The sequence below is a fragment of the Eubalaena glacialis genome, chromosome 7 (genome assembly GCF_028564815.1).
Source record: "Eubalaena glacialis isolate mEubGla1 chromosome 7, mEubGla1.1.hap2.+ XY, whole genome shotgun sequence".
Lineage (NCBI taxonomy): Eukaryota > Metazoa > Chordata > Mammalia > Artiodactyla > Balaenidae > Eubalaena > Eubalaena glacialis.
Window position 1 is genome coordinate 34,335,038 of NC_083722.1, and position 68,530 is coordinate 34,403,567.

Sequence of the window (68,530 nt, forward strand, 5' to 3'; positions counted from 1 at the left end):
TTCTATGGTTTTGTTCTCTACTTAGGAAAGGCAGTGTCAAGGTCCAGTACACTCTAAATTGTCTTAAAAGTAACCACAGCAAGAACTACAGTCCATATGACCTGTCAACAGACAAGCAGACCACAACTTGTCAAAGCTAAGAGATTCAGCTATATTTTTAGTGCTTGAGTCTTTTATCAGTCTATCCCCAGAGTTAGCTTTTTCTTGGCTGGAGTCCAAAAATACCAACCTATCATCTGGGTAGAAGGGATTCTTATTATTACCACAGATTAGATGAATGTATCTCAGAGAATTTATTGTTTCCATATCATGAGATGAAGCTTCCTTGCCTGGAAACCATCTCTGAATACAAAGTGTCCATTAGTCAGCCTGAGATCCCCCATCAGAGGGATGGGTGCTGTTTGGAATCCATGGGAAGGAGTGGGCTGCAGCTTCCCTGACTGCAGTTTAGGTTGAGAAGGTCGTTCTCCTCTGCTGAGATGGCTGGCTGGCATTACCAGTCAACATTAAGTGCTAGGTGTGGTACTGCTGGGCTGGCATGGGTCCCCTGCATCATCCCAATCCATGAAATGTCAATGTCACCAACAGTCTGAAATAAGTCCTGACTGAAAGGGTGAGACAAAGGCTTGCAACTTCAATTTGCCAGACATCCTTGCAATTATAATACTGAGCCACTTATTAAAAACTAAGTGGTTTCTGTCCTGTAGAAAAGGGCAGAATGTAATCGTCAGTGTCCCATTGGAAGAGCTGATCAGTTTCCTTGGAACAGTGGGAAACAGTGCGAGGAACATGACCTTGATCAGTTCCATCACATGGCCTGGGGTTAGGACACTCGGATGATCTGTGTCATAGCCTCTTCATCTGCTTGATTTGGATCCTACAAAGAAAGCGTAACAGTTAAAGTCCTTTGCAAAAGAACTGGGAACTCATGGCTCTCACTACTTATCACCAAGGGAAACACACAAACTTTGCTAAGTAAACCAAAGGCTTGTGATGTATCTAAGTCTGCACACACGGATTGAAACGCAGCTCCATTAGGAAAGAAGAGACAATACACCCTACTCTTAAAAAGATTCCAAGTCTGGCCTGGCATTCCATTACTAAACACTCCAGAGTTGAGAGTATCTCTCTTTTCTAAGCACCTATGCTGTGCTCTATGCTTAAGGATTAAGGGTCCTTAGGTGGCTAAGAAAAAGACCCAGAGAAACCAAGTCATGTTGTATATTTTCTGATCATCATATTTAAATACTGAGCACTTAGCAGGGCTGGAAAGGACGCTGGAATTTATTTACTTTAATGCACTCATTTTGTAGGTAAACCTGAAGCCTGGATGGGTAAAGTGATTTGCCTGGACTAGAGTCAAAAAGTTAGTGAGGAGCCCAGCAAGAACTAACTCCCAAATCTCTTGGCTCCGATTTAATCTTCTTTCCATTAAACTCTGCCTACTGCCTGCCTTTTACAAAAAACCTGCAGTGTTAAGACAAGGATCAGTGCTTGGGAGTTCCCTGGTGGTCCAGTGGCTAGGATCTGGCGCTTTCACTGCCATGGCCAGGGTTCAATCCCTGGTTGGGGAACTAAGATCCTGCAAGCCGTGCAGTGTGGCAAAAAGAAGGGGGAGGGGATCAGTCCTTGGAAGCTTTTTGCAACACTCCACAATAACCACCTTCAGTTCCTCCACACCAACACTCTGAAGCCTCAACTGGTGTGATCCAAGAAAAAGCTGAAACATTTCTGGAGGTGGTAGGACCAGAGGCTGGGTCTTGATCAGTGAGCATGAACAATAACCAGCCTCTACTGAGCTCTCACCATGCACTAAGCACTGTGCTAAACAGGTGCCTAATGTGACTTACTGCGTGAAATCCCAACATTCCTATAAAGTATCAACAGCATCCCACTTTACTGGTAAAGAAAGTGAGGCTAAGTAACTTACAGAAATAGTTTGACATCTGCTGCAGAAAGCAATGAGCAACTAGCATGCATCCTTGAGCACGGGACTGACATGATTAAGAAAGCACCATCTTTTTTTTCTTTTTTTTTTTGAAAGCACCATCTTATAAAGACAGATTTGACAGTAGTGCAGGTGGGATGTGATGGGTATACAGAATAAAGCATCAGTAAATGGGAGGAACCCATTCATTCAACAAACATTTACTGAGTGCTTGTTCTTAAATGGGCATCAGGCTAAGTACAATAGAGAACAACAATCCTCGACTTTCTACACAGCTTACAGTCTAGTGAAGGAGACAACTACTGCACAATCACACAAATAAAACAATATGATTATCAATATTGCACTCAAAAGAAAAGGAAGATGTGAGAAAATAATGGGGTAGAAGAGACCTCTGGATATGGCCTCTCAGATTTAAACCAAGACCTAAAAGAAGGAGATAGCCAAGCAAAAGGATGGCGTGAGAAGCTTTACAGACCAGCTGTTTTGAAGACAAAGGTTCCTGAACAGTATAGCAAGAGCATAAAGACCAAGCAGCAGGAGGAAATAAAGCCAGAAGTGGGCAGGAGCTAGATCATGCAGGGCCTTGCTGGCCATGGTAAGAACTCTGTATTTTAGTCTAAGTGCAAATGGAAAAGGGTGGGAGTAGAAGGGATTTAAGCAGGATGGTGACGTGATATGATACACGTTTAGAAAGATCACACTAAGATGTGGAGAGTGAACTAGAGGGGCACAAGACGGGAAGAAGGGAGACTAGGCAGCTGCTGTAATAACTGAAGCAAAGAAGAGCAGGTTAGACCAGGCTGACAGCAGTTACGAGGGAAAAAAGTAAGCTGATTCAGAGTATATTTTAGAGTTAAAACCAAGAGGACTTCAAGAATTGGACAATTCTAGCTTTAATAACTGGGTGAATGGACATGTCACTTGTTGCGATGGGTGTCTGGTTTAGGCATAAAAAAATAAAATAAAAACCAACAGTTCTATTTTGGACATATTGACTAGAAATGCCAATAAGATACAATCAGTGAAATTAGATGTAAGAACCAGTATGGTTACAGACTAAGTTCTGGAATTACACTGCCTAGGTATGAATTTCAGTTGCACCATTTTACTAAATATTTTACCTTAGGCAAACGACTTAACCCCTCTAAACCTCAGATTCAAATGTAAAATGGAAACTATAATTCTTACCTCACGGGGCTTGAGCTTGTTGTAAAGATTCAATGAAAAAATGCTTGCAAAAGAAAAGTGCTTAACATAATGGCTGGCACACAGCAGTTAAGTGTTAGCTGCTGCTGCTGCTACTACTACCCTAAGAAACAAACTTGTTCTTTGAAAATCAAGAAAAGTGAGAATTTCAAGAAGGAATTAATAGTAATAGCTGGCAAAGACTGGAAGGAAAAAAGGCCACTGATTAAAGACCTTAGTTCTTTTAAGGTGAAAAGGGCTCTAAGACACACAATGTTGCATCCAGTTTAGAGACTGATTAGTCCCTAGTTTGAAAATATCAAGAGGACAATGCGAAGGCTTCCACCCAAGAAAATACAAGGCAGTAAAGAGAAGAATAAAAGGTATAAATCTTCTTACCTGCATATGGGGACTATCTTTTTCCTTTGGAGAGAAAAATCGTCCACCTTCACCACGCTTCCGTGCCATGGCATGACGGTGCCGAGACTCATGCAGGTATTTCTAAAATAAGAAAAATAAAACTACTAGCTGAAACTAGCATAGCTGCCTAATGCTCAAAAATTTAGGACAGCTGTGATCAAAGCCACCAGGGGCAATTATGACCTTGTATTATGGAGAAATCTTTGGAGAAAACACAAACAGCAGCTAACCATATCTAACTATCATTAAGAATGTAAATGCCAAATAAGTAATAACTAAATAAAGATTCCCCAAAGATATAAAAGAGATGACTACCTACCTCCCAATATATATCCTCTCTTTCACTTTAATAACAAACCAAATTTTAGTTGGTTGCTCAGTAAAAAGACTGCATTTCCTACACTTATTTGCAGTTAAGTGTGGCCATGTAATTAAATTTTGGCTAATGAGATGTATGGAACTTCTTGAATGTTTCCTTGAAAGAATGCCTTTCTTATTCCCTTTGCTCCTAGGCTAGAGCCCAGTCATCTTGGACTATGGACAGCATACTAAGAATATCAGGACAGTAAGAAAGGAGGAGAATGAGTCTTGAGGACTGGAAATGTGCTACCACAGCCCAAGACAATTTATCTCTGGACTTCTTTTACGTAAGATAAAAAAAACACACCCTATTTATGTCATAGTTATTTTTTAAATATTGTAGTTGAAGCTCCATAAAGCAATAATAAATGCTTTTACAAAAGGTAACAGCTATCTAAGTTCAATGTTTGGAAGGTACTCAAGGAAACAAACTACATAAAAGGTAATTTCAAAAGTAGAACCCTGCCGTTCTCATCCTGTATCCTTCCCAATGTTATACATACCCTTCTTTCCTTCGGAATTTTCCCTTCTGCCTCTAATTTAGCCCGGGCTTGCCTCCTCTTAAGTATACGGTGGTACTGTTTGGCATTCACATAGAGAGGCTCTTCTTCAAGCATCTCTGCCCCAGGGAGAGGGATTCTCTGGATAGCAGGCACAGAGCCAGCACCAGGTACCATCTGTGTGAAAAGAAAATCAGAGCTCATTAACTAGTGACATGAAGTACGGACATGGGAATCAGTTTATTGGTCCCTGTTAGTTTTCTTCTGAATGCTACAAAGAGCAGCTTTTATAGGACACTTAGTTAAATGCAGATTCTTGGAGAACATTTACACCAAAGGCCTGCATTTTATTTTTTTAAATATCTTTATTGGAGTAAAATTGCTTTACAATGGTGTGTTAGTTTCTGCTTTATAACAAAGTGAATCAGCTATACGTATACATATATCCCCATATCTCTTCCCTCTTGCGTCTCCCTCCCTCCCACCCTCCTTATCCCACCCCTCTAGGTGGTCACAAAGCACCGAGCTGATCTTCCTGAGCTATGCGGCTGCTTCCCACTGGCTATCGGTTTTATATTTGGTAGTGTATATATGTCCATGCCACTCTCTCACTTCGTCCCAGCTTACCCTTCCCCCTCCCCATGTACGCAAGTCCATTCTCTAGTAGGTCTGCGTCTTTATTCCCGTCCTGCCCCTAGGTTCTTCATGACTTTTTTTTTTTTTTAGATTCCATATATGTGTTAACATATGATATTTGTTTTTCTCTTTCTGACTTACTTCACTCTGTATGACAGACTCTAGGTCTATCCACCTCACTACAAATAACTCAATTTCGTTTCCTTTTATGGCTGAGTAATATTCCATTGTATATATGTGCCACATCTTCTTTATCCATTCATCTGTTGATGGAAACTTAGGTTGCTTCCATGTCCTGGCTATTGTAAATAGAGCTGCAATCAACATCGTGGTACATGACTCTTTTTTGAATTATGGTTTTCTCAGGGTATAGGCCCAGTAGTGGGACTGCTGGGTCGTATGGTAGTTCTATTTTTAGTTTTTTAAGGAACCTCCATACTGTTCTCCATAGTGGCTGTATCAATTTACATTCCCACCAACAGTGCAAGAGGGTTCCCTTTTCTCCACACCCCCTCCAGCATTTATTGTTTGTAGATTTTTTGATGATGAAGGTCTGCATTTTAAACAAACATTCCAGATGATTCTGTAATAGGGGCCAAGGAGTCATACTGAGAAATGACACAACCATGTCCAAATTTTTGTCCACACAACTCTGCTCCATTTTCTAGGAATGTCTGCTGCCATCTAATGGTCATGATGAACGGTAATCGTAAGGCAATAAAAGGGCACAAGGAAAACACAAAGGAACATAGGTTCAGATTGACCAAGTGCTACTAAATGCTTTTAGTTATATAAATAATTTAATTAAATTGTTAACTTACTATATAATTCAACCCATATTTTCCTAAACAAACAAAAACAAAACACTGTACTAAATGTATGAGGAAACAAGTAACAGGCTCCCGTGCCCCACTACCTTCCCGACTATAACAACTTTGAATGGTTGTATTGTTTTTTCTGGTAGTTCCTCTACTTCTGTGCAGGTTTCTACTACTCATTCTTAATTTATCCATTTTAGGTACTGTATACTGACACCCTATTTTGACATATATGAGGATTTAGCTTTCACTCACACCACCCAACTCTCCTTCCCTATCTTCCCAATATATTTACATCACAGTTTTTGGTTTCTCTATTGATTACAATCTTTCTAATTTTGAACTTACTTCTTGTTTTACCCACTCTGGGCAATATACTTTCCATTTCCCGAAGATCAGTAGTTTGTATCTCCCTTCATTATTTGAATTATGAATAAGATTACAGAAAAGCAAATACATCTGTTTATCTTCTGCTGTATCTCTAGCACCTAGAATAGTCTCTGGCACATAGTAGGTGCTCAGAATGAATTATGGTTTGTTGTAATGTTTATTGTGAAAGTAGATCTCTGTAAGTGTCCTAAGGGATTAATCGCAATCCCAAGAGGTCAGCATTATAAACAAGCTTTGTGAGAGATATCAAATTGCAAGTTGAAGAAATTTTCAAAGACAAAGATACATGGAAAAACAAATTACAGATGAGAACAGTGAAATGAAAAATCAGTTTTCTTACCATGACCATCCCTCCTGAATTGACCACATTGCCTGCCACTGGTAGTGTCACAGTGACAGTCCCTTGCCCGCTGCTGGTTGTGTTGGTATTGGCTCCGGTCTGAACAATCTGTGCTCCTGCCAAACTGGCTGCAGGGATGGTGATCATGCCTGAAACAGGGACTGTAACTTTAAGAAAATAAAACATAAAACAAACAAAAAACAGGTACACAGAAAGGAGGGAACACAGTTAGTCCCTCTTCTATCTGGCACACACTTATTCACCCTGGAAAAACATACTCAAAAGCACAAGGGGAGAAAAAGCACTCCTCCATTCTCTCCCTGGTTTGCTGTATATAATCCAAGTAATCACAATCTTAGAAATTCTATTAACTATCTGGGTTCCAGTTCTGAATAAAACTATCCTTGAAATGGATAATTCCCTGGCTATTCCAATAATAGTTTTCAATGCGTGACCAAAAAGTTTGGAGGCTTCCCTTTCTATGGGTATGACTCCAGCTATATCAACTGTTCTTATATATATGAATAACCTGCTTCAGGATGAAGATTTTTATAAACTTTTAATTTGTTTACCCTAAATTGACAATGAGTCAAACAGTTGCAGGACTAAAACTTAAAACTAAACCAGGTACTCCAAGCCCCCAAGCTATCACCAGCAGCACTTGAGGATTTGTTCATCATTCTCTGAGCTCCTGCCAGTTCAGGCCCTCTCCCGAGTCATGGGAGAGCACACTTACTGCCCTCACTGGATCTTGTATACTGCCAAATTTTAATCACATGTCAAACCTTTAGTCATAGAATACATACCTCTAATAAGGGCTATGCACTGTGTTTATTTGGTCACATGCATATCTCACTTACTAGACTAGAGGGTCTTTGAGAAGAAAACTACTTTTAGTAATGTGCTACATATACACAGTGGGCATATAAGTCTTTTTGGAATAAATTAATAATGAAGTGGCCCAGAAAAAAAAAAAAGCAGCAACAGCAATAAATGCCAACTTGACTTATGATGTTTGTCTCTACCACCAAAGAAACTCCATATTTCTAATCTTCTATTTAGAAAACATTTCTTCCCAGAAAGAATAAAAAGCTTATATAATCCTTAGGGTCCTAATGGTTGTCTTTAACAACCACTGTAGTTCTACAAATGGAATCAACATTGGTCGCATATTGGTGACAAGGAACTAACAATCAACGGAGACTTAGAGGAAATTTTGTTGTTTTCCAAAAATATGTCGTATAGAGGTCACCACAAAATTTCTAAAGCAGTCATTTGCTCAAGATAAAAAGGATGCCCCCAAAAGTGCCACAGAAATGATGGGCACACGTACCTTGCTGGAGAATGGTGCCATCTGCATTAACTGGCTGATAGACGATGGTCTGCCCTTCGGCAGTTTGTGCCACTTGCTGCCCCTGGACAGCAATCTGCTGTTGCGTCTGTAGGAAATAAATAATGACACAATTTAACAGATTCCAAAGACACCACAAAGAAAAGGACTATGTAGTCCTTTTTAAGAAAAAGAAATTTTTTGGATGGTTTTCTTCCCCATTTCTACTACATGTGAAATATTTGACTCAGCCGTCTAACCCTCCCAAAGCAGCTGTGCTCCTGTGTTGACACAGTGGACAGTGGAATTACCTGCGTCTGGCCAGCAGTGACGGCTGTCTGGGGCTGCTGGATGATGATCTGCTGGGTCTGGCCCTGCTGGCCCTGCACCTGCACAGCCTGCCCACCCTGGATCTGGATCTGTCCAGGTGGGACCAACTGTATCTGTGGAACAGAATATAAAAGATTAGTATCCTGCTGACACTGGCCTCCTATGGTTCTGGAGTGTTAGTTACCCAAATTCCTCTAGAAGGCAGGAAATGCTCTAAAGAGGAAAAAAAGAAGTCCTGTTTTGCTCTATTATGAATTAGAGATAACTTGTTTTCCATTTATGAAACAATGGGGGAATTTTGACCACTGTCTGGATACTGGATGATATTATGGAATCAATGTCAGTTTTTAAAACGATGATAGGCTGGCATGGGTATATATTTCTAAAAGCATGGTCATTTAAAAATATACCCTAAATATACCTAATATACCCTATTTTTAATAGATGAAATGGTACTACATATATTCAAAATAATCCTTGAGTAGGGGAATATAGATGAAAATGGATTTACTTAAACATAATACTAGTTTGTGTGTTAAAATGGGTGATGAGGATTCACCATACCATTCTCTTTGTTTTTGTTTGTTTGAAGTTTTTTATAATAACATATTGAAAAAAAATTAAGTAATTCCTAATTTTTCCAACTGGGATTCTATAAATATGTATATACAAAATCCTTAAAAGATTTTGTACAGAAAGGTTGAGACTATCATATTAGACACCCCTGCAGTCAACACTGAGATTTAACAAATTAAATTAGAAAGTGTTGGTAAATAAACAAGTAAAGAAATTTATCTGGTTATCTGGATCTTTTTCTACCTGTTTTGGATAGCAAGGAATACGTGTTATTGGTCAATAGGGTTTCCTCTTCTATCTATTCATATTCTTTGCCCATTTTTCTACTGGATTGTTATTTTCATATCAATACATAAACAGATTTTTTTTTAGTGTATTCTGGCTACGAACCCAGTTACGTGTTAAAAATACCGTCTCCAAATTTTGTCTTCTACCTTTGTTTTATGATATATTTTGATGTATACAAGTTTTTATTTTAAAGTAGTCAAATCAATTTTTTTTGTCTTTAAGAAATCCTTCTCTACCCCACAGCATAAAAAAAATATTCCTGTAAAGAGAATATAAAAGTTTCCAAGTATGCTTTTTTCCATTTAGATCTGTAATCTATCTAGCAAGTATTTCTGATATAGCATGAGGTAGAGATCAATTTTCTTTTTTGATATCATTCTTAAACCATTTCTTCACTGACACTTTATACTATTTTTGTTATATACCAATTTCCAATATTCTTGCATCTATTTCTTGGCTCTCTACTTTAGTTCCATTGTCTATATCAAGCCAGGGATATTAATCTGAGAGCATAGGCTTCACTGGAATTCTAAAAGAGGAGATGCAATCCAAAAAAAGGTTAAGTACACTTCTAAAAGACACGGTTATTCAAAAAACACTAAAGCAACCTCTAATAAAAATGGATTGAAATTTTAAGCATTCTAAGGGAGGCTATGGGATCTCACCTAGAGACATATTATGTAACATTAACAGAAAATAATTTTTCCAAGATGGTTTGATTAGTTACAGTCCTGCTTGGAGGGAGGGGGATAAAATAAACGTTTCAATGTCTCTTAAAGGCCAAAAAAAAATCCCACAAAAATCACAGAATTCAGAGCTGAAATGAACCCTAGCAATCACCTGATATAAACTGCATTTTCAAATGAGAAAACTGACACTCAAATGACTTGGCCAAGATCAGAAAGTTTGTTTAATGGCAGACCTGTGAATGAAGTCAGGTCATTGCACTAGTGGTACAATGTTCCTAGCACTGAATCACACTATTTCTATTCAACAGAGAAGAGGGAGTGGCAAGAGGGGGCTGGAGACGAGGCAATGACAGCAAGGACAGAAATGAAATAGCAGTGTGAAACTGAGGCAAGTACACACACTAAAATATATTTAAAGGCTCATACATTTATGCATGGAGAAACATGGAAACTATTTTTAATCCTAACTAAAACTCTATCTTGGCAAAAATATGCCAATAGCTTTAAAAATGATCTTACCCTTCGCCCAACCAATTCTTCCACTCCAAAGAAATTACCATAAGATTAAATTCAACTGAAAAAATAAAGCTATAAAATTCAAATACATTTATAGTAATCTTACCTATAAAAGCAAAAAAAGAAAAAGAAAACAAGCAAAAATCCCTAACTACTCTTTGTAAATTAGAAATTCTGATTCATCAAATTGACCATTATGAAGGAATTAAAAATGATAAGAAACTCATGTGGGGGGGGGAAGCAAAGTAGAAAAAACAAAAACACCAAACACACAACAATGAAAACTATGTGCATGTGTATAACTATGTCTGAAAGGTGTGCACAAGACCACAAGGGAATATGCAAAACTTAAAAGTTTGATTTATCAAGCATAGCCAAATTTTTTTCAACTTATATTACATTCCTCCAGAAAAATGAAGACATTAATGAAATAATTGTAACTGTTAAAACAAATTAAAGATATAAACAGCTTTAGAAAATTTTAGTAAAAAGTTCATAAACATATATACTCGTTGGGATTTAGCTATTAATTACAAAGGTGAGATGACTTAAGTATATACTTCTCTGCAAATTATTTCTCACTAAAAATACTTCAATATTAACCCCTCACCCAAAGTCAACAGTTCGTCCTTTTTAACAAGGACATAACACTCCATATGAATATAGTATGATGTATTCAACCATTTCTTTATCCTTATTAACAGACACTCAGGCTACAATTTTTTTTTTTTTTTGCTAGTAGAATGCTGCAATAAATGTCTTTGTACATTTCTCCCTAAATATTGATGCTTTTGTTCCTATAGAATAGATTCTCAGAAGCAGAACAGGTAGATCAAAAGGCTTATGTATTTAAGAGTGAGATATCTTTCCAAAATGACTTTAGAATTTGAAAATTACCAAAAATAATGAATGTTTCATTTTCTTGACACCCATTCTAGCACTGGATATAATTACTGTTTAAAATTTTTGCCAACAAGATAAAAATCCCTCTAAAAATTTGATGCCACAGAGTTGTGTGTCCTGTTTACTTTTGTTTTCTGTTTCTGAATCAGTCTTTCCAGTGGATTTACCTAACTACTTTATATGTCTGTTTAAGGAATCAGCTTTTCTTTACTTTTCTACATTTGTTGGTTTTCTACTTCATTAATTTTAACCTATCTTTTGCTCATTTTGTTCTTTTCCTAACTTTCTAAGAGAAATACCATTGTTTATTTGCAGTTCTTTTAAAATATTTAAGTTTATAAATTTTGCTCTAAGTACAGCTTGAAGTGTGTGCGATAGGTTTGAACTGAAATATTTCCATCACTTGCTAGATAACTCAAGTTATAAATTACATGGAAGGAAATGAAGACTATAAAATTCCCTCCCCCAGTGCCCAGAAGTGCCAACTGAGATCATACCAATGAATTACTTTTATTAAACTAGATTCTTTTTATATTCTTTACATTGATTTGAGATCACGTCTAATATCTTAGTCCTTACCAGAGATGTCCAATTTCTGTATAGCTCTGCTTTATATCACTGACACTACAAAGGTGGGAAATCGACTAAATGCGAACAGAAGGTAAGAAACAATTAAGTGCAATATCAATTTTCAGTTCGCAACAACCTATTTCTTAAAACCTGTATCCTGTTATTCTGTCTAAACATTTTTAAAAATATCACTCACCTGCTGCAAACCCTGTGTCCCAGATACAGGTACTTGCATGATGGTTTGACCTTGTCCACCAGGAACAGCCTGGACCATGATGGGTTGGCCAGTTGATGTGATTAACTGGCCTCCACTGACCTGTACCATTAATGGCTGCCCCTGGACCTAGAATAAAGTAAAATAAGAACAATGAAATAACATAAGACACAAAATGGTTTTTACCAAAAGACAATCACTGCATCTACTCTGCTGCCTGGCTAGAGAGGGAGAAGGTAGGAGAGACACTAAGAAAATAAGTCTCAAGTCCTCATCCTCAAGTAGTCTTCTTCGAAAATACAGTATCTTTGACTAAATGCCAAGCTGAATACTTTAAGGTCAGATATAATGGAGAATAAGCAGAGTCTTTGGGAAGTCTCAATAGATACAAGGCATTTATCATCAAATACAGGCTAAACCCATGAGAAGTATTTAATCAAATCATCAAGGCTATTTTCGTTTTTAGACCAATATCCAGGAATAGTCTCTAGTGAAGGCTGGAGAGGAGGCAATGAGAGGGAGGGCTGATGGTGGGGATGGTGGTTGACTGCAAATTCTAAGTAACTTGTAAGGAGTAAATCAAACTGTACCTAGCAACCACTCCAGGTTAGGCAGTGAGCAGCTCTGGAAGCTTATATAGAATGCCCTTCCTCCCTACAGTTTCTCAAGCATAAATGAAACATATACCTTTTACTCTCTTCACCTCACTGAGAATTCTAGTCCTGTGGTTGTTTAAGGAGCCCACTAGCAAAAATGCCTAGAAATATATTGCTGGTGAGTTTGCAATCTCTGTGGTGGAACTTGTCACACTGGACCCTGCAATACCTGCATAGTTATTTTAGCTTTAACAAATATGAACATTATACAAAGCACTCAAGTGTACCAAAAAACTCCCAACTTTCAAGCTCCAGTGAGTAAATGGATTACTCTAGAAGCCAGGGCATTGTAAGTGCTCTGTAACATCTTGAGTCTCAATATAAAAATATCTAGCTAACCGCATTCTGAAAGCCAAAAAATAAGCCACTTTAGTTCAATAGAATAGCTAAAAGTCCAAACTTTCTATCTTTGTTTTGAGGAATTATTTGTAACAGATCAAAAGAAAATTCGTATATCTGAAATAATCATTCTTAATGCTAGTGAAAGTATGTTCAAATAACAGGAATTAGTTAAAAGACCTATCTATCCTAGATTAGTAATTAGATATTAAGCCTCCCCCCACCCCCAAGCATATCATAATCTTCAGGAACATTCAAATCTTGTATTTTGTTAAACTGTTCATTGAGAAATTCCACTTTACTTTTTAAAGACTTGCATATGCTCTATGAGGAAAGACTTTCCAGAATATTTATTGCATGACTAACTGAAAGAAGTATTTAGAATTCTCCAAAATAATGAGAGCCCTAGAGGAAAGGTTTCCATTATTTTCATAAATTACCTCCATTTCTTTAAATAAAATCTGCCTAAGTAGGAAACACAAGTTTTAAGGCACAACTATTAGTAATTTTCTGGCTATCCATCATCTTAACTTTTCCCTTCATTGACACACTTTTCCCTATATATGCACATGATGAACTATTTGAGACTCCAAGGAACCCACTGTTTTTACAACATATGAATGAATACAAGAATACATGCATCAGACAAGAAGCCATACAGTTAAGAGCATGTTGCATTCCCATTCCACAAGTGGTTAATGACAATACTGTTTTATATTTCAATAAGATGAAGCAAGCATGAAAAACATGAATAACAAACTGCTGAACTGAGATTTGAATATAGTTTGGGAGGACCTATAAGCTCAGCTTATTTCAGCTTAATTTATGTGCAGAATTGGCTGTACATCATCATCAAACACTATGAGTGGCATGTTTGGGAGTGGGGCTGAAAGGGTAAAGTGAAATGATTACAATAAAGGGTAGTTCACTGCAGCATACTTGCTAAGCAGCACTAATAATAAAGTGAGATGCCAGTTCTACATTCTAGGTCCTACTCTGAATCATTTCCATTCAATGGAGGGAAAAAGGCAGGGTACTCGTATCTTGTCAATTTCTCAAAAATATGGTCATTTTAGTTAAAGTAACCTATAAACTCAGAAAAGACTTATGCTTCTTCACTTATCTTTATATAGGAACTGGCCAAAATATAACCCCAATTTACATATTTAACTTGGTCATACATAATGTTAGGAAACTGCATTGTTTAAGTAGGAATTCTTATGGAGGCTATAATACTTAAGACTTACAGAAAGCATATCCCACCTCTGTCCAAGAGCTATGGGGCAATCTCTGCAGATGTAATAATAAGACAAGTCATTATTTTCCCCAAGAAAGGTAATGAAAAGATAGCAGTTAAGAGATTAACAAGATTCGGTGATTAGATCAATCTTGTCAAGTGCAATCATTACTGCAGGACAGGACAGCCAAGTTGTCCTTTTAATAAACATATAGCACAATCTACCCTAGCAAAATGTATATATTTTCTTCTCCACTATCATAATACAAACTCAAGAAAAGTTAACATGCGATCTTATTACAGTTTGATCTCTAAATAGGTTCTAATGCCACTTGTAAGAATTTCTTCCTGTCCCTTATCCTGATTCTTTCCCAGACATTCCCAAAGAAACATTAGCCAAACGGCACTTTTCAGAAAATTGATACTGGGGTCACTACATGATTTAGCATGAAACATTAGGAAACTGGCGTCTTCTAAGCCTCAAAGACAAGTTAGCAGCATCAAAGACATGCATCTGACTTTGCCATTTCTCCATGAGATCCTACCACAAACAGCACCAAACATGAGGAGAGGAGAAGTTCATGCAGTGCTTACAGAGAATCAGAGAGGGCACCACTACCTGGAGGGTCTGGACTTGCTGGCCTGAGGCGGATGCCACCTGGGCCTCAGTCTGCAACTGGACAGCAGTAACACCACCCTGCTGCTGAGAACAGGAACAGGAAGAGCTTGAAATGTGTCAGGAAGGAAATGTATAGTTCAAGACATGAGGTCACCTTACCTCTTGTGGGAGAGGGAGGGTCTTCTTTCAATAGCCCCACCCTACACAGGACTTTCAAACTGTAGGCTCCCTATACTGAAGCTGTTTTGTTGAAGGTAACAGATTACAGATCTTAGCCCTTTGTCCCCAGAGTGGAACTCAAAACACACTTCCATGACTCAAAAAAAATCAATATAGCTGACATCATTAACCAAAAATTTTTTAACACAGTCCTTCCCTCCAAAAATAGGTATTTGATCCTTCTTCGTGAAGTTATTTTAAAGCTCTTTTTATTTCCTCAAATGAATTCACAAGAACAAAAAAGTTCATCAGGTTTTAGCAGCTTTGAAGCTACAATGAAGAATTTCTGGAACTTGAATGCAATCCCCAGAAAGGAAGAATGAAGGTAATCACCATGAGCCAAAATCATCTTCATGAGGTCACTGCTCTTATGTCCCCAAACTAGGATTACTCCTACTCAGTTGGACTACCTTAGAAGCAATGTTTTCACAGATTCAGCCTAATTTTTATTACTCCTAATAGTAAGTTCTGACAGAACAAGAATTCACCCACCAGGGCATTGGTATGAATGGAGGGTCCTCTGTGGAATCCCCTTTTCTACCAAGGCAGTTGAAGGAAGCTGCAGTTACATGGAAGGAAAAGCCAGCAAAGGAATTTCGATAATTAATCTCTTTTAATCAAGAGTAGCTCCTTTCTTTGATCATTAGATGGAAAAACTCACCATCAAAACATCCTCTGCCCTCCCTACTAACTATTTTTCTATATTATCTAAGTTCCATTTTGGAAACAAAACATTCCCAATCTTGGCCTAAGGTTAAATCAATGCATAATAAATTTCTTTTCTTCCAGGGAGAAAAAACAAGTGAAGTTTTCCGAAAATAGAGCCAGGTATAAATCATCAGAAAATGTAATCTGTGTATAAATTCAAGAAGGCAACCTATCTTAATTAGGATAAACCAGCAGCAGGGAATTCCCTTCTAGTATGTGCTTATCCATAAGTGTGGCTATCTAAATATTATCCTCATGTTAAACTAGAGCTTTTCAAAATAAGCACTGTGATGGATCAAATCAAAGGACAGTGGATTTCTTAGAAGCTATCTTGGTTTGTTTATTGTGGCCAAAGCCTTACTAGACCACAAGGTAGCTTAATCAATAAGAGAAACAACCAAATTGAATCCAGGAAGAAGAACAAAAAAAACCCCTCCATAATTCCATCTGAAAACAGACTAGGTGTTTGATTTCTAATTAGATAAAAGGGGGCAATTTACTATTAAACCAGGCTGCCATGAAATCAAATTCTAAGTGGTTATGGACTGGATATAGACTTCTGAACAGAGAAAATGAGAGAAACTGCAACAAAGCCAATCTTTGAAAAGCACTTCAGCACAAGTCACCAGACCCATTACTTATAAGATCTGAGAGCTCTCAATTCTGCTACTGAGCAGTGCTATTATCAGCTCCTTTGCTGTGATGTTTAAAGCAGTTTTACTTCCATACCTGCTGCTGAATCTGTCCAGCCTGTACAACAATCTGCTCTGTTGAACTATTGCTGTTTGCTGTATACTGTTCCATGGTCCCTCCAAGTTAGAGTCTTGACCACAGTTGAGTTTCACTCTGGAGATCCTAGAAGACTTCAAGATGCACTCCTATTAGAAAGGTAGGAAAAGTAAAGTGAGATTGTTAATAAAGGCCTCACCAGATGCTTAACCTTGATAACGCTATTTAACATATATAAAAAATGCTCTTTGTCATTTCTCATCAGCAATCTTTCCTTTCAATACTACTATAGCAACACTTGCACCTTAAGAAATTCTCATTAAGCTACAACATCACTTTGTTACAAGGCCTATTTAACACTGATTTTCAGGTCTGCACATGTACTTTAGAGAACAGTTTCTTTAATTTGTAACACATTTGCACTACATATGGTAAGCAATTTAAAATTTCAGGGTTTATTATTTAGTAAGTAATTACCCAGACCTGAAGTCAAACCCGTTGCTTATCAACATCTCCATTAAGTAGTGTTAAGTAAGAAAGACCCAGCAAAGGTTTAGGAGTTTGCGTTTTAATCCAGAGCAAGGAATAAAAAAGAATTACAGAAACAGCAGGCTATGATTTTCTCTGAAAAGAATTTAAGTTTTCCTCAGTCATGAATCTGAATGCCTAATAATACCCCACCCTTTATTGTATAATTTTAACTTTTACTATGATAATTTTCAAAAATGTACCAACATAGTGAGAACATTATAATGAACCCCTATGGCCATTACCCAACTTCAACAATTTTCAACCCATGGTCAATCTTATTCCACATAGATCTCATCCACTTTCCACCCACCCCTGCATTATTCTGAAGCAAATCCCAGACACTTTATTATTCCAAAACTCCAAAAATACTTCAGCATCTATCTCCAAAGAGTAGATTCTTTTCTTTATCATTTTATCACAATGACATTGTGCCTCTACAATTACTTCAAAACATTAAAAAATTTGTAAGTTCTTAATATCAAATATGCAGTTAATGCCCAAATTTACTATTCTCATACACTTTAACAGCTGAAAGCTCCTTTTTGAAATAAGCACACAATTAGATAAACTGAAGTGATATTTGAGAACCTTGAATAAAGACCTGATTCAAAAATTTAAAATTATATAAATTATCAAAGGGTAATTCACCTTGGAAACATGGGGGAGGTACAGCTGTATATAAGCAAAATGTAGATAAATCTTTCCCCAAACTTTTCTCCAGGCCTTCATGAATTCTAAAATTTGAATGACAAAGTTATATGAGTTACATGATCTGCACATCACAGCAGCAAAGCAGTGCACCACTCTCCACAAATCCACACATGGTGGATGATATGAATCACCCACCATGATTGTAAGGTGTCTCAATATGATGTGAAGAAATCAAAATATATTCAAGTGTGTGCCCAAATATTAGGAAGAAGTATATTGATGGATGAATAGATGGAGAGATAGATATATACATAGGTATCTCTCTGAAAAGGCAAGTATAGTACATTAACAGTAGACTCTAGATGAAGGGTATACAGGTGTTTATTGTAAAACACTTCCAACTTTACTGTATGTTTGAAAATTTTTATACTAAAATGTTGGGAGGAAAATCTAATAAAAATCGATTGAGCCTATTACTCATAACCAAATTGGTATGTAGTATAAGAGTGTAAGAGTTATAAACAAGTGACCGGATGACTATGTCATCACAGCATGATGGTATGTGGCGATGCGGTTCTTCAACTCACTACCCTTGCTCTAATGGAATGCTCACCAAGCACACATCTAGCTATAATTTGGATTTACATATACACTAGCCAACAGGGAGCAGATATGATCAGCAACACAAGTAAACTTGATAGCTATTCCTCATTGCATACTGAAAAACTGGCTTTCTGATTTTTATGTCTCTTCTGAATTGGGTGACTCAGTTGGCTCCTGAGAGATTCTGGGAACAGTACAGAAAATTAGATTTTCAGCCAGACTAAGTGGCTCTTCCAGGGAAGTGAATGGTCTTCCCTAAACTCTATCTTGTCTCTAACTGCAATATACACAATACATTTATGTTTCTAAACTAATAAAATTAAAAATTAAGGGTCATGATACAAAACAGTGGTGTGATTTCATTTATATGAAACCCTGAGAAGGTAATAGTAATCTAGAGAGAGAAAGCAGATCAGTGGTTTCCTGGAAATAGAAAAGGGGGAAGAGGGGAAAGTGGGAAGTTGATTGGAATAGAGCATTTGGAACTTTTCCAGGGTGATAAAATGTTTTATATTTTCTTTGTGCTGGTGGTTGCATAGGTGTGTAAAATTTGTCAAAATTCATCAAAATGTACACTTAAAATGATTATCCTTTATGTCTAAACTATATCTCAAAAGAGTTGATTAAAAAAATAAGGATCAGGAAGGAATGTCCTCTATATTTCAACAACCCACCCCACCCAAATCCCCTTCCTGTATAAGATTTTTTCCTTGACCACTAATTTCCAGAAGTTTACATCGCACTGGAAGTGCAGGGAAATGACTAATAAACCGTCATGCAGATTTTCTTCTTAACTAGTTTATCCTGGTAATACAAATGCTTCAATTTAAAAACACTTAAATCCACTATACTTTGAAGGGTCAAAAGGAAGCAGCTTCAAGTCTAACAGCAATTCTCTGTCATATTAACGAGGGAGCGATTCAGCGTGGAGCATGATATTGAGACTGCTAATGCTGAAGGCTGGACGCAACTGGCTTCTATGAAGCCACATGTTCCCATTACTGTGAGCTTCAGTTAGCAGAACTGCAAACATCGTCGTCTTTCCTCAAGTGCCTTTCGGCCACATTCTGACAGAATTAAGTCGGCCAGATTTAGTCTGTCTAGCTCTCACTCCTAACTCAAAGTTTGAATGTTTTTTCCTCAAAGAGAGAAAGTGAGTATGTTTATTCCGGTTAGCAAGAAAATTTCCCTTCCTCTTCACTTCAAGGTGCAGAACCTGAAATGCAGCTAACTACTTAGGAATCCATTCATTGTGGACCCACACACATTTTTATTTTAAAGCTAAAACTTCCAGAAACTCAACTATAAGCAAGTGAAAAACCCCGTAGAATTATCATATTTGACAATCACTACCAGGTAAAAAACTCGAACAGCAGCTTTCAAACTTTTTTGACAACTCACAGTAAGAAAAACATTTCACATCACAAATGCACATGCAACATATTAAAAAAGTAACTAAAACAAAAGTTTCATGAATACTTACCTTTATAACATAAGATGAACTGTGATATTTTCTATTCTACTGTAAAAAATTACCAGCATTGGCCCACTAAATTGACTTCACAACTCAACAAACAGGTTCTGATCTGTGTTTGATAAAAGACTAGAGAACAAAGGGCTGTCCATCTTCCCCAACATCCAAAAGGTTGTGGATTGCAGTTCCTAATTTGCTTCTTAATCTCCACTAATGATGTACCACCTGTCAGACACCATCCTGAAGGTTTTAGAAATAAAAGTAAAACTGTGACTAAGATTTTAACTTCAAAGAGTCTTTAAATTCAGTAAAGGAGTAAAAATCTGTACTGAACCCCTAAGAGAAAAACAAAGTAATATGGGAGTTTGGAGGACACAGATTTCTTCCAATTGGGGATCGATAAGAAGGCTTTAGAAAAATGTGGCATCTGACCTGGTCTTAAGCATGAGCAGGATTTATATATGTGATGAAGTGGGAGGGAATGGAGTGCTCCAAATGAGGACAGAGCATAAAAACAAGGACAGAAAAATTTCCACATATGAACAGTATATACAAGGCCACATGTCAAGAGAAAGCTAAGGCCAGATTACTGTATCTCAACATTCCAGGCTAAATTCTTCTGCAGATAGGTGGAGTCTCCAGAGGGGTTTAGCAAAAAAGTGACCAAACTATAACTGTCGTTTAGAAAGAAGTCTAGCAAAAATGTTTGCTGGTTTTTTAGTGACTAGATATAACCATTTTTAAGTACCAAGGTATTCATCCAGTCCAAAGGCAAATGTAAACATTCTAAAAAATATCTAAACCACAGTGCTCCATCTATTAGATATTTTAAGAATTAAATAAATTTTAAAAATGACTTAAACAATGAAAAACTCATTACAAAAAGTGAAAACAAAAACTGTCCCCAAATTTTTAGTAGTGGAAAGAGCACTACTCCTCAGGTGTAGTTTTCTGCAACCTACCAGTTGTATGACCTTAGTAACTGTGATTATACTAAAAGCCTACTCCATGTGGCAAGGACTGCTGCACTCAGTGCTTCACATGAGTAAAAACTTTTAAAGTCCTAGGAGAAAAATCTTCCTTTTCCCCCCAAAGTCAGCTGCTATTGTGGAGCAGAACCCCATAAGCCAGAAACTTATTTTTCCAATCTTAGAAAAAAGTGTGTTTCTAGATTTCTCTTATCCAAATCTCCACAAAAAACTGCTTCCGAAAAATTCCTTAGCAAGATATACAAGTGTTTTTACCAACTGGGCTTTCCAGCCTAAACTCTCATGGCAACTGCCCACTGTCCTATACTTTCTTCCCCCTTGAACACACAGCAAAGCTTGGTGCCTCTGCACATGCTTTTCTCTTTGTGAGCAATGCTCTTCCATTCTTTCTTGTCCGAAGAAATCCCATTATCCTTCAAGGCCAGTCAAAAGTGTGGCAATGCTGGCCTTCCACCGGGGCTGTTGATAGCTCACACATCAGTGCACCACAGAACTGAACTTGGCCCCGTTACAGCACTAACCGTGAGATATTAATTACTTGTTCACCTGTCAATCTCCACCAGGCTGGGAAGGTTCTTATCGACCTCTAACCACTCCCTCCCCAGCACACAGATGGACGCCTGGTACATACTAACTGTTCGATACTTGGCTGTCAACGGAGATTTCCTTTCACCCTAACCAAAACCCCACAACACTGTTAAGTTTCTATAAATACCTGCTGAGAAAACATCAACATACTGGAAAAAAACAAACCAAGAGATGGCTGTGGACTGAGCTAATGAGTGAAACCTGACACGTTCTAAGTGACACAGAAAGGTTAAAAGAAAATAACTGTGCATTCCCAAGGGAGCGAGAATTCACAAGATGAGCAACAACAGGTAAGACTACTGAAAGCAAATTGTGCAGCCTCCGGGAAAAGGAATGCACAGGGCTCGCCACCTTCTATAGTGAGGTTCCAGGCACCGAATGGACAGGCCTTACAGCCCGGGCAAGGACGGGTGACCGCCTGGTTGCGCTCCAAGACGGAGGTGTGCAGTTCTGCCCGGCGATCGGGGCGGGGAAGAGAGGAAATGACGAGCCAAAAGGGGGTGGTAACGGCGCCGGGCCGGAGACCCGGGCCGAGCGTGCTGGGAGGAGGGGCGCAGCGGGGCCGGGGAGTGGGTGCACTAATGGTCCCCTCCACCGATCAGGGGGACAGCGGGGACGGCGGGGCGGGGCGGGGCGGGGCGCGGCGGGGCGGGGCGGGGCGGGGCGGGGCGGGGCGGGGCGGGCCCCGCCCACCCCCCTCTCCGCGCTGCACGCGGGGCCCGATGGCTGCGGCGCGCGTCTTCCCCGGGCCTGCCTCCCGACCCAGAAGGGCTGCAGACAGACAGACCCGCTCACGGAGGGGTGGGGTGCGCGGGCCGCGCGGGGGGAGACTTCCCGTCCCGAGGGCCAGAGCGTGTTGAGTGCAAGGGCGGGCTTAAGTGTGAGGCCGGAAGGACCAGGAGGAAACCGCCAAGGCCCCGGGCCCGCGTGTGTGTGTATACCAGAGCGTAGGGGCCTTCGTGGCAGGCAAACGCAACACCCCCCGGCCTGGGGCCTGAGGAGCTGTGCCTAAGGGTCGGGGGAACGGGGACGCATCGCATCCCCAACTGGCTCTGGCACCCTGCGAGGCTCTGGACCCCGAGATGCCTGCTCCCGAGGGCGCCATCCCCGCGCGGGGCGGCCCCCTGCAGGCCTCGGCCGGGAGTGCCCCGGGGCGCTCGCAGGCTCCGGCCTGGGCCGTCGGGAGCCCCGCTCGGCTAAGCTCAGCTCGACTCCCCGGGCTCGACGGGCGCCTGGGCCTCTCCTGAGTGGTCAGCGAGACCCGCCAATCGGGGCGCTGGGGCCGGCTCTGGGCCTCTGGATATTGGCTCCTCACACTCACCGTGCCTCGCTCCCCCGGTTCGCTGCCCGCGCTGATTGGCTCCAGTACCGGACCCCGAAACCCAATCAGAGGCTCCAGCCGCCGCTGCCGCCGCCACTGCCGCTGCCTAGCAAAATGGCGAAGCCGAACAAAGGGGAATCGGGCCTCCCTCCAACTGCCTCCGCGCAGGCGCCTCCGAGACCACGCCCCCTAACCCGAGCTCGGGCTCGCCCCACCCCCAGTTGAAGGAGCACTGCTCAGGCATCCCCTGAAGCCACGCCCACTTCCCTGATTGGATCACACCCCCAGCCGAAGGAATACGCAGGCGCCTTCTAGACACCCCCGACCCTTCAACCCTTCAACCTTCAAACACCGCCCTGAGCATAGTACCACGCAGGCGCTAACTAACTCCTTTGCCAACAGCCCTCCCCCGTCTCTGCGGCCCCTGGAGACACGCTCCTGGGGCTAATGCGCAAGCGCCGTTCTACCCAACTCGCTGTCTCGTTACGCATGCCCGGGCGGCGGCGGGGTACTCCATGGAATTTACCACCGGAAGTTCAGCGGCCATCACCAAAGAGTGCAGGTTCGGCTAGCTAGCTAGAGGGGCTCGTTTCCGCCCCGCTCCCAGGTGGTGGGCGGCCATCTTAGGTGCGTGCAATTAAGAGCTTTGGCGGGATTGGCTCCACATCTGGGCTCTTCTCCTGCTCCCCACCTACCAGAGCCCTTCCCCGCGGGGCGGGACCTCCTAACGGCCGACTCCTTTCCAGGTGAAGGGTAACCTCGGTACGTTGGGGCTTTGAACGAGCCTCCTCGCTCCCTACCACGGGACCCCGGGACAGGCCCCACGCCCTCGCTGATCCGCCCTAGGGTAGGAAACAGAGAATGGGACGCCTCTTTAGACTTCTTCCCGCAACTCCCCCCAAAAGATGGTGGTGAGCCTTCCTTGAGAGGCCGCCTTCCCTCTCCACTTGCCCCCGCCTCGGCAGTACACTCCCCCAGGCCTGTATACTCCCTAGTTGCGGCTTAACGGGACTGTGGCCAAGTCCCACCTTTTTGCTTCTGGGCCAAATCCAATGGGGAAATACTTTTGCATCTTGCAGGGAAAAGGAGACTGTCTTGAATCAGCCTTGCTCGGCGCGGGCGCGGGGAAAGGAGGAGGCGGGTCCTAGGACCGCCTTTCTTCCGCTCCAGGAAAGCGCGAAATGCGAGCGGGGCCCGTCAGCCTCCGAAACCAGGCATTCTTTCTTTTTCTTGCCCCAGAAGAGTTTTGCATTATTTCCTAGAGGCGAACTTACTTTTCAGCGATAAATGGTGGGGGGAAAATGTTCGTACGTGGGTGGTCAGGGCAGTCCGAATGTAATATATTCAGGTTGCCTAAGCATTTTTACTTCCTTTCCCCTTTTTATAGCTGAAGAAACACTTTAATTCTGGAAATAGCGACTCAGTATCATGGCTGGCAGCCCTAATGAAGATTCAGAAGGAAGCAGAGTGCGTAACAACTATTAATTTATTGGTGAACTGAAATTCAGAATAATTGAGGTCAAAAGCATAAACACTTTTTAATTAAACCAATAATTGAATTGTCTTTCTCTCTCTCTCCTGCTGATTTACTTTAGAAAGGCTGATACAGTCCTAGGCAGAGACCACCCATCACTTTCTTTTGCACATGCTTTAATTCGCTTTAGATAACCCCTTAAATTAAATTCTGAGGATTTGTCTTTAAATGAAGGAGGGACGGAGGAGAAGTGGTGGTGGGCACAGTAAAGGAAAAGAAATAGCTTAGTATTTTTCTGTCACTAATAAAACTTTTCTTTCCCTTTGCACATTTTAGATTACTTATGTGAAAGGAGACCTTTTTGCATGCCCCAAAACAGACTCTTTAGCCCATTGTATCAGTGAGGACTGTCGAATGGGCGCTGGGATAGCTGTCCACTTCAAGAAGAAATTTGGAGGGGTGCAGGAACTGTTAAATCAACGTGAGTTTTGAAAACAGCTGACCTTATCTGCCCTGGCTAGAGCATCTTTTGATGCTCCTGTTATACTTAATTATTAAACAAGATATACATGCACAGGTGGGGTTCCTAACTACTGAGTCCTATTAACTCTGCAGATTAAGTTTTTCCTTTACAAAAATGGCCTCTAGTTTGGGTCCTTATCACACGAAACCTGAATTCTTGTAAAAGTTTTAAATTTCTTCCCCCTTTTTTATAAATCTTGATAACATTACTCCATTTCTCTGAAACCTGTAATAACTCTGAAGTGCTTAGCAAAGTCCACAGATTTTAGCTTGGCATTCAAGATCCTCTGTTTACCCATATTGTGCTTATGCTTCAAAGAGTTTAGAACCTTTTCCTTACAGACTCCTCCCATCACTTTCTACCAGTGATTTTAAACCAGAGATGTGTATCAGAATCACACGTGGGCTTCTGAAACAGTTGCTCAGACCACAGTCCAGGCTTACTGAATCAAAGTCTCCACTGGGGATTCTGATCCCAGCCTTTAAGAAAGCAACTTCTTACTGCTTTGTATTATATTTATTTCTAAGCATGACATGTTCTCCTGATTGAAAACTCTTTAATAATTAAGAACTTTTTAGTACATCTATGTTCCCCTTAATGCTTAACGCATTAGCTGTTTTTGTATATAAAAGGATTATTATTAAACACACATTTGGCAAGTAAAAAGTGCTGTACATTCTAAAACATTTCACGGCAATAGACATTAAAGTTTTTTAAGTGAACAAGTAAGGGTATATTTGAAAATGCAGCAGGACCAAAGATGGGGTGTGAGGAAAACATGATGCAGAAAACATTAATAAGAAAGCTGGAAGTTAAGGAATACAGTATTTAGGAAGGCTGATAAGGATCAAAGTGTTCTTCAGGGTTGAAAATTCTAGTTCTGAAGTAGACTCAAATTTATAAAGATTTTTAAAAAAATCTAAGAATGGAGATCAGTGTTTTGGTTTTCAATTTCTTTTTTACTATTAAATAACTGTTTTTCTTAGAAAAAAAGTCTGGAGAAGTGGCTGTTCTGAAGAGAGATGGGCGATATATATATTACCTGGTAAGATGGGGCCAATTCTCAATAAGTTCTAAGGATTGGTAAACCAATGGGCTGTACTGCATTTATGTTGATCACAGTGTTTCATTCCAGACAACCAGAGATGTCAAAAAGCTGACCTCATGCCAACTCAGATCCAGAAGTGGTGGCTATTTGGTGCACTGGATTAGAAAGGAACATGAGGCTGCATCCCAGCTCCATGGGAAAGAGTAGTGATATTCACCAAAGACCTGTGTTATGAGACTTGCAAAAGTTAGGGATGCCTCCCATAGTTTAATTCCTTCCTAATCATAGTAAGATAGAGACAATAAAGTCTCAAGAGGTAGATTGCCCAAAGGAGTTTTTCTCTCAGTCTTCCCTATCAAATGCAGTGCCAAGTAATACTCATCTCCTTTCCTGCCTGCTTCCTCAACGTGGGATTCTTCCACTATCCAAATGGTCTTTGGCCTCAGAAAGAGTGCAGCTTCTTGGCGATGGTGCTGGATGACTTATAGCCAAGTCACTACAAGCCTGATTGGGACAGCACACTGAGTGGGGACATGTCCTAGCCTCTTTGAATGTCCTTAATGCTACTGTGACTTCCAGTCTTGTTTGGAATGCTACCAGCTTGTCTCTGTTCTTTTATAGGGAAATAAAAGGCAAGCACAGTTTTTAAGTAAATAAACCTAACAGGAAATTTTTAGGTGTTATGGATTCTTCCTTGTTACAGATATGCAGCTTATCTCTTGGAAGTGGCACAGAAACTTTCACCTACTTTGTTTAAAAACAGTAGACAATAGGCACACCTGCTAATCTGGTTTTCTTGGGAAAAGGAAAGATTATTATATGGCAGTGTCTGGGTTTCTCAGGCTCTATGTAGTGGATTCCTGAGGAGCTCCCGTAACTGGAAGGGACAGTATGACATTTGTCATCTAGACTATTCTATAAAAATATACTTATTATTTTAATTATCAGGATGTTGGGAGAATATGATGACTTTTCTTTGGCTCTCATTTTGGACTAATGGAAATTTGAATTCGTTCTTTGTACTTAGATTACAAAGAAAAGGGCTTCACACAAGCCAACTTATGAAAACTTACAGAAGAGTTTAGAGGCCATGAAGTCCCATTGTCTGAAGAATGGAGTCACCGACCTCTCCATGCCAAGGCAAGGAAATCCAGGGCCCTAAATGAAGACTTGATTAGTGGGGCTTACTGTCTTACCCAAAGACAAGTGACTTAAAAGCTTAATGTAACCTAAAATACAGACTTAAAGGCGGAAAAATTTCAAAACATTTAAAAATCATCAGTAAACAAGTTGTCAGATCTTAGCCTAAGGCGTGCCCATCTTTTAGCCTGGGCTGAATGAATCAGGATGATTAAACCACAGACCTGCCTCAGCCTACTTAGTAGGGAGGAGCCGTTGTTCACAGACACTTGTTGAATTCTGGGCATCCTCTACCTGAAGCTTGGCCTCTGTTTCTGAAGCAATACAGCTAAAGAACAAAGACTGAGCAATTGTGATTTCTCTCTGGGCCACTTCAGGTGTCCCAAACCTGTTAATTCTGTGTGAAGAAAGTTGTAAGTTATCACTGCTTTTTAAACTGCATGCTTGTTTGTGTTCAGTGTGGACAGTAGCCAGAGGATAGGTCCCTGATGTAATGTCTTAGACCCTAGATATTGGGAACTTAAGGGACTGATGTTAGGCGTTCAATATCCCCTTTGTTTCCTTTTCAGGAAATAGGCTTGGGGTCCCTCCTTCTCTTCTTGTCAGACTAGTTTTGTCAGTGCTGAGCATGCATGCAGGCTTATTCCAAGGTCCAAGTTACTTAAGAGCATGGCTACATGGTCCCTCATCTTACCCTGGTCTTTAATATATTCATCGCTTATGTACCAGAAACTTTTTTTTAATCACAGTTTTTTCAGGTACTTAACCGCATTTATAGAAAATTAGCAATTTTAAGCCTCTCTTTTTTCCCTAGGGATATTGAGGATCAGTTAAGTAACATCTTGGAAGAAAGGTGCCAGGTAGTAAGAGTTTTGTGGGCCGATTGAGGTTTCCCACCAGAGTGCTGCAAATATCTGAATTACAATCAGCTTGGCATTTCCCAACATTCCCTCTTGATTTCCTGTGTGCAGAGATCCTGTCCTTTGTCATTCTCCTTTTTATCTTCCTTAACATTTCATTATCATAAGTGTATTTTAAAAATACCAACCTTTTGCCATCCACCCACAGCTAGTTTTCATCAGTAGAAATAGAAGGATAGTAAGTTCTTCCATCTCACTGCAGTTATACATTTCTAAACGTAGCCTGAAGTTACTGGGAAGTGGTACTTTATTAGGCAAAAGAGAAGTGACAGCTATTGGATGTTAGGGCTGTCTAGGAAACAGCCTTAGGTGACTCAAAATAGGAGTTAACTTCCCAATTCCCACCATGGCTGCCTATAGGTGTGAGACCAGATAATATCTTAGGCTTTGGGTGGATGCAGCCTAGAGGAAGAGGGAAGGAGTGTTTTCCTAGATACCTTCATCACAACCAGTGGGGATGTTTTGTCTTTTTCAGGATTGGATGTGGTCTTGATCGTCTGCAATGGGAAAATGTATCTGCGATGATTGAGGAGGTCTTTGAGGCAACAGACATCAGAATTACTGTGTATACACTCTGAACAGATGAGCATTTTGGATATGTCTACCTTCTGTGTCATCTGGGCCTTAGGACTGAGCAAACTGACCTTAAAATGGTCAGAGGAAAGTTTCATGTGAAGTAGTCTGTGTCACAGGCCAGACTTTGGTTGCTGTATTCTCATGATTGGACTGGGACTCTGGAGGAGGGATTGCTTGGGAAGTGTTGCTGGGAAGTTTTTTTTTTTCCAGGAAAGTAAGGCGTAGATGGCCTGATGTTAGGTGGGGAAGCCAAATGTTGGGCCTATGACCCCTGTTTTGCTAGGGATGCTACTTGATTTGTTTGGGTTGCCACTAGGTGTCAGCATTGCTTCTACTTCTCTGCTGTTTAAGAGAAATTTCAGGAAGGATGAACATTTCAGTTAATTTTGCATCTTTTGTCATTTGTGCACTTACCTGGTATTATCCTTATGTCATAAAATTCATCCTAGGAGAGAATTATGGGTTCGGTTTTGTTTAAATTACAAGAAAGAGTTTTACGTTGTTAACAAGGAATTTGTGGTGACAAGAATGGAAAAATAAATATCTTCTTGGGGGGGCGGGCAATGAGGTCCTGTGCACATGTCTGTGTTGTTCTGGACTTGGGTAATGGAGGGTTCACCTGTAACTTAATCTGGAGGAGTCAGATAGAGGGTCCAGTATGAAGAGCAGCAAGGTGAGAAATAAGACATCAGAATGGGCAAAAACTGTGGGTCAGCACACTGGAAAGGCAGGCTTTTAGAATCTCCCCGTTATGAGCACCTGCTCTCTTTTGTCCACCACACAGGTTCTGTGATTGAACCTATCTGAATTCAATCAATCATGAAACAAATAAAATACTATACGTGAAATACGTGGCAAAGTTCTTAGTGTGGAGTAATGCCTCAATAAATCAGTAGTTCTCAACAAAACCCATATGAATCTCCTTAAAAAAATAAAGGTCTACTTCCTCCAAAAAAGAATTCTAATTTGGTAGTGGGGGGGGGGGCGGGGGAGAGTGGCCATGTTTCTTTGTGTCTTTAAGCTCCAGAGGATTCTGATGTGTGGCCACCTGGGATCGAAAACAGTAAATATTAGTCCCCTTTTCTTCTAAGCTAAGAGAGCAGCACTTTGTCCACTCTTGATTTCCATGGTGGAAGAATAAGGTTCATGGATTTAGCCAGTGGTTCAGTATCAGAGGTGTGGGGAAAACTAGTAGAGTATTTCAACCCTCCGCCCCCTTACTGTGGTGTTGAGTTCAAAGAGACAGACCTACTATTGATTTTCTCCCTAGAGTGAATTCTGGGTCTGTCATAGGACTTACTGCTTTCCCAAGTGTAAAAGAACTGGATTTTAGAAGGGCCTCGTTAAAACACCAGGAAAGCACTGGTTAAATATAATCTTTGTACCTTAGACTTGTGTTTTTATCGCATCTCAGCCTGAATGAGGCAGCAGTTTCAAAAAGTATTTCACTTCTTTTGTATCTCTGTGTGTAACAGACAAGTTCTCCATGTTGTTGGGGGTGGGGGTGGGGCAGTGCCGGGGGCAAGTTCATTGTCAAACTTTTAGACTAAGACTTTTCTTGGAGCTTTGTTTCTGTCCACATAGACACAGTAAAATTGAAGGGGAAAAAAAGGGAGAGAATGTCTATACAAAACAAAATGAGAGTGGAGTGGTAAGAGGAAACTTAGAATTAAAGTATTTTGCCTAACTATGCAAATAAATCTTAACACTGGGTCAAAACATTGATTTTTCTAGGCTGCTTCTACATTTTAAGAGATTAGGGTTAATTTTTTTCATGGAGTATGAGCCTCGTTCATATTTCTTTTAACAAAACCTAGTCTTGTGGAGGTCTGGCTGTGAGTGGAATTCAGCAGGGATGTGATAAAGTGCTTTGTCATTTGCAGATAGTCTTGGGGTCAAATTCCAATGACTTACCACACTTGAAGCCTGGGGAAAGGAGGCATGGCCTGATAATCAGAATGGACACATTATTCCTGGAAACCTAGTTAGAGTTTGGGAAACACCCAGAAATTCACGTGTGAAATTTTGCTTCTACATAGGACTCAAACAAGCCTTTTAAGAAATGAGACTTTTGACACCATCCTGCCGTCGCCATCAAGTACCACATACTGACTATTCTTATATTATGTGTATCTGAACATTGAAATCCTACTTCTTGCCCTTTCCTCTTTCATCAAGGTGCTAATTGCCTATGAATTGGCACTTGGGATGTTTATATACCTTAGAAACAGATTTCTTGTGCCTTTTGTTTCATCCTCTGCCATACTCCTTGTCTTCAGAGGAGGGAAAAGATACTCATTTACAACTAATCTCAGAAGAAAATATTTCATGAAGGCCAAGACCAAGGTGTGAAGTCTGCATGGGAGAGTTAGTACATCCCGTGTTGCCTAGGCAAGTTCTGGTTTAAGCCTTCCTCCCACTTTATATACTGTCCTGGCTCGGTTCATAGCCTGGGACATCCCTACTCCTGCCTGGGACTTGCCCACTGTCCATAATAACTTCTAAATGTCCAAGTTCCTTAAAAAACTTGGTCACAGAAAGACCACACCACCTCTTTTATTAATGTTGCTATTTTTCTTAAAAAAAGATCCCAACTTAAGATGCACTTCTGGACATATTTCAAAGATCTGTGCAGACTTTGGGTCTGAGGCTCTTCGACCTAAGCAGCCCAACTGAGGGAATAATGCGGACCTTCAGCCCCACGGATGCCTGGTGCCCATATATGGTTGCCGTTTCTCTCTTCGCAGCTCACTTTCCTCTTTCCCAAGAGCAGCCTTAGAGAGAGAGGCACAGCTTAAATGATTCACAGCATAAGTGTATTTTGAGTCCTCGGAGGGCGTTGTGCAGTAGGATTGGTTTGTGTCAAATGTTGTCCAGCTCCAAGTGGTATTGGGAAGTCAGGCATGTCCCAGATGGCCACATGTGTCTTTGCTGTCTCTTGGTGGCAGCAGACAGACCTTAGTGAGAAAACAGAAAGCATGTTACTGAGAGCCCTGCTGGCCCTAAACAGTGAAAGGTTTTCTTTTTGAGTTAGGGTTTCTTTGTGCCCTCCCCAGCAAGTGCCTGAATTTCTCCATAGTCTCCTGTGATTTCCGGTTTACTCAGGACTGGATTTGTTTCATTCATGTTTTGGTGTGGTTCGCACAGAGAAAGCCCCAGAAGAGATCTGCTTTAAATATGTTATCTTGAGTTAAATATATGGTTAAATCCTATTCTGTCATTTTTCAAAAAGACGGAATAAGAAATATGAGACAAATTTTCTTTAACAAATGCTCATTTCTTGAGAGTATTTTAATTAAGCAGAGTTCTTTGGGGCTTTTAGATGACAACTTGATTTCATGCCAATTTTTTTTAACTTGGTACATTTTAACCTTTCCCTTCAGGAATATGAGCAACTAAAACAGAGTACAGGGAAGCATGTTAATGGGTCCAGATAATACGGTTATGTACACTAATGGAAGGAGGCTTATAATGTGGAACATGTCCAATAATATTTTATTTAAAAATAATTTGACTTAGAAATGGACTTTTCCCTCAAACTGATTTATCTATTTTACTTGTTTATTTAGATTAGCAAAAGATATAACTCTCAGTTATCCAAAATTAAAGGCTCTTTTTAATCCTCCTTGAAATGCTTAACTTTTATAGCAGGTTTTGCTATTTAATTATTTGACTTAATGGAAAACACACACGCACACACACACACGCACACACACACACATCCATCTCTGAGGTCTTGTTAGTTTGGCAGCTGGAAGAAGTGGCCTGTGACTCTAAAAGATGTTTAAGAAGAAAGTACACTAGAGTTAAAATTAGGCTACCAGTCATCATTCTACAGAATCTATGTAGGGTTTATAATTACGAGTGACAGTCCCTATACTAATAAAATCTTCGAGGAATTTAAGTTAATTTTGTATTTTCAGAGGTCATCCTTAGAAATCTGTTCATATTACTACTCACCACCACTCAGAGTGGTCTTATTTTGTGTGAGCAAAGTACCATGTGGCATTACCTGACCATAGTCTCACTGAATTCAGTGAATGGGTCCTGCTTTTTGTAAGAAATGGCCGAAAACTGTGTCTTCATGGATTGGTGAACGCTCAGCTGGAGAATGATCAGGCACCCTGTGTGCATGTCTAATAGCAAACACCTGCCAACATCAAGCCCTGGAACACTTAACGTTTCCAAAACGTGTCCATGAAGCAACATCTTCTCTTTAGAGTATTACGAGTGAAAGACACCAAAAATAAGTTTAATATCTTCATGGAAGCAGGCTGCTTTCATGTTTTATTAATATGTGAGGTGTTCCAGAATTAAAGTTGGATAAGAGGGTGGTGAAAACCCTTTCTCTGTTATGGGAAAATTTTGATCGGTAACTCAGGTCTTGTAAAGAGACTTAGTCATTGCACTTCTATGGGAGCAAACTAGATCAGATGAAATTCAAAAGGAGACAGTAAAGGATCCTTTACCCTCTTTCCTGAGGGCAATCGGCCTGTTTCTCTAAGAGTCTAATTTACCCTCAGCAAGAGGCCAAATTGGCCTTAATTGTGTCCTAATTATTTGCTTAAATAGCTAATTTTTACTTCCAGTTCTCCTATCACATCTTGATATCTATAGGAGGCTACTTCTGAGCTGCTGCCTAATTTACAAACATCTTTTTAACCCTTTAAACATTGCTGTATAGCAGAACTTGTTGCTATATTATCCTCATTCCCGCATTCATCATTTTTCTGCGAGTTCTGATGAGGTCTTCTCAACATTAGGGAAATGTTCTTGCATTGTACATTCAAACAGCAATTATTGGTCTCCCTCAAAGCAGAACCATTTGTCTGAAAACATGAAAGCTGCTCTGGCCCCCAAAAAGTTGAATACAGATCCATTCGGGGACTTTCAAAAGTACCAAAAAAGAAAAGAAAAAAAAAAAAAAAGCCCCTGTAGGAATGAAGAACCTGCATTAGGGAAAAATGGAATGGTAAGATTGCAAATGGGGTGGGGGCAGGGCATCTAGAAGGTGTCCAGAGTTAGTAAGTCTGAACAGGTGGACATGGGGACATGCTTAGGGGACTGAAATATCTTTGCTGTTCAGTAACAGGTCCTTGCACCATCTAAGTCTTACTATGAAAGTCATTCTGTCTCATCTAAAGCTTCTGGATTCCTGTCACCCTTGAGCACTCCAAGTTATGGGGAAAATCAGTTTGAAATAAAAGGGTAGGAGAGAAAAGGATTTAGGGAGAGGAATTTAGAGGAAAGAGAAAAGAAGGAGGGATCTTCTAAGAATGTTTTTACAACCAACCAAAAACAGATGAAATCCTATCAAAGGAAAATCAAAGAGACCACTCATTCCACCTGATCTTCTACCCAAGTTAACAGTGAAAAGACTCACGTGAGGCTGAGCCCACTCGCCTACTTCAGGATGTCAGTCAACTTCTCGTCATAGTACAGGAAGTTCTCCTGAATGTCCTCCCAGGGCTCAAAGGCCTTGGATTCGCCCTCTTCTTGCTCCACGAAATTCTGCCAGACGTACTCGAAGTCTTGGGGCTTCATGATGCGCAGTTTGCAGCCAGCCTCCTTCAGCTTCCGGAGAGCCGCCTGGATCTCAGGCTCCTCCCACATGAAGAGCCGCCCCGCCAGGAGGAGCAGGCGCAGGTTCTTGGTCTTGTTGAGGGTCCTGACGATGCGGTCAGCGCAAGCTGCGCAGGGGCTGGAGGACACGTACCAGGTGACCAGGTAGCACAGGGCCGGGTCGAAGGCTGGCATGATGGTGTTGAAGAAGGCTTCCTCCGCATGCGCGGCGGCGTGCTCGTCCTCTAGGTATCCCCGCGAGGCCTGCACTTGGCCTCCCTTGTTCTGCGCTTCAACCACATAGCAGAGGAAGGTCTTGTTCCGCCCGGAGCTGTACTCCACATTCCGGAACTGAAACTTAAAGAAGTTGGCAGGCAGCCGCTCCCTGTGGGTCAAGGAGGCAAAGGCACAGGGAAGGAGAGAGAATGATGAGTTCTTGTTCTAGGACTAGCGTGGAGTGGGTGGCTCTCCAAGATAAGTACCTCTGAGACACATTCACTCTCACTACCGAAACAGGACTTGCCTACGCTGACAGCAGTGATAAAAAGACACGAAGGAATTCAGATGTTTATCTAAAGGAGAGGAGAGAATTTGGAGTGAGGTGTGCATCCTGGACACCTCATTAGCACAGGTCTCCAAACACTCCACCTTCACTCCCAGCACACAGCACACGCTCACATTTCTAAATCAGTGACTCTTTAACCTGGCTGTACATTAGAATCCGCTCGAGGAGCTACAAATGTCCATGCCCAGGCCCCACGCCAAGCCAATTAAATGAGAACATTTGGAGGAGGCTCAGGCATCAGCATTTTTAAAAAAGTGCTCCAGATGATTCTATGTGGCCAGGTTTGAAAAGCAGTGTTCAAATAGTAATTTTACAAAGTAGCAAGCCTGTAAAATATCTCAGGACAGAGCAAGAACATTCCATGCTTTCATATCTCTCCTTGTCAGTCACGGATATTGCATCTTAGGTACGGGATGGCCTAAAACTTGCAGTCCCAGGCTCTCCCAAGGACTGTTTTTCTCAAGTCTGTCTTTTCCCTCAGGTGAAAGAAGGGTTGTCATGTAAGTGTCCAAAAATGTTTATCTTTGAGGCCAGACTACCTAAGGGTACCTTGATATGAATTAACTTGTATAGTATTGACACATTTCAAAACCATAAAAGACTTGGCCTCTGCCCTCCAGATGCTTGTAATCTAGCAGCTAGATTATAGCTGGAAAGAAAAGATGTAAATAAGACAGCTGAGAACAGTAGAGGACTACTAAAAATGAAGAGGTAGAGTGGAGGACATGTGATGAAGGTTCTTGAGAGTTTAGCCTTGACTCAGGAGCCAATAGAGAATTGCTACAGGTTCCTGAGGAAAGAAAGGTATAATGAAAGTGAGGTCCATGGAGGAGTACCGGGGTGGCTTTAGGCAGAGAGAGTGAAGCTGGGGAAAAGCCTGAAATTTAGAAAGCCCATTTGGTGTCTTAGAGCACCAGACTTGGTAATGAATATGTCCAAGGGGAGAGGGATGATTAGGAAATGAAAGCAGCAGAAAAAGGCCAGGTGTTTTGAAAAGTTTAGTAGTAATAAGGGGAGAAAAAAGGAGAGGGCCTAAAGAAAGCATCAGAGGTGAAGATTGTTTTCATCTTTACGTGTATGTGCATGTTTTTCTAAAATAGGGAAGATTTGTGCAGGTTTGAAGTCCCAGGAGAATGAAGAGGCTGCAACAGGAGAGGTTGAAAAGGTCAGGAGAAGAGTGGATGAGTACCAGCTGGAGAGGCTGAATGTTTTCTTTTAAAAAATGTAATCTCTGTGGTTGCCCCAGAAGATACCCTATGGCAACCATTAACTCTGCTCTTGCTTCTCTACACCCCTTCCCTTCCCCCAGAGAGGTCACCCAACTCCCTGGGCTGCAGGGGGATCCCTGGTATCCCAGGGTCTTGGCTTCTTAGGGGTAAGTTGCAGGTGCCAAAGAGCTGAGGAAACTTGAGCTATTTTCCTGCAATCCTCCCTTCCCCCATCACCAAATTTTCTCCACCCAGCTTTCCATGTCCCTTGCTGTCAGGTTAAGTTTCCATTGTGGAGATGGATGTGTTTGGGGACCCAGCCCTGGGATTCCTTCGGGTACTATCTTTAGCTCCCTAAGCCCCTCTGTCCCTGGTTGAATGTGTTTATATTTACTTAACATTTGGGGAGGATGGATGGCCTGATGATTCCCCTCTCCTCTTTCAATCCCTGCTGGGAATTCACTTACACTGGGCTTTCTCCCATTAAACTCACCCCACCAGACCACTCCTGAACTCAGCCAGTTGCTAAATGATCCCGTCATTTCCTAGAGTGGCTTTTTTTTCTCCTGAGAAGCATAGAGCTTACCTTTCTTGCTGAAACTGTTTTTGTTTGTTTGTTTTTTAATTGGAGTATAGTTGCTTTACAATGTTGTGTTAGTTTCTGCTGTACAGCGAAGTGAATTAGCTATATGTATACATATATCGCCTCTTTTTTGGATTTCCTTTCTTCAAGGCCTTTTGCCAGACCACTTCCCCAAGTCCAATCCAGAGCTACCTGTAGGATGGATTCTCAGGTAAAACTTTTGGAAGGATTCATGGCTGCTTGATTGGCTTGGGGGCTTCAGCAATAGCTGCCTGTTGGTCCCTCAGGTTTCCTTCTGGAAACTCTGAAGTATTGCTCCAACTTTGCCAAGTACAGCCCAGCCGAGAGGACATGTGTGGCCCAGTGTGCAGTTGCATGTTGGCTGGATGGTCTACAACTGATGCTTCTCTCAGCCCATCCTCCTCTTCTTTAGGCAAGAGGAGAGGACCCAGAGAAACCGGAAACCCAAGGGAGAGGAAGAATGTTCACCTCTCTATAAATATCTGTTTCCAACCCCGTGGGCCAACAGCCCCATGGTCTACCCTGTCCCTCAGCAGGGCCTTCTGGACTAGGGACCTCAGGAAGCGAAGTGCATTCAAGGGGCAAAGGAAAGTCACGGAAGGTCTTGGCTCCCAGTCTTTCCTTGGGCTTTCTCAGAGACTGAGCTTGCTTGGCTTCCCAGTGGGATTCTTGGTCTTCTAGAAGGAGCATAAAGGTTGAATGAGGCTTCCCATTCTTGGGCTTCCCACAGACTGAAACAGCTCGGCCCTGGAGGGCTACCAGGAGAAAAGAGGCAGTAGAGGTCTGAAATTTCTCCAGAGAGCTAGCCAACATGGCCATCTTGGGTTATATTATAGAATCATATAACACTATTATGCCCACTAGTGGAAGGAAGGAAATAGTGACAGTGATTTCGTAGATAATCACAAACTTCTTTTATTTTCTAGTCGCATGATATGCCCAAGTACCACATTTACTTATATTATAGCCCTTTGCTGTCAACCCTAGCAGATATTTTACTGCTAAAGTGTGTGTGTGTGTGTGTGTGTGTGTGTGTGTGTGTGTGTGTTGGAGTGGTGGTCAGGAGAGAGATGCTGATGGTAGATTTCTTCACCTGGACTCAGTCCCTTCTTCAAGCACAGAAACCAACAGCATGATTCCTACCCCCTCCTGCCAACTTCAGCACCTCTTTAGGCACCACTTCCTCATACTTTCTGCAGACAAGGCCATTCATACTACATCTGCTTAGACCCCGGTTTCTGGCCATTGCAATTCTCTAGGCAGGAAGTGGAGAATCCTTATATCTAGAAAAAAGTGGGACAAAGGTCTGCTTGATGGAGGGAGAAGAGATGTGAGTCAATGCAATATATATATATATTCTCGCTTTCACATTAAAAAACATTTGCATTTCCTAAGCATAAATCTAGACAGTGAAAGGAAGCAACCTGGAGGGCAGTGGAAGCTAGTCCAAGTTTAAACATTTGCCCCCAAAAAATCCATGGAGTGGAAAATCTACTCACAGGTAATTGAGTGTTGACTCGTTTCTGCTTTGCTCACGAGACCTTTCGTGACCTACTTGAAAGAGGCAGAATTGCCAGTTTCAGTTTCCTTTTCCCTTTTTCAGACCACTTTTCAAAGAAGATGCTAGGAGTGGGCATCGTCAGAAGGAGGAGTGTAGGGAAGCAGAGAGTTCTAACAGCCGGACTTCCTAGAGCTAAGAAGGGGTTTGAGGAGCTGCTGGCTCCTGACTGCCAGTTCTGGACGGGATTCCGAAAGCCCTGGGCCCACCCTGTTTCCCGGGGAAACACAATCTCTGCACATGAGCTTCCACCTTCCCCCAACCCTCAGTGGAGGCCAGAGTGGCCAGAGTCAGTGGCTGTCTTCTGTTCTTTATAGAACAAACTTTCCCAGCCTACTCCAGACTCCAGGTGAGGGGTGAGGGGCCATGGCATTAACAGTGGTGTCGAAGGCCCCTCACTCCTTGCCTGGCCCTTCTCTGAACCCTGCTTTTCCTCTCTATTCCTCACATGGGTGGAGTAAACTACTGGGGGCTAGAGAAGTGGTTGGAAGGAGACTCGTCGCCTGTGCCATTTATCTCTGTTCTAGAATAACCCCTTTTATAGCAGGTTCAGCTTATGTAAAATCATACACACACACACACACACACACACAAAATCATACACAACCTAACTAGAGATAAAGACAAACACAGCAAGGGGAGCTGCCAGGCAGAGCTGCAGCTGGGGTGGAGACATGGGGAGCCAACCCGTTCCAGTGCCCCAGAGCTTCCCTCAAGCATGCTGAGTTCAGAGGCAGGCATGATCCAGTGGAATTCTCTTGTGAGCCTAGCGCTGCTGGATCTTCGTATATATGTCCTGAACTTCTCTCCTCAAGAAGCCCTCCCCCCAATTAATTCCCTACCCGAATGCCTGGCAGAGAGCCTACCACACAATAGGTGCTCAATCATGAGTTCACTCACTTATTCAGCAAATGTTTATTGAGTACCAGTTAGGAGCTGGGTACCATTCTTGGTGCTAGGGAGAAAGCACCTAAAAGGAAGAGTCCCCGTCCTCGTGGAGGTTAAATACTTCTGGGGGAAACAGGCAGTAAACAAATGACTCCTATTCAGAAAATATTTGTTGAATATTAAGGACTCTTCTTTATGGCCTTTTTAGATGCACTTGCATCACTGTCTGATGCAAGTCAGACAGTCTTGGGGTTCACACCCTGCTCCATCCACTAGCTTTGGGCAAATTATTTCTCCCTCTGAGGATTGGTTTCCTCTTCTGAAAGATAGGTTGAGTAATCCAACCTCTCAGATTTTGGACAGCAGTCGACACTCGAGAAATTAAACCTGGTACCGATGGATGGTACCTTCTCTGGGCCTCAGATCTTACCCCTTAAGCACATCCCTCCTCTGCTCTCCTGCTCCTGTTCAGAGGGTTCTCTCTTTCAGTGCTGTGCTGGTTTAACACCCAGCTCTCTGAAAGAAATTTTTTTTAAAAGCCCTGATTTCTAACATTTGCTGATTCCCGTCAACACACCCATTATGGAGATTTCAAGAAACCAACAGGATTTAGTGAACACAGACTTGGTAAGAGATGCATCCGATTGACTCTCAGCTGAGAGGCGTGAGCGGGCCTGGGCACGCTGCCACAGTTATAGACCTTTCTCTAGCACTTTCTACCACATTATTTTTAATGTTCTTAGGTCTGCTTTCTTTTTTTTTTTTTTTTTGGTCATGCCACGAGGCTTGTGGGATCTTAGTTCCCTGACTAGGGTTTGAACCCGGGCCCTTGGCAGTGAAAGCGCCGAGTCCTAACCACTAGACCGCCAGGGAATTCCCTTAGATCTGCTTTCTATCCCGAGTGCCCTATTCAAACCAGAATCACGATAAGTGGGCATGTCTCTCCTTAGTCCTACCCGGTACTCCCTCCTCCCCTCAGACTTGTTTCCTGAAAAGCCATCTGCGGTTCTAGTCTGGGGCCCTGTTCTAAGGGTCAGTGTGGCTAGACCTCTCCCCCATGGGAGTCCAGGCTCTGCTGGTCCTTTGACGCCAGGGCACCTGGAGAACGAAAGAGAGGAAAGCTGTTCCCTCTTCCTGTCCCCGCACAGACATAGCCACACCTCTAGGCTATTTTAAGCTGTCTGTTTACTCGGAGGGGCCCAGGAGACAGATCTCCACAGCTGTTCCTTGTGGCTGGGAAACACGAAGGGCTCCACCTCTCTCCTGAACGGCGCTCAGAGCGCCCAGAAAGCTGCCCTACTGTGCCTCTTTTTCTGAGCCTTGGGTCAGGGAAGCCTCTGAGCCTCACCATCTCGAGGATGGAGAGAGGTGGAGTTCTCTTTGGGAGACCAGTGGAAAGGATGCTAGGGTGGAGTCAGAAAACTTGCCACTTACTGGGTCTGTGGTCTTGGAGCAGTGACTGGATCTCCCCTACTCTCAGCTTCCCCATCTGTAGAGCGGCAATGATATAGCTCCTCTCCTGGCCTTGTGCCGAGGCTTGAATGCGCTCAGGCCTATGAAAGTGTGCTGGGATTATAAAGCCCCAGACACGTGCAAGTGACATCGGAGGATTTAAGCTTTCAAAACCAACCACCCTGAGACGTCAAAGCATGTTCAACTCAACAAACATACTCTAATTCTGTTCTGAACCAACCCTGCCCCTGTGCCGGGGAGATCACAAGATCACACACTGTGCAGACTGGGTGTGCATGTGCCCGTGTGTGTGTGTGTATGTGACCAAGGCCAGCAAGGACCAGCATGTTTAGGTGTTAGAAAAAGGATCTCCTTCCACAGAGAGCCACTGGAATCAAGCATTCTCCTGTCCTGGTGGCCCTAGGCTCTCCCTGTGAATGTATTAATCTGTGCTCCATTGCTCCTTTAATCCTGGGTTGAAAGTGACATTACTTGGTGGGCCATGGGTGAGTGCAAGTTCAGAGGCTCTTTCCTGAAGCCTTGCCTCAGGAACTAGGATGCATTTCCCTCAGGTTCTCTTAGAAATCGGAAAATATCTGAGTTGGAAGGGACCTTGGGAATCAACTAGCATAACTTCCTCATGTTACAGATGAAAAAACTGCAGCCAGGACTGGAAAAGCACTTGCCCAGCTTCAAACAGCAAGTCCAAATTGCCTCCCAGGGCCCCTTCTGCCCCTTTAAGGCATCAGGCCTCCGTTTTTCCTGAAGTTTCTCTTCCCGTGGCCCTTCGTCTGCCTGTGGGCATTGTTGGAGACAAGGAATCCTAGTGGCCCCACGTACTCCCTTCTTATCCTTTGATTAGGAACTTAGCAGAATCTTCTGCCAGAGGGTCAGAGAGGGAAGAGAAGGAAGACAGCTTGGTTTCATTCCTGGAAGTGGCATAATCCGGACGAGACAGGGGGACCCTGCGTGCAGCCCCCTCTTTGGAGCCTCAACACTCTTTGCTCTAGATCCTGCTTCCTCCAGGCTGTGGCTGAGGGTGTTGGAACCCCTCCTCTGCCCAGAAGCTCTGGGCCTGGCCTGTAACTTCTCTGTTTCCCTGGGTGGGGGGGCGGATGTAGGCAGCCCCCGGGGAGACTCAGAAATGATTCAGCAAACAAACAAAAAAAAACCGCTTCTCACTCTAGCTTGGGAAAGGATGGATCTGTCTTTCCTGTCTTAGGATCTTCTACTCCAGGGAGAAGCTGTAAAGAAAGAGTGAGAGACATACAGGTAGAGGAGAGGCCCACTCAGAAGCAGAGAGAGATGTTGAGGGAGGAGCTACTTTGGGACCATATTGAAATGTACCGGTGGCATGCCGGGTTTTTACCAAATTCCCTGGGACTAAACAACCTCTACCCAGAGAGGCAAGTGATGCCTCAGGGATGGTTTCCTCCTCTGGGCCCTGGCCTCCATGGAGTTCCCCCTACCTCCCCTGACTGGAGGTGTCTGAGAAGCCAAGAGAGATTTGCTGCTGCGTCCCCTGCAGCCCCTGCTGTGCACACCCGTGCACTCTCACGGCTGCAGCATGGTGACCCCAATCCCTACTGTTACCATCCTAAGTCCCCCCAGCCTGTCACCAGCCGGTGCTCTTCTAGGGAGGGGGGGCCCAGTCCACACCCAGCTCTCACCCTGTGACGATCTCAAAGGGCGGCAGCTCCACCAGCTCCTTCAGCTTCTTGGGGTCCTCCGGATTCTCCAGATCCTCACCATCCTGCGAGGTAGGCGCCGCGGCCTCAGCGGTCTCTTCTTTCTGGGCCATGGAGGGCCTGAGGCTTGGGAGTCGCTGAGAGAGAGGAGAGGCGGCGGGTCTGGGCCAAGGCCTGGCGGCAGAGTCCCAAGCAGCTGTCAGCAGCTAAATCTGCCTGGGGGTGACAGGAAAAGGATCTGGCAGTCCAGGAGTGTGCTCACCCGCTGGCCCACAGGCTTTATAACCAGAGACCCCTCCCCCAGGCTCTCTCGCTCTGTCTTTTTTTAATTGAGTGACAGCGGGTGCCGGGATGGGGGAATGGAAAAATCTGGCCGTCGGTATCCCCTATTTATCAGCAGCAGACAGGAAGCTGGCAGGTGGGGATGGCTTGGCCTGCTCTCCCTCCCCACACCAGGTCACACATGTATTCATATTCTCTTTCTTCTCCCCCTCCCTCACCATGTATCCCTCACCTTTCTTTCCCACCCAGCTCGCCTGGGGAGATCGTGGAAGGGACCTAGGGTGGGTGAGTTTTCGGAGGGAAGCTCTCTCAGAGGTTTAAGCAGGACAAGGCTTGTGTTGAATGGGGCGTTTGCAAAGAGACCCAGGCCAGCTTGGTTGGGGAGGCTTGGGTTCAGGGAAAGAGGGTCCTGAGACAGGGGGCGATGAGTAGTGCAAATTGGGAAAGAAACTGTGAGTTGTTACTCAAAGGGAGTGGATGCTGATTTGCCTGTTATGATGCATAAGCAATGTCACATCGACTGGGAGCCTCCAGAAGTAACACTATTGCCATTTACTAAGCTTAGTTTTGGAAATAAGCCAGGCAGTGAGTTTAGTGTTTTATATGTGAAATTGGACTTAATGCTCTCAATAGTCCTGGGGGGCAATGTGGATTATCCCATGTTACACATGAGGAAACTAAGATGCACAGAAGTGTTAAGGGCCTTTTTTACAGTCATAAGCCCCAAAATGGCAGGGCCAGGATTAAAACCAGGCCTTTTCACTCCTGAGGCCAAATGTCCAACTGCCATGTATGTTCCCTCTCAGTTGGTCCTTTATTCATTTAACAAATATTTATTGAGCATCTACTATATGCCAGGGGCTGTTTCAGGTACTGGGGTATGGCAAAGAACAAAACAAATGAAAATCCTTTCCCTCACGGAGCTCGAGGGGGTTGAATACTATACAGGATAAGTAATATATATGGTCTATTTGGTGGTGCTAAGGAGAAAAGGCAGGGAAGGGGGACAGAGTGACATGTTTTTATAGGGTGGCCAGAGAAGAACTTTGAAAAGGAAATAATTGAGAAAAGATCTGAAGAAGGTGAAGCAAATAGTCATAGGGTTATCTAAGGGGAAAGTGTTCCAAGGAGGGGAAAAGCAGGTGCAAAGGTCCTGAGGTGGGAGCTTTCCTGGTGTGTTTGAGGAACAAGTAAGGACATACACATGGCTGGAGAGTCCTAGGAGATGAGGTCAGAGAGATAAACAAAGGCTAAGTAGGTTGGGGCCTTAGGGACTCTTATAAGGACCTTGGCTTTTTCTCTGAGTGAGATAGGAAGCCATTATCTTTGAAAAGATGGGACACATGGTCCGACGTATTTTTGTAGGATCACCCAGGCTGCTTTGTTGAGAAAAGAGCAAAGGTGAGAAAGAGCAGAAGCAAAAGGACTGGTTTTAAGACTGTTGAAACTAATGAGAGATGACTGGGACCCCTGGGATAATCCCTGAGCTGGAACAGCATCGGGAGGGGCTGGATGATTTTTGCAGTTGACACGGCGGGTGCTTAGCCGGGGCCATGGGTTTTCGTTTCTGGGGCAGTGCAAACATTCTAGGACATTCTCAGGGCAACAGAAGTGTGGGTCAGAGTCACCTTGATGTTGAAAATGAGGAACCTAAGAATGCTGGGGACCTGATCTGAACACAGCTCCCGGTGCAGGTGGTTGGTGGGAATGAGAAGGTAGGGGACCTCTTCCATGGTCGGGGTAGAGAATAGGAGTTAGGATGATTTGGAGGATTTGGGGCTCTCCCCTCCGGAGAGTTCTGAGCAGCATTGCGCCCTATGAGTAAGATGTCCAAGCATTTTGGTTTGCCCAGGATAATCATAGTTTATATCTGTTGTCCAGGCATAATTGCTACTGCCTTCCCTTTCACTCCCAAAGTGCCCCAGTATAGACGAACTATATGGTCACCCTACCTATTAGGCTTATTACTTAAAGCATTCTTATCCAGAAGTTATTTTTTTTTATTCAGTCATTTTTCCAGGGATGTAAAGCACAGGGTAGCGGTAGTAGTGCCTGTGTCCACAAAGAAAGGCAGTGATAACTGATAAATAGCAAACACACATTATGATTATTATCATCACACAAACATACAACATTTAAATGCAAAGAGTTTACTTCGTTCTTTTATTTTATCAGCATTTATCTAGGGCTCCTACATGCCAGGCACTACTGTAGTAAACACCAAGAATCCAGAGAGGAATAAGGTGCTGCCTCACCAGGAGCAGCTCCCAGTTTTTATAGCATTTGGGGTCATTCAGGCACTGAGGCTCTCATTATCGCCTTTGGTCCTCATGCCAGTCTCACGCGGGTGTGTATTATTGTCTTCATTTTGCAGGTCAGGGCCCTGCAGCTCAGAAAGGTGATTTGTATAAGATCACACAAAGATTTAAGTCCAGGTCTTCTGAGCCTACATTCTTATTTCCAGGGCTGCACCCAGCTAGTTCTGATGAATACATCTTTAAAGCATTCCGGTCGCAGCTACAGTGATGTGCTTGGATGGACTAAGGAAGAGTAAAATGTCTTGCAGGGAGGAAAGTGGGGAGAAGGGATCCTTTCAGCTCACTGTTCCCTTGTGAGGAAGACTTCCTCCCTGAGGATAGGTTCTTATATTTTGGCTGTAGTGTATACCCTGGATTGGGAGTAAAAAAAAAAAAAAAAAAAAAAAAAATCCATGTTCATATCCACATCTCAATCCTTGATTCACTGTGTGATCTTGGCCAAATCACTTAGCATCTCTGGGTGGGCCTCAGTGTTCCCACCTGCGATGCAGGCTGAGTTATTGCTCTCTATTCCAGGATGGTAAAGGGATGAAAATGAGGAAGCAGGGCTGGCTCCCGAAGACCTGCAGGGTGGAGATGAACAGTGTGGAAATTTTCTGACTCTGAGTGATGTTGGGTGATAGTCCCCAAGCCGGTCCTCTCTGAAGATGTGACCCCTCACTCCTACCACATCCATACACTTTTACCTTTGACATTTGGGAGAGTGCCCTGGACCCTGCCTGGACTGATGACTGACAGTTTCCTTTTCCACTGCTCCTTTCCAACCCTCCTTCCCTGGAGGCCCTCTGACTCGCTCTGGCTATTTATGGCACCTCTTGGGGGCACAAATTCCTGCCTGGTCCGTGGCTCTCCTTTCCAAGTCAGTCCAGTTTCCCCTGCTGGCCCCAGAGCGCAGTAGCTAATCTGGGGGATCAGGTGCCAGGAGCCGGACTCCTGCTCCTGCAGCTGCCACTATACCCTTTTTAGTGCAGGCATTCCCCACCCCCCCGTGTTAACACTGTTGGGTACGTTTCTATCAATACACCCCTTTTGCAGAAGAGGAAACTGGGAAATAAGGTATCTATTTATTTCAGTGGGGTCAGTGGAGTGCTGGGATTTGAACCCAAGTCTGTCAGCCTCCAAGTTCCATGCTTTTCCCACTGGGTTATGCTGCTTGGAATTCAGTAACATGAGAGCTGACACGGGCCCAACCCTCCCTGGGGCTTGACGTGGCTCTAAGCAGGTCACGTAAATGAACTCATTTACTCCTCATAAGGATGTCGGGGTAGGTACTATTATTATCCTCATTTTATTGGTGAGGAAATTGAGATCAGAGAGGTTAAGTGACTTGCCCCCAAAGTCACACAGCTAGTGAGAGCAGAGTTTTGAGTCTTAACTCCTTCACCATTTAGTCCCTACTGCTACCAGGACCCCTGAGGCCAGGCTCTGAGGGAGGAGGGGCAAGAAGGGGACTAGGGGGAGAAGGAGTTCTTGCAGGGAGATTGGGCTCTGGAAGCAATTAGTATATGAGGCGTGTGTGTGTGTGTGTGTGTGTGTGTGTGTATGTGTGAAGGGGATATAGGTATAGAGACACCAGACAGCGGGTGAGTGGGATGGAAACCCAAAAGGGAATTCTCCCAATCTGTCTCTGTAGGCCCCAGCCCCTCTCTGTGTCTGGGAGGAGCTGGGTTAGGCCCAGGGTAAGCTGTGGCCTGCCTCTCCCTGCCCCATTTCCCACGGTCATTTCAGAAAATATTCCAAGGTTCTAGGAGGTGGCTGAAAGGAGGAGACAGGGTCAGGCACGGCTATTCCTTGGGTCTCGGCGGGCTGCCGAGCTGCCCTCACTGGGAAGGGAGTAGAGAGGCCAGGGTGGGGTGGTGGGCTGGAGGAAAATAGCAGCCGCACCAGGGGAGGGTTTACATTCTCACTCTGCGAAAGAAGATACCTTGGGAGCCCATTGACAGAGTGGGTGCTTTATGTGCAGGGACAGCTGGGACCCCAACAATGCATTGCCCCAGAGACCCAGCCCTGGCGTGCCTGCCCCTCGGTCACTACCAAGACGAGGTACACAAACAATGGGCCACGGGCACCAGGCACCGCCCTGGCAGGCAGGATCCTGCCCCCGCTAGCAACTGCTCTGTTGACATAAACACAGGGGTGTCCAAGACCCTTGGCAGGGTGTGGGATGGGGGCCAAGGGTCTCCAGAGTCTGAGGCCAGGAAGGGAGGAGCCTCTAGAGTCACAGGGCAGGCAGGAGTTTCCAATCTCCTCCTGTGCAGGACATCACGTTTGGCTGGCCATGCAGGACACACCGCCCTGGGGAAAATGGTGACACCTGGGACTTTATTCCTGGTCACTGCGGTCTTCCATTCCAGTGGCCACTCCTGGCACCGCCCAGCTCCCGTGGCTGGTACTTTGAGTCTTTGAGGAGAGCGAGCTGATAAGAATCATGTCCATTAAGGTGACTAATAGTGTTCCCCTTTGAAAGGGTGTTTTCAGGGCCGAAGAACCTACTGGGAGAAAGCAATAAACTTAACAGTCAGCTTTTGAGAGGAGACTTTCAGCCCTTAGAAATGTGTTGGAGTAGGTGAAGGTGGAGGGCGGAGGGGCTTTTTCGGGTGCTCCTCTGAGCAGATCATTTCTGGGCAGGCTGGGGGACCTCACAGATATAGACAGTAGAGGGACAAACGGGGTTGATTAGATACCACTGAGGCTCCTGGCGTGACAAAGAGGGCTTCTCCTAACTCCCACGCCAGAAGAGGGGACCTCTGTTATGAAGGGTCCTTGAAATCTAGGTAGGCGGAAGGGGCCTCGGTGGACTCTGCTTGAGGATGGAAGTGGCAGGGGTGGTCCAGATCTGAGTGGATCCCCCCAAAGTCAGGCTTTGTTTGGATGGGTAACTAGTTCGTCACTGATGAGGATCAGCAATAAATCTTTAAAACAAAAGGGTCTTGTGCTTGTTTTCTGGAACAACAGGAAAAGGGATCTCTGGGAAGCCTATGATACTGGGCTTGGAGTGCAGGGAAACCCCAGGAGATAGAATGGATGGTGGCCACCACAAGGGAAGCAAGACTTTGGAGCCCTGGCCCGGGCCTGACAGTACTCGGGGGCCTTACGCCTCCACTAGGGCATCACCTCTACCTGCCCGTAGGTAGGAGGGACCAGAGATGCACAGAGAAAACACTTGCTGCACTCTGCCCGCCTCCCAGCCCAGCCGACCAATGTTTATCCACTGGACATACACCTACCGTTCTGCCCACCTCACCTGCCCCTATGTATCCCCATTCTGCAGACATTGGCAAAAGGAAGAAGAATGAAGCGATCAGGGGAGAAAAGAGGGAACTAGGATACAGCAGAATGAGACATCACACTGCCTCCTGGGGTTGCTATTTCACCTGGAGCTGCTCCCCACCTCTCCAGACATTGGTGAAGGACTTGTCTCTCCTCTACCCACCGAGTGAATCATATTCAGACACCAGGTGCCCACTCAGAGGCAAACGGAAAAACACTGCCCAAGGACACAGAAGCACACACACGTGACTTGGATGGTGGAATCCTGGGACGCATCTGGCAAAGAGAGAAGGCAGCTCCGATTCAATTTGGGCACAACTCTAGGTAACAAGAGGAGGGGCCGAGGGCAGTGTGTACTCCAGACTGGGCTCAGAGTAGGGGAGGTGGGGTAGAGGAAGGGCAAGAGGCCAGGCAGGTGGGGAGGCTGGAGGATTAGAGGCTCGCACTCAGGAACCAAGGAGCTCGTGTTGAGGGGGATTTTAAGGATGACTTTGGGGTCAGAGGATAAGAGTTTGGGGTTGGAGATCCTGCCCTTTCCAGCTGTTTTTGCACAAAGCCAGGAAGCTGTGCCAGGCAGTCATGCTATTCCAGGGCTTGGGACACTGCCCAAATCAAGCTTCCTTCTAGGGCCAATATCCAAAACTAGAGGCATCTGGACCCCTGGACTTGTGGTATCAGCTTGCCCTGCAGAGGTCATAGTCACATGACAGGCATGGTGCATCCTCTCGGAAGGCCAGTTTAATTTCTAGAATTAGTTGGCAACGTGAATAAAATGTGGTAGCAAGTATCTGTAATGCCTACATGAGATGGTGATGGTAATGACCATGACAAATACTTCTGGGGTGTAGACTTGTTTAAGTGGAACTAGGATAAGAATCCATGCAGTGTGGCTCCTGAGCCTGTCCTCGATCAGTATTTATAGATTACATTTATAAATTTAAAACAGTTACCTGGATCAATGGAGTTATCAATTTAACTAAAAGCTTTAAAAAATCTGATTGAGGGGAAGTCAAAATCCATGTGAATGTGTAAGATAAAGAGCCCATCATTTTGTGTGTGTAACACTGGTCAGGCTGGCCCACAGACCTGTGGGGAAGGTCACTCACTCTCCCGGCCCTTAGGAAGTCTGGGAAGTACTTCCGCGGTCTCAGAGCAGGGTGGGTCCCCATTGCAGTGTGAATCAGAACCATGGGTGCTCATTAAACAGGTGGCCTCCCGGGGTCCCCTCCTAGGACAGCTAACATTTATTGAGCACCTCCTCTGTGCCAGACACATTTACTCTTACCCCAAATTCTCTGAGGTCCCCATTTTACAGATGAGGAAAATGAAGCACAGTGAAGTAAGTTGTACCTGGTTACCAGTTAATGACAGGGTCAATATCCAAGCCCAAGTTGGTCTGTCTCCAAGGCTGGAACTGCAAACCACCGTACCTTATGGCCCGCATTCCTCAAGTTGATCTGATTCCGTGAGTCTGGAGCCAGGCTGGAGTCCAGGCCATCAACAAGGGCCCCAGGAGGTCACTGGGCCACACTTTGAGAAGCAATGCCCCACGGCAGCTGTTCTCAATCTGCCCGCCCATTAGAACCATCTGAGAAATTTCAACAACTATTAATGCCTTTCCCTCCCCCAAGAGAGAGGCTTTTTCAGTTGGTCCAGAGTGGGGTGTAGGTGTTGGTTGGGTGCTGGTCAGCATTGTCTTTTAATGGGATCATGTGTTCATTTATTCAATCAACCAATGAACAAAGATGTATGAACACCTTCTCTGTGCTCTGTGCTGCTCTGGGGCTGGGGACACAGAGGTGGGTGGGACACTGTGCGTGCCCTCCAGGAATGCCAGTGACCGATGTGCCCAGCTGGGCAGAACACGCCCTTAGTGGAGGCGGGGAGGATGCAGATTCCTTCTCGCTTGTCCTCACTTGGTGAGCTCCAGGAACAGCCAGTCTCCTTCTCAAATGATGATGTCCTCTGGCTATTCCCCCTGTGTAGTCCTTGGTTCCAGACCCAGAACTCAGCTCACAGAACCAAAGGTTGTCAAAGCAAAAAAGGCCCTGAAAGACCATCCATGCCTGGAGCTCTCAAATTTCAGCGAGCAGCTGACTGAAGTGCTGGGAGCTTGTTCAATCTAAAGATGCCTGGAGCCCACCCCCAAAGTTCTGATTCCTAGGTCTTGGGTGGGGTCCGAGGAATACGCATTTTTAATAAGCTCCCAGATGGTTCTGGGACACCCTCAGCAGTGTTTCTCAGGTGGGCTGCACATGAGGGGGTCCTGGTAGTTTTAAAAACACTGATGCCCAAGCCCCTCCCTAGAGAGTCTGGTTGGTATTTTTCAAAGCTCCTTCCGCAAGGCGCCTGGGCCTTCCAGCTGGCCTTGTTTAAGATTTGGGGAGCCAGCCCCGGGGCAGTCACTTCTTGCCACCATCAGGGCTTTGAGACAAGAGGAGAGGAAAACAAGAGGAGGGAAGAGAGGAAAATAAAAAAGCCAATAAGAAAGTTTAGAAAGAGAAGTAAGAGAGAAGGCTGGGCGAGCAGCTCCTTCTGAATTCACTAGCCAGCACCGAGGTTTACATCTCTCCTTTTTCAACAGTTTTTCTTATTACAGTAATAATTGATGTAAAAAACTAATAGTATAAGAGTATATGAAAACAAAAATAAAAAAGATCTATAATCTTATCAGAGATAATGACAGAAGGTCTTCATATGACAAATATAATGTATAATATATCATAGAACCATAATATATACTATGATACTGTTATTAGTGAAATTAATATAATATAGTAATTAAAATAAATTAAATAAAATTAATATAATGTAGACTATATAATATTTTATATGTGATACATAATATATATTTATATTTATATATGATACATAATACAAAATATATAATCAATATAATATATAGCTTGACAAGTGGAATTGGTATCCTTTTTTACTTTATCTACTTTTTGGTTTTGATTTTCTGTAACTTTTCAAAAACACTTTACTTTTCAGGTAATTAAAAATTTAAGTCCTGGGAATTCCCTGGCGGTCCAGTGGTTAGGACTTGCCGCTTTCTGTGCCAGGGGCCTAGGGTTCGATCCCTGGTTGGGGAACTAAGATCCCACAAGCCTTGCAGTGTGACCAAAAAAAAATCTGTTAAAAAAAATCCAAGTCCTAAATTTTGGGGTCAGGTTTGTGAGGGCATGTGAGCGGAAATGGTGTGCCCACTCTTCCCACATGTGCGCTCACACCTTCATTCACGCGTGCACATGCACACAGATGTACAGACACGTCTATTCCCACCCTGCAGCCCTGGACTTCATACACTCAAGTATACATTTCACATCATACCCTCAAAGATAGTTAGGATTTTATTTAGTGATACTACTAAATTAATTCTTATTAATACAGAATTTATTATTTTATATTAAGTGTGAAATAAGTTTCCTTCCTTTCCCATGTCTCTGAATCCTAATGGAAAGTGGCACCAGGGGACCTAGGACAGTGGCCACATTGGAGCGAGTCACCTTCAGGGACTCATCAAGCCCTGCCACCTCCCCCCCCACACTGTCCCCACCCCTGCCTGAGGTCTCCTCTATCCCCACCCTGGCCCTCCCTCCTCTCGCCTGCCCCCTGCCTCAGTCACTCTTCTCCCACGTGGGCTGGGGCTGGTGCTCTGGACAAAGGCTGTCCCTCCACAGGCGATAGGTGATGGAAGAAACCACGGTGAGCCAGGCCAGGTAGGGCAGCAGGAGCAGGGCAGCCAGCTTGTTGATGGGGTGCCAGATCAGCGCCGTGCTCACCACCAGCCCGAAGAGCAGCAGCAGGTGCAGCAGGGCCTGGGCAGGGGCAGGGCAGTCAGGCAGGCTGCCCTGGGAACCGGCCCTCGACCTTTCTGCAGCACCCTGGACCTAGCGAGCCAAGTTCCCAGTGCTCTGTGCATGCCACGGAAGCTCAGAGAAGTCTGCCCAACCGTTACCTGCCCACACCTGATTGACCTGCTGTGCTATCAGCTTCTGGGGCCCGGTGGCCTCATCTTCCCCTACCCTATTCCACTGCTGAGCACTGGCGCCTTACCAGACCGGGGGTGTGGGCTGTGAACAAGAGAACCAGGACAGTCCAGCTGATGGCGAGCTGCACAGCATAGAGGCCGAGGGGCAGGGCCAGGGGCCGCCCAAAGCCCCCTCCCAGGTCCTTCCACACCAGGTAGGAGGCATATCTGTGGAGAGATGGTGGCAGCAACGCTCAGAGGAGGGTGTCCTATGGTAAAAGGAGAAAGCCCTCTGGCTTAGGGCCTTTCGGTTACCAAGAGGGAATCCTTGTGGGCTGAAATCGGGGTAAGTGGGTCTAGGCATCATTTGAGGGCTGGGGAGGGGGGGGAGGTGGGGGAAGGGATGGGGATACTGGGAGAGGGGAGAGGAAGAGGGAGGGGTTGGAATCCGAGGCAGGGACAGAGGGGACACCCCAGAAGAGGCAAGATGAGGTACCATCCCTTTAGAGGTCAGTGTACGGCAGCAATTCAGGGATAGGAGACTTGTTCCCACCCCAGGGCATGAGAAACAGACACTCACCCCGTGATAGAGTAGATGGCTGTCCACACCAGCAACAAGACTCTGTGGGATGGGCACCACGGCAGCCTTCTCAGGCTGTCACACCAACCAGACATCCAATGATGGGTGAGCAGCCAGACCAGGGTGGGCCCCAGGAGGGGTAGGGCCACAAAGGCGGCCCCTTGAGGCCACATTCTCCTTGAGGAGGTACAGTCTGGGGAGGGAGAGAACACACTGATGGTAGCCTTCTCCTAGTCCTTTCCCCGTGTCTGCCCGTCTGTCCCCTCCTACCTGACACTCTTCCCTGGCCTGGGCCCCTCATAGGCCTGGCCTGGGCCTCCTCCCCATGATTGACAGGATTAGAAGGAAGAAAAAAAAATGTGGTTATTCTCAGTGTCTGGAGTGACTGCCTACTCCATCCTTTCCTGTCAAGTGTCCGTGAACATGTCCTGGAGGTGCTGGAGACAGGGCTGACCAGCCCGTCTGCCTGTGCATCTTTCTATTTATCTTTCATAGAGGCCCCACTGGGTGAGCCACATCTTCCTCCTCTGAGCCCACACTGCCTTCCCCCTTTTCCACCCTCCATGCACTTCCTTTCTCCACACTGCTTATTTGGCACTGGGAGCGTACTGTCTAGTATTGATAACTGCTTCTTAGTGAAAGACTCCTCTCCCCCAACGTGTGTCTGGCTCCTGGATCTCAGGTCCAGGTAGGCCCGTCTTTTCTGCCTCTCTCAGTGGGTGGCACTTGGCCAGGTACATAGCAGGCCCTCGATGGGGACAGTGTCTCAGACTGAACTCAACCAAGCTGACATAACCAACCTGGAAGAACCACATTTGGAAGGCAGGAGCCAGAGATCCTTGTGGGTCTTTTCTAGTCCAGAACCGGCCTGCCCAACTGCCCCGGGCTTATCTCGCTATACCAGACCAGCAAACCCCAGGGGCCCACCCTGCCCGAGCTCCCGCCCAAATGCAAACTCAGCCGAGTGACACTGTAGATTCCTTTCTCCAAAGTTCTCATCTTCCCCTCAGGAGCTGGGGGAGGTTCCCCCTCCATCTCTCTGCTTCCAGAGGGTCGGGGCCACAAACACAGCCACCCAGATTTTTTTGTGGCCTGACTTCTCAAGGAAACCACTGCTTGGTCTTTGATTAAAACACTGCCATGCTCATTTGCATGTTGCTTTGCATGTCTTCGCATGTGGGATGATGCACAGACCCTCCTCCAACCAAGGCCCCCACCCAATACCATGCTTCTCATTCGCCTGTGATATTTCAGCCTCCTCCCCATGACTGACAGGATTAGAAGGAAAAAAAATGTGGTTATTCTCAGTGTCTGGAGTGACTGCCTACTCCATCCTTTCCTGTCAAGGGTCCATGAACATGTCCTGGAGGTTCTGGAGACAGGGAGAACCACCCTGTCTGCCTGTGCATCTTTCTATTTATCTTTCTCTGCTTCTCACCGTCCATTTTTTCACCTTCTGCCTTCCTGTGTCTCTGTGTCTGTGTTTTCTACTTTTCTATCCAGTGTTGGAAGTTCCCCCTGACCCCCCTTCCCTTTTTCCTGTCCTCCCCACTCCTGGCGCCCCTTTATTTATTCCCAGGCCTGTGTTCTCCTTACCTCAGGCAGCATACCTCCCAGACTGAGTGCCGGGGATGTAAGATGTGTGGAGGGCAGAGGAGGGTGGGGGATGGGGAGAAGGGTGGAGTGGGGCTCCTAGCTGGCCTGCCCTTCTCCAGGGACAAGGGTGGTGACACTGGCTGGGGAATCCAGGCTGCTGCCTGCATGGCCCGGAAGCGTTCCTCTCAGCAGGGGATGCCCTGGTCTGCTAGACCCGGCCTCTGGAGGAGTCCCCTTGATGGAACTGTTGAGGCTTTGGTGCTGTGGGACCCAGACCTCTTGTGACAGCTGAGCCCCAGGCTGCCAGACTACTCATGCCTGTAGTCACTGCATCCCATGAACCAGCTTTGTGTCCACGGCGGTGGTGGGGACCCTCAGATTTCCCCGGAACTGGGGCTGTAACTGGGGCTGTCCCCAGTGAGGCAAGCACCAGCTTCGGAAATGATCTCGTGAGACATGGACACAGCCCCTGGTTATTGCCTGCTAGTTGGCTTGGAGTTGAGCTTGACAGTTGTTTCACAAACCCCTAGAACCTCATGACTCAGAGGAAAAGGCAGCCAGCCTCCTGTGTGACTCAGACAGAGCTTTGTCCAGCAAAGTCCAATGCGTCCGCTCTTCATTCCTATCAGAGTTCAGAGCACCTCTTCCTTGCTTGTCCTTTAGACATGAGGTCCTCTCCCCAGGCTGGCTGCTCTCCACCATTCCTTTGCCCCATCTCTCCACTTTGGGAACCTGGGCACCCCTGGGAGGTGTTTATCCCCTCCTCCCAGGGAAGGCAGCCCAGGGGAGGGGGTTGCAGTCCGGGACAAGAGGCTAGAGAATCGTTAACTAAGACGAAAGCAGAAGCAGTTACTTATTTTCCATGGGAGATGATCACTTCAGGGCTGGGGGAGTGACCTCCGCTGCAGGTGGCCAGACCACAGTGACAAGTTACCACTTACTGAGTAACCATTTCGTGGTGTGCACTTTATATTTATTAGCTCAATAATGACCATCATTATCCCTCGCAAAGTAAATATTATTATGTGCATTTGACAGGCAAGGGAAGTGAGGCTCAGAGGGGTTGAGCAACTAGCCTACGATTACACAGCCAGCAGGTGGGTCACTGGGTTCAGTGTTGGCAGTCTGGATCCAAAATGCCTCCCCTTTTCTCTCAGCTGGCCCATTCATTCATTCAAGTCTTTATTGAACACCTACTTTGGATCCGGCTGTACTGAGAGCTGAGGATACAGAGCAAATGGCTGGAAAAACATTCCTCTGCACAGGGAGCTTTCATTCCAGTGGCAGAGTGTCAAAGGAAGGACCAGGCTGGCAAACGGCCTGAAGTTCAACTCTCCCCCAAGTGGCAGCATCCCTGTGGGCAGTGGAAAGAGCACTGGGTAGGGAGCAGATATGGCTGTGCCCCAATGCCGCCAGCAGCTGTGGGTCATTAACTCGGTGCCTCCACCATCATATCTGTGCAGGAAGGGTGTAGAACTAGGTATTGTCTAAGCCTCCAGACAGGCCGCAATGGCATCACCTGGGGGCTTCTAAGATGTAGAACCTTAGGCCCCACCCCAGACCAACAGGATCAGAACTTGCATTCTAACAAGGTCGCTCAGGTGGTTCGTGCGCATTATAGTTTGAGAAGCCCTGGTTAGGGTTCCTCTTACCTTGTGCTGTTTTAATAGTCTCTGGTGGGGGACAGCCACTGACCAGCAGAGGGCACTCTAGAGAGGTCTCACCTGTACCCAGGTTGTCTCCCTCTGTCCCCTCCCTTCCAGACCTAGACTACTAGTCCTAGACCTAGTACTAGACCTAGTCCTCTGACTCCTGTGATCCTCCCTCACCTTGGCTGGACTTTGCCAATAGACAGGGATAGACTCCCCACCCCTCCTTAGGGCAGCTGAGAGGCAGGACTTTGCCGGGAAGCGGGAAGTGCCAGGCCACTCCTGCCTGGATTCCCCGCCCACCTCCACTTGTCCGCTGGCTTGGCGACGGGGTCTGGCTGACCTCTCTCTCAGAGAAGGAACTACTGTTCCTGGAAAAGCCGGCAGCCTCTGGGAGCACCTACACGGTAATGTGAACACCCCCTGGGGCAGCTGGGGGTGGGGTGAGCGTTGCGATGGGGCCACCTGGGGCTCAGGGGAGGAGCCAGGCCAGCTCAGCTGGGCCTGGCGGAGTGTGGAGACCCTGTGCTGGAGGAGGAGAGGCGGAAGGGGCTTGGGAGAGGGCCACTGCCCAGTGGGTGTGAGGACCAAGGGGAGGCACTATGGAAATATAAACTATGCTGATGAATGCTGCCCATGACTTAGATTTGGACTCATCCATCCTGGTACCTTTTATGTACTTCAGTAATTGGAGATCTTTCAAGGAGTAGACACAATAAGAACCAGTGACGTGGGAGAAGGGTTGAGAGTTTCCTTAAAGAATATGAGCAGAGCTTTGCAGCAGGAGCCTGGATCCTTGTGCTGGAGGAGGCAACTCCCTAGGGACAGGTGATGGCAGCATCCTAAAGGACCCTCATCTTGGGGAAGTGCTACCCAGCATGATCAAGGGTCTGGGGCAAGACAAACCAGAGGCCTGGGTAATAAAGGGTCAGCCATGGGGTTGGGAGGCTTAGGTCTGCATTTACCTGGTTGCTGTGCTAATAGATTTGGGACCCTTCCCCTTCCTGGGGCAAAGGGGAGAATGGAGTGAGGGCCAACGCAGCCTGGAGAGCTGTCAGCCTGGGAGAAGCGGGGCTGAGCTGGGGGAGGAGTTAACCTGCTTCCGGCCAGGTAATGAATGGGCCCCTGTGAGAGGCCTTCCAGGTTGGAAGATTGGGCAAGGGGACTCTTCTGCGCCACCCAGTGGGGTGGAGGGGATTTGGACTCTGGTCTTTGGAAGCCCTGGAAAGGCTGTTGCTATAGAAATAGGGCAAGCCCCTCCTTTCTTTCCCAAGAAAGAAAGCTGGCCCATCCCCTGCTGCTGGTGCCTTGGTGGGCAGGGGGTGGGGCGGGGGGCATCACTCGTTGTGGCACCAAGGATGTGCCTTTAGTTCCTTATGTTTATTTTTCCTTGTATTTATTTTTGTTTCTTTCTCTTCTAACTTCATTTCCTCTAGAAGTGGAAACGAAGAGACCCTGGGGAAAAAGAAGGGGCAGGGAGAGAAAGGGAGTGTTTCTGGAAGCTCTTGTCATCTTTGCTCATCCTTCCCTTCTGCTTTCAGTTGTAGCTTAATAATCTACCCTCTGTCCTCCCTGGGGGAGAAAACTTGGTTTCCTTATCTGGGAAATGGAGATAAAAATAAAAGCTAGCTCATAAAGCTGCTGTGAGGATCAAATGAGCTAGGCCACGTAGAGCGCTTTAACACACTGGCTCAGCAAATCTCCGTGAATGTTAGCTATTATTATTACAGTTATAATTCCAATTGTCTTTACTATGGAAGGACCGAAAGGATTGGATGGGACGTAAAGGGAAGTCTGCGGCTCCGACCCCCATCCCCACCAGATTCAGGCATCGCCGGCTCACTTACTTCACTTGTGTCCCCAGCCAGGGGCACGGTCTGCAGGGTTGCATGTTAAGGCCAAGGGAGCAATGCCACGCCTTCCCTTCTTGTCTACATTTTCAATGAGGACACTGGGGGAAACAGATCCCGCCCCAGTGCTCCATCCTGACAATACAGAGGAGCTGTGGCCCCTGTTGGGGATTGGCGGGGGAGATGGGAAGGGGGCTTAGGTTTCATGGGCCCTGAGAAGGAAGGAAGAAGTTGGGCAAGGAAGGAGCAGGAGGCTTGGGGCAAGGCCTCAGCTCCGGGTGGGTGGCATAAGTGAAGGGATGATTCACTAGTGCAGAGCCTAGTGAATCAACCATGGGGACCCTGGGGACTTTGAAGGAGGATATGGTGTCTCACAGAACTCAGCCTCGGAGTAAATGAATCCCATGCCCTCAGAAGCTCCATGAGAGCCGAATAAGACATCATTGTTGGCAGGACTGAGCTTCCCACAGTTCCTGGTCCACAGCTGGTGCTCAGAAATTGTTCATTTGAGTGGGAAAGCCACACGTGACAGCATATGGTCAAGAGTTACTTAGTATGGTGGGAGGCAGCGGTGAGAGATTTCAGAGGGCGAGACTGTCAAGGGCTGGTGAGTGGGGGCCGGGACGGTGGGTGGCAGTTACTCCTGAGCAGGAGGGGTCCAGGCAGGTAGATGAGGCAGGTAAGGAGAGCATGAAACAGAGAACAGCAGGACCAATGGCCAGAGGCTAGAATTAATGAGCTGTGAGGAGCCTGGTCTTGCCCGAGGGTGGAGGTGTTGGAAATTAAGGGAGGAAGAGCGAAAGTAGGAGGGGGAGGCAGTGGATTCTGGAGGGCCTGGGGAAGAGCTGACATCCTCACGGGAAAGTCGCTGGAAGGCCCCAGTCTGATGCTGGGAACCAGGTGAGCCTCACCGGAGGCCCCCACCTTTGGTTTTCTTTCTCTTTTTGCTTCCACTTTTAACTTTTGTTACTCTTGTATTTTACATATCCCTGTGAACTATGCTCCAACCTTTCTGGCAGAAGGAGGGGCATAAATAAACAAACATATTTGGACAGGGTTTTATCATCTACAGAATGATTTCCACATGATCTCATGCCATCTTCACCATCACTCTGAGAGGCTTTTTTTTTCACTTTTATTCGTTTTTAAAAAGAATTACAAAGTTAATATACATACACGCTTGGTGGGGGGATTCAAAGAGTACAGAGAAAAGAGTTTAAGAAAATAGAAAGTCCTCTTTCACACCTTTCAGCCCCCCAATTTTTCATCTCTTTCAGTAATGACCAATGGGAATAGTTTGGGGTGTGTCCTCCCAGACCTGCACGTCCAAGGCAGGAATCACTAGCACATGTGGCTACTGAGTCCTTGAAGTAGAGAGAATCCCAATTGCGATGTGTTGTGAGTGTAAAATACACATGTATTTCGAAGACTTAGTATGAAAAAAGAATGTGAAATATCCCAGTAATTTTATATTGATTACCTGTTGACATGATAATATTTTGAATATATTGGGTAACATAAAATATATTATCAAAATTAATTTCTCCTGTTTCTTTTTACTTTTTTAATGTGGTCCCTAGAAAGTTTAAAAGCACATCTGTGGCTCACGTTATATTTTTATTACAGAGCACTGCTCCAGACCTTTCTCTATCATTTATATTTATACACCCATAAATATGTATCTACAGTTGTATATAGTTTTGTTGTTTACATTAATGAGATCAGAGGATGTCTAGCTCTTTGTGACTTGCTTTTCTACTTTAAGATTTTCCTATGTGAGCCCATGTAGATCAAGGGAGCTATTTTGACAGATAAGGAAACTGAGGCACATTAAACAATAGGACAAGCTCACTCAGGCAGTGACCAAGGTGGCATTTGAACTCGCATTCTCTAACTCCAAACCCAAGCTCTTTCTGTCTCATGAGAGAGAAATTTGATGTACTAGGTCATGGGGAGCCATGGCAGTTTCTTAAGGAAGAGAGAGAGGGAGAGAGGGAGAGAAATTAATAAAGAAATTAATTTCTTTAATTTCTGTTAAAGAAATTGATCTGACCGGGGTGCATGGGTGCGCTGGGATGAAGACAATTTGATCCCTCATTGCAGCCGCTTAGAAGTCAAGTCTTAGCCTCCACGACCTTGAAAAGGCTTACCTGACACTGACCTCTTTTCCCCCCAGGCCCTTGGCCTCGGCTGGCACAGGGGTGCAGGGGAACTGGCAGCATCAAGTGACCAGGCGGATGTGCTCCCATGAGAGTTCCTTCCAACCCGCCCAGTTCCTACTGCTGGTGGGGGTTCCAGTGGCAAGTGCTGTCCTTCTGGCCCAGTGCCTTCAATGGCGCTGTCCTCGCCGGCTGCTGGGCACCTGCTGGAAGCTGGAGAGCCAAGAGGAGCCAGCCTCCCATCCCACTCCCCTACCTGAAAGTGAGTCCTCTGCGGAGGGCCCTCCAGCCTCGCTGCAGGAGATGGCTGCCTTCTACCAGGAACTGCACACGCCCACCCAAGGCCAGACTGTCATCCGACAGCTGATGCATAAGCTGTTGGTGTTTTCGGCTCGAGAGGTGGACCACCGCGGTGGCTGCCTGATGCTCCAGGATACTGGCATTTCCCTGCTCATCCCGCCAGGTAACAGCACCCAGCTTCCTTCTCAGCGTACAGTTGTTCACATTGCACATTGGACAAGGGCACCAACTCCAAGGGAGCACCATTCAGAGACATCTTCATAATTTTGAAAGTTGCTTATATGTTTAGTATGACGTTCTTGACTCCAAAGATGGATATATTACATATTTTTTATGACAGTTTTGTGGCAGGTGGAGGTAAAGGGCCTTGTTTTAGTGAACAGTGTGTTATGACAATTCTCCCATAAAGGGAAGTAAAATGTCTGGAGGAAGAGCACCTTTTGCAAATTCACACAAGGCCCTGAGCGAGCTGGCAGCAGCCCTTGGAGAAGGGGACGACTTGCTCAGGGTCACATCCCAAGTCAGTCACAATCACCTTGTTCTCCTTCCACACTGCCTCTCCAAGTGCCCTGCTGCACGCCCGCTCCTGGGCTCCCGCCCCACCTCCTCTCCCACTCTGGCCTGGCCTCCTCTGCCACAGGGCTGTGCCTGCCTGCTGGGCCCATCTCAGCTCTCCCCCTCCCCAGGTGCTGTGTCTGTGGGCCGCCAGGAGCGGGTGGCACTGATCCTGGTGTGGGATCTGTCAGACGCTCCGTCGCTGTCCCGAGCCCAGGGGCTGGTGAGCCCCGTGGTGGCGTGTGGCCCCCATGGGGCCTCCTTCCTGAAGCCCTGCACCCTCACCTTCAAGCACTGTGCCCAGCAGCCCAGCCAAGCCCGTACCTACAGCAGCAACACGACCCTGCTGGACGCCAAGGCCTGGAAGCCGCTGGGGCAGCCGGGAGACCACACCTCCCGGGATGAATGTCGCATCCACCTCTCCCACTTCAGGTAGGCACCAGCCCGTCAGCCTGTACTTCCTGCCCCCTTTCTTTGTCTGCCTGATCGTCACCTCTCTGTAGGGGACTGCCCCTTTATCTGTCCAAGATGGCCTGCAAACCCCGTATTCCCCTGTCCTTCCCCAGTCCCTCTGTCCTGGTGCCTATGGCAGCTTATCTTGCTCCAACCCCATCCAGGACCGTACGTCCCACCGTGGTCCCTCTGCCTGTCTAGAAGGGTCTAGCCCAACCCTGGTCCTGTGTCTAGATGGGGCCTGTCCCATCTCCACCTCTGTCTCTAAAATTGTCTGTCTCTTCCCTGTGCCCCTGGTCAGGACTGTCCCCAAGCTGTCTAGGGCACTTTGCCCCTCCAGTTCTCTGAGACTCTAGCCCATGGCACGCCTGTCCTTAGCTATGTCTCTCTAGGGTCTTAGGTCCCCCTGCCTCCCAGTCTCCTTGCCACCCACTAACCAGAGCAGGGCCATGCATGGTGGCCCTGAGCCCAGCGTCTTTCTTTCCCATGCTGGCTCTTCTCCCGACCCAGGGACAGTCACTGTGCCATGACTCACGTTCCTTCCCCCTGGCCGACCCCTCCACCCCAGTTCTTCCCTACATGCCCTGGAATGTTCTCCTCGCCTCTTTGGGAGCCCGCACAGAGGCCCCTGGTGCGGTGGGAGCCCGGCGGCAGGTGGGCTGGTCTCCCAGCCTCCCTTGCCCCACTGTGCACGGTCCCGGCCACCGTCTCTCCCCGCAGCCTCTACACCTGTGTGCTGGAGGCAGCTGTGAGCAGGGAAGCCCGGAAGTGGCTGCAGCTGGCCGTGTTCTGCTCGCCGCTGGCCCCCGGGCAGTCTCACCTGCAGCTGCGCGTCTACTTCCTCAACAACACGCCCTGTGCCCTGCGGTGGGCTGTGACCAATGAGCAGCCGCACGGCGGGCGCCTGCGTGGGCCCTGCCAGCTCTTCGACTTCACCGGGGCCCGAGGGGACCAGTGCCTGAAACTCAAATACATCTCCGAGGGTGAGGGGGACAGGGCCAGGCGACGGCGCATCGGGGAGCCCGTTGGAGGGAAGGGTCTGCGCCTCCCCTGTGGTGGAAACCTGGGGGCCTTGAGTTTCTTTTTGAGATTCCTGGGCAGGCAGCAGCTTCAAGGGGGCCTTCTGGCTCTTGCTGCTGCCTCTTGGAGGCCCCGGCTTTCCCACTTGCTCCCTCTGCTGAGGAAGCCCCGGTCCCTCCGTGGGAGGCCAGCCGAACCAAGTGGGTGGCGGCGAGAGGAGAGGCGTTGCACCCGCAGGGGCAGGGACAGAGCGGGAGGCTTCTCTTGTCCCACCTGGATGGAGCCGGTGTCGGAGGGGGAGGCCCAGTCTTCTCTTCCCTCGTTCTTTTGTGGGTCGGCTGCGGGAGTTGACAGTGGGGCTAAGGGTGTTTGTGGGGTCGTGGACAGGGCGCGCATGCGTGGCTGCATCTGGGCTAGTGGATGGGAGGGAGGGGGTTGAAGGGGAGGGTGGAGAGGTGGGGGGAGGAGTCTGGGTGCTGGTAGAAGGAAGACCGCTCCCAGGGTCCCCACCCAAGCTCTGGGGCCTCCCATCCACTTGAGTCACCCTCCTGCCTTTGCTCCCTCCCCATCCCTCCCCTCAGCACCCTGCACAGTGCCTGCCACAGGGTGACCTCCTTAAACCCTTGTGGAAGTCTCCCCTCTTGAGGCCCTCTGTCTGTCTGCCCCCTCCCCAGGTTGGGAGAACGTGGACGACAGCAGTTGCCAGCTGGTTCCCCATCTGCACATCTGGCATGGAAAGTGCCCCTTCCGCTCCTTCTGCTTCCGGAGAAAAGCAGGTAGCCCAGGAGCCCCGTGTCTACCTCCTGCCCTCTCCTCTCCCCTCCTGGTCACCCTGGAGCCATACAGCTCCTCATTCGGCCATGCCTGCAGACCCTCTCTTAAAGGTTAGGGGCCGCAGCAGATCTCTGCAGAGAGAAAGATGGGGGGCTACGCAGCTGCTTCAGATTTCCAAAGCCTTACATTGGAATCCCTTTTGCTCTCCTGCTCTCCTCTCCTGGGCCTTTTCCTCTCTCACCTGCTAGGTCTCCTCAGCAGATCTCTGCAGAGAGAAAGATGGGGAGCTACGCAGCTGCTTCAGATTTCCAAAGCCTTACATTGGAGTCCCTTTTGCTCTCCTGCTCTCCTCTCCTGGGCCTTTTCCTCTCTCACCTGCTATGTCTCCTCTTTGTAGCCAATGAGAACGAGGACTGCTCAGCACTGACCAATGAGATCATTGTCACCATGCACACCTTCCAGGATGTGAGTTGGAGCTGAGGGGCAGAGGAAGGGCAGGGCCTGGGGGAGTCCTGGGCAAAGTGGGCGAGGGTCTGGTGCCTAGGAAGTATGGCTCTAATCACATAATCAAGCCGGTGAAGAGGGCATTCTTCCAGGGGCAGGGACTGCCTGGCCCCCAAGTTACCCTCCATCTTTGACTCTCCTGTCTATCCCTGGATGAATCTAGCAGGAGGGTAAAAGAACCAAACGCTACATGAACCCTTTCTTCCAACCTGGAGGAACTTGGGCATCAAAGAGAAGTGGTTTCTTTCTGGACAGATTGTCTACATCTGAGAGATGGTGCTGTGTATCTTCAGGTGGAGAGTGACCCAGGAAGGGGGTCTTGAGTAGGTGGGAAGGGAGTTAGAGATCCCACTCTCCCGAGGGAAGACATGAAGAAATCAGGATTGGAGAGTCTTTGGGGAACCATGTGGCATCTTACTGGAGAGTAGGCAGATACCCCTCGGGGTATCACTTGGGGAGGAGGAACCAAGGAGAGGAGGAATGGAGGAAGGGGGCACGTATGCCCAAGTTCAGTGTCTCTATTATTAGATGACCTCCCCTGCCCTTGACCCCACCCAGGACTTCTCCTGGTGTCTTAGGATGTACCTTGTTTGGTCTTCATGTCCCAGGTCCCAAAGAGCTCTGAGCAAACTTAAGGCTGAAGGCTGTGGCGCTGGGGAAGCAGAGGGTAGAGGGTGTTGATCGGGGTGGGGCTGTGTCTCCTGGTTAAGTGTCTCCGGTGACAGGCTGAAGGAGAGACACGAGGCATGGAGATGGGTGCCCCGGCTTCTTGTTCAGAGGGATGTCTCATGATCCCTAAGTGTGTTCCCTGCCCCTCTGTTGGCTCAGGGCTTGGAGACCAAGTACATGGAAATCCTCAGATTCCAGGCATCGGAGGAGGAATCCTGGACAGCGCCACCCCCTGTGACCCAGCCACCCCCATGCAACAGGTGAGGTGGTGGTTGCTTGAGCTGCTGCCCGGGGGATGTTTGGGATTCCTGCCCCTGGGCTTGCAGGGCGAGCACGGCATTGAGGTGTCTGTGGAACCAGGCTGGGTCTCTTGATCCTCCCCTCCAAGGACACCCTTTCCCCCTGCCTCAGGCTGCCCCCAGAGCTCTTCGAGCGGCTGCAGATGTTGTTGGAGCCAAACAGCATCACTGGCAATGACTGGCGACGACTGGCCTCCCACCTGGGGCTCTGTGGTATGAAAATCCGGTAAGAGGGATGAGGTCTGCACAGGGGGGGAGGGTGGACTGGGGTGGGTGTTCTCAGGACCCCTTGGAGACTGGACCATTCACAAAAGAGTGACTTAAAAGTCAGGGAGCGGCTACTCCCCACCCTATTTCTCAGAACGGGGTTGATTTCATTGACAATGATCTCATTGGTTTGGGCCAAGCAGTCCTCGTTCTCATGGCTACAAGAGGAGAGGACACGGCAGGTGAGAGAGGAAAAGGCCAGGGGAGAGGAGCAGGGGAAGTGAAACGGACTCCACAGGAAGGCTTTGGACATCTTTCTATTTTTATTTATTTATTTATTTTTGGCTGTGTTGGGTCTTCGTTTCTGCGCGAGGGCTTTCTCTAGTTGCAGCAAGCGGGGGCCACTCTTCATCGTGGTGCGCGGGCCTCTCACTATCGTGGCCTCTCTTGTTGCGGAGAACAGGCTCCAGACGCACAGGCTCAGTAATTGTGGCTCACGGGCCCAGTTGCTCCGCGGCATGTGGGATCTTCCCAGACCAGGGCTCGAACCCGTGTCCCCTGCATTAGCAGGCAGATTCTCAACCACTGCGCCACCAGGGAAGCCCACATCTTTCTATTTTATCACTGTGTTCTTGGTACCTAGAATGATGCCTGGCTCATGGCTGGTGTTCAATACATAAATATTGGTTCAATAAATATTCAAAAATGGATCGGTTAACATGTAAGTCATTGGTACATACTGAGTGCTTGACATGCTGTGCCCTGAGGGGCAGAACGGCAGACTATAGGATAATGTGTATAAAGCATGTAGCTGAGTGCCTGGCACAGGTTAATTCAATAAACATTAGCAGTAGTGGGGACAGCGCAGCCATGGTCTCAAGAGAGATCAGTAAACCAATTCTGAGCTAAGCCCCAGCACCCGGATGATGACGGGTGGTCAGGGAAGACTTCACCCAGGAGATGGGACTAGAGTTGGATCTGGAAAATAGGGTAGATTTTAAAATCACCCATTTATTAAACCTTTATCAAGTACCTTCTAAGTCCTGGAAAACCTATGCTAAGCATTGGGATACAGGATGAATGAGATATGGTCCCAGAACCAAGGAGGTCACCCTCTAGTAAGGGATACAGAGAGCTTAAAAAAATCAAGGCAAGTGCTCCTTTGACCTTACTGTATGTATCCCATATTGCATAGCAAGTTGAAAACAGAGACACAAAATGGCTGAAGCAAGAATAATGAAGACTTATGTCAATTACAGTTGACCCCTGAACAATGTGGGAGTTAGAGGTGTGACCCTCCATGCAGTCGAAAATCGTAGTATAACTTATAGTCGGCCCTCCATATCCACGGTTGTGCCTCCACAGATTCAACCAACCAGGGACCAGGTAGCACTGTAGTATTTACTGTTGAAAAAAATCTGCATATAAGTGGACCCACATAGTTCAAAGTGGTGTTGTTCAAGGGTCAACTATATATCTCAATTAAATAAAAAAGAATAATAAAGACTTGTGGGAGCTATGCCCAGAAGTCTGAACTGAGGGATGCAGAATGGTCTCCTCCACCTGGGAGGTGGGAATGAGGGCTTCAGAAACAGGTGTTGGGGAAGTAGGGGATCCACCTTCCTGTTTGGGGGGAGGAGCAGAGGAGGTGGTGGGTCTGGTGTGTTTAAGGTGAGAAGGAAGCTTCACGATGGGAGCAGGGAGAAAAGGTCAGAAAAAACAGGGCAAGGCCAAGTGGTGGGTAAGCCAGAAAGTCAGGGGAGGGGGCTTGGTTAGTAGGTGAAAGAGACTCTGGAAGGTTTTTGAGCAGGGGAGGGTCACACCTGGAAGCAACTGTTTCCTTAGTGGTGGGTAGGATGGGGCCTGGGATGGGGGGCTGGGGGAGAGTGTGTTTGGGCTGGGGGTGGGGGGTAGAGAAGGCAAATACAGAACATCAGAGCTGGAAGCGACCTTAGAGGTCCGCTCACCCAAGCCCTCGTGTAAGAAGAGGAAACTGAGGCCTAGAGGGGCGTAGGCTTTGAGCCAGGGCCATCTCCGATTTCAAGTCCTGGGCCCTCCCACCATCCCGAGTGCCCTGGAAGGCAGTTAAGAGCAGGATGAGGACCAGAGCTGGGGGAGGGGGTGGATCTCCCTGCAGTGCTCCTCCCCCCCCTCACCTCCTCCCCGCACCCTCCCCACCAGGTTCCTGTCCTGCCAGCGCAGCCCCGCGGCAGCCATCCTGGAGCTGTTTGAGGAGCAGAACGGCAGCCTGCAGGAGCTGCACTACCTCATGACCATCATGGAGCGGCTGGACTGCGCCTCCGTCATCCAGAACTACCTGAAGGGGACGCAAAGCGATAGCCCAGCCCGGGTCTGCTGGGTCGCCCAGGAGAACCAGGGCCTGGAGCTGGATGAGAAGCTCTGAGAGCCCCGCTATGGGGCAGGGTGGAGCTCTGTCCACTGAGATGTGCCCCTACACCTAGGAAGAAAACAGCTGCAGTTCCTGGCTGTGCCCACCGACCTCATCAGGACCCTTGGACGGTGCCTGGGGCCACAGCGAGTCCGGACGCCTCCTCGGGTCAGGACCACCCTTTCGGCCCACGTCGTCCTGCGTGCAGATCTCTTCCTGGCCGGCAGGGGGCGCAGGAGCCCAGGAGATGGCCCCAGCGTGGCCAGCCTCCGGGAAGCTGTTTAATAGACCAATGGACTGTTAGGCTGCCCTGTTGGCACCCCTTGGGGACTGGTTAGTCCACAAGTATTCACTGAGCACTTAGTGATACCCGGCACTGGACTGGGTATCATGGGGACTCCTGGAATATATGAGGTCGGGTTTGGAGCCTTGTGGAAACCACAGTTCTCCTGTGGGAACCAAGATGCCCTCGTAGGAGCTGAGGGCAAACACTAAACCAGCAGCACATGCCCTGTGGTTAGGGGATGTGGATGTGGTATGAATTGTACCTGCATTAGGAGTTGGGAAGGGAGGGAGCTGAGTATGGGCTGGAGCAGTGAGAAAGCATCATGGAGGATGTAGGAGAGATGATTTACAAAGAGTGAGATCTTAAGGTGGGGGAAGGCAGGGATGTGACTGGACTTACAGTAGGAGCCGGGTGAGCGTGGGGTGCTGGGTGTGAGGTGAGAGCAGGAGCCCAGCGTGCTGGGTGTGAGGTGAGAGCAGGACAAGGGTTCAAGGCCAGATCTAAAGATGGACAGTCATAGCTGGCTGTCCACCTGTCTCCTTTGACTTCCTTTGTCTCTTTATCCTCCCATCCTTGCCTTGTCTTCCTCTCTCTGTGCCATTATCTCTGTCATAAAACATCAAAGCTGAAAAGAAACTTCAAGATTATTATTGTTGTCCAACCTTTTAATCTCTTTATCTTGAACTGTGTGAGTTTTAAGTCTCTCTGACTTCATTTTGCTGTCGCTGGCCCCTGCAGTGGCTCCATCCCTGAATCTGTCTCTCTTTTACTCCTGGCCTTAGCATCTTTTTGTCTATACCTACTTAGTGTACCTGCCCTTGTGTGTTTCTTTCTTTCTCTGAAATCCTCAGTCATTTCCCTCAGGTAAGTGTCTCTAAACCACGGTTAAGGATCAAAGGCTATTGAAAGACACTGGTCTACCCTAGGAATGGATGGGTGGGGATTTTACCCCATGAGTCAAGATCCACTTTAGGGTCAGGAAATAGAGGATAGGGATTAAAGAACATCCCATTCAGTCAACTCTTTATTCAGCACCTACTGCGTGTTAGACACTGTATAGAAAATAAATCAGTAGTCTGGGTCCTGAAAAGAGAACAAAGGATTTGACTCAATTTAAGCAATTCTTTTGTTTGCAAACAGGTGTTGTTAATTTTTTCAAGGGCAGACAAATGATCTCTCTGGCAACACTAACAATTTCTTCTGTATTTAATTAAAAAATATTAAAGTTTTTTCTATGATGAACAACATTGTATAATAAAATATGAAAACTGCCTTTCTTTGTTACTAGCTGTATTTTGCTCAGACTGATAAATTTGAATGTGGGTATGAATGGTTTTATGTGGTAAACATTGTACTGATGGGGGCCGGCTGGAGAGAAGCATTTTGTAGATTGTGCTTCCAGCGTGGTAAATCAGGGAGGTTCTCTTCCCTTTCTGTTAGAAGCAAGCCGTCAGGGTGGGGCCCTCTCCCCCTCCCCCTCTTCCCCTAACCCCATCCATTCTCTGTTAGTC

General features: G+C 46.0%; 5 protein-coding genes across 15 annotated transcripts; 2 read left to right on the plus strand and 3 right to left on the minus strand.

The window, feature by feature from the left end:
• Window positions 1–274: 274 nt before the first annotated feature.
• NFYA (nuclear transcription factor Y subunit alpha) lies at window positions 275–22,823 on the minus strand. Of its 7 annotated transcripts, XM_061195072.1 has the most exons (11): window positions 22,681–22,823; window positions 17,703–17,788; window positions 16,524–16,672; window positions 14,865–14,951; window positions 11,999–12,145; window positions 8,242–8,373; window positions 7,934–8,039; window positions 6,601–6,767; window positions 4,420–4,593; window positions 3,536–3,637; window positions 275–877 (listed from the first exon to the last, which is right to left on the minus strand). In XM_061195072.1, the coding sequence occupies exons 3-11, from the start codon at window positions 16,596–16,598 to the stop codon at window positions 824–826; spliced, it is 1,044 nt and encodes a 347-aa protein (XP_061051055.1). In that variant the 5' UTR covers window positions 16,599–16,672; window positions 17,703–17,788; window positions 22,681–22,823; the 3' UTR covers window positions 275–823. The 7 variants fall into 7 exon arrangements, with proteins under 7 accessions (XP_061051055.1, XP_061051056.1, XP_061051057.1 ...); XM_061195073.1 differs by lacking the exon at window positions 17,703–17,788 and having other exon boundaries at window positions 14,865–14,948; XM_061195074.1 differs by lacking the exon at window positions 17,703–17,788 and having other exon boundaries at window positions 14,868–14,951.
• A 196-nt stretch (window positions 22,824–23,019) lies between these two features.
• OARD1 (O-acyl-ADP-ribose deacylase 1) lies at window positions 23,020–29,303 on the plus strand. 5 transcript variants are annotated; one of them, XM_061195080.1, is made up of 6 exons: window positions 23,020–23,242; window positions 24,068–24,147; window positions 24,491–24,635; window positions 25,664–25,722; window positions 26,753–26,865; window positions 28,261–29,303. In XM_061195080.1, the coding sequence occupies exons 2-6, from the start codon at window positions 24,109–24,111 to the stop codon at window positions 28,361–28,363; spliced, it is 459 nt and encodes a 152-aa protein (XP_061051063.1). In that variant the 5' UTR covers window positions 23,020–23,242; window positions 24,068–24,108; the 3' UTR covers window positions 28,364–29,303. The 5 variants fall into 5 exon arrangements, with proteins under 5 accessions (XP_061051063.1, XP_061051066.1, XP_061051061.1 ...); XM_061195083.1 differs by lacking the exon at window positions 23,020–23,242 and adding an exon at window positions 23,286–23,307; XM_061195078.1 differs by lacking the exon at window positions 23,020–23,242 and adding an exon at window positions 23,316–23,442.
• Window positions 29,304–30,835: 1,532 nt separating this feature from the next.
• APOBEC2 (apolipoprotein B mRNA editing enzyme catalytic subunit 2) lies at window positions 30,836–42,124 on the minus strand. Its single transcript, XM_061195084.1, has 3 exons — window positions 41,869–42,124; window positions 33,745–34,308; window positions 30,836–31,318 (listed from the first exon to the last, which is right to left on the minus strand). The coding sequence occupies exons 1-2, from the start codon at window positions 41,997–41,999 to the stop codon at window positions 33,765–33,767; spliced, it is 675 nt and encodes a 224-aa protein (XP_061051067.1). The 5' UTR covers window positions 42,000–42,124; the 3' UTR covers window positions 30,836–31,318; window positions 33,745–33,764.
• A 9,252-nt stretch (window positions 42,125–51,376) lies between these two features.
• On the minus strand, window positions 51,377–53,921 carry TSPO2 (translocator protein 2). Its single transcript, XM_061195085.1, has 4 exons — window positions 53,906–53,921; window positions 52,310–52,502; window positions 51,816–51,957; window positions 51,377–51,577 (listed from the first exon to the last, which is right to left on the minus strand). Exons 2-4 carry the CDS (start codon window positions 52,480–52,482, stop codon window positions 51,377–51,379), a joined length of 516 nt encoding a protein of 171 aa, XP_061051068.1. The 5' UTR covers window positions 52,483–52,502; window positions 53,906–53,921.
• Window positions 53,922–55,899: 1,978 nt separating this feature from the next.
• On the plus strand, window positions 55,900–68,211 carry UNC5CL (unc-5 family C-terminal like). The gene is made up of 9 exons (XM_061195086.1): window positions 55,900–55,961; window positions 59,581–60,026; window positions 60,550–60,850; window positions 61,592–61,854; window positions 62,566–62,667; window positions 63,063–63,130; window positions 63,998–64,098; window positions 64,250–64,363; window positions 66,526–68,211. Exons 2-9 carry the CDS (start codon window positions 59,642–59,644, stop codon window positions 66,746–66,748), a joined length of 1,557 nt encoding a protein of 518 aa, XP_061051069.1. The 5' UTR covers window positions 55,900–55,961; window positions 59,581–59,641; the 3' UTR covers window positions 66,749–68,211.
• Window positions 68,212–68,530: the final 319 nt, after the last annotated feature.

What these genes read in the sequence shown, in the direction of transcription:
- OARD1 (XM_061195080.1), top strand. Translation starts at nt 24,109, where the DNA reads ATGGCTGGCAGCCCTAATGAAGATTCAGAAGGAAGCAGA. An exon ending in GGCGATATATATATTACCTG is followed by an intron (nt 25,723 to 26,752) that starts GTAAGATGGGGC and finishes CTTTGTACTTAG; the next exon opens with ATTACAAAGAAAAGGGCTTC. An exon ending in ACCGACCTCTCCATGCCAAG is followed by an intron (nt 26,866 to 28,260) that starts GCAAGGAAATCC and finishes TGTCTTTTTCAG; the next exon opens with GATTGGATGTGGTCTTGATC.
- NFYA (XM_061195071.1), bottom strand. Translation starts at nt 16,598, where the DNA reads ATGGAACAGTATACAGCAAACAGCAATAGTTCAACAGAGCAGATTGTT. An exon ending in AAGTCCAGACCCTCCAGGTA is followed by an intron (nt 12,146 to 14,864) that starts GTGGTGCCCTCT and finishes ACTTTATTCTAG; the next exon opens with GTCCAGGGGCAGCCATTAAT. An exon ending in TGGCACCATTCTCCAGCAAG is followed by an intron (nt 6,768 to 7,933) that starts GTACGTGTGCCC and finishes ATTTTCTTAAAG; the next exon opens with TTACAGTCCCTGTTTCAGGC.
- TSPO2 (XM_061195085.1), bottom strand. Translation starts at nt 52,482, where the DNA reads ATGTGGCCTCAAGGGGCCGCCTTTGTGGCCCTACCCCTCCTGGGGCCC. An exon ending in GCCATCTACTCTATCACGGG is followed by an intron (nt 51,958 to 52,309) that starts GTGAGTGTCTGT and finishes ATCTCTCCACAG; the next exon opens with ATATGCCTCCTACCTGGTGT. An exon ending in CAGCCCACACCCCCGGTCTG is followed by an intron (nt 51,578 to 51,815) that starts GTAAGGCGCCAG and finishes GCCCCTGCCCAG; the next exon opens with GCCCTGCTGCACCTGCTGCT.
- UNC5CL (XM_061195086.1), top strand. Translation starts at nt 59,642, where the DNA reads ATGTGCTCCCATGAGAGTTCCTTCCAACCCGCCCAGTTCCTACTGCTG. An exon ending in TTCCCTGCTCATCCCGCCAG is followed by an intron (nt 60,027 to 60,549) that starts GTAACAGCACCC and finishes CCCCCTCCCCAG; the next exon opens with GTGCTGTGTCTGTGGGCCGC. An exon ending in CTCTGTGGTATGAAAATCCG is followed by an intron (nt 64,364 to 66,525) that starts GTAAGAGGGATG and finishes CCTCCCCACCAG; the next exon opens with GTTCCTGTCCTGCCAGCGCA.
- APOBEC2 (XM_061195084.1), bottom strand. Translation starts at nt 41,999, where the DNA reads ATGGCCCAGAAAGAAGAGACCGCTGAGGCCGCGGCGCCTACCTCGCAG. An exon ending in CCCTTTGAGATCGTCACAGG is followed by an intron (nt 34,309 to 41,868) that starts GTGAGAGCTGGG and finishes CTTGACCCACAG; the next exon opens with GGAGCGGCTGCCTGCCAACT.